Source organism: Mirounga angustirostris, unplaced genomic scaffold, assembly GCF_029215605.1.
Source record: "Mirounga angustirostris isolate CCGP_5_RB_7025 unplaced genomic scaffold, mMirAng1.0.hap1 SCAF_10, whole genome shotgun sequence".
Taxonomy (NCBI): Eukaryota; Metazoa; Chordata; class Mammalia; order Carnivora; family Phocidae; genus Mirounga; species Mirounga angustirostris.
In genome coordinates this window covers 116,700,664-116,771,639 of record NW_026991718.1, presented here as the reverse complement: position 1 = coordinate 116,771,639, position 70,976 = coordinate 116,700,664, and the positions used below count along the sequence as shown (strand labels likewise).

The 70,976-nt window shown below is 56.1% G+C and overlaps 1 protein-coding gene across 1 annotated transcript; it reads right to left on the bottom strand.

Moving 5' to 3' along the window:
* Nucleotides 1-19,062: 19,062 nt before the first annotated feature.
* SRC (SRC proto-oncogene, non-receptor tyrosine kinase) lies at nucleotides 19,063-67,995 on the bottom strand. Its single transcript, XM_045885744.3, has 14 exons — nucleotides 67,806-67,995; nucleotides 50,730-50,800; nucleotides 39,824-39,991; nucleotides 38,705-38,962; nucleotides 37,048-37,147; nucleotides 29,685-29,783; nucleotides 29,405-29,508; nucleotides 27,492-27,641; nucleotides 25,946-26,101; nucleotides 23,955-24,134; nucleotides 22,531-22,607; nucleotides 21,694-21,847; nucleotides 21,420-21,551; nucleotides 19,063-21,128 (listed from the first exon to the last, which is right to left on the bottom strand). Exons 4-14 carry the CDS (start codon nucleotides 38,952-38,954, stop codon nucleotides 20,920-20,922), a joined length of 1,611 nt encoding a protein of 536 aa, XP_045741700.1. The 5' UTR covers nucleotides 38,955-38,962; nucleotides 39,824-39,991; nucleotides 50,730-50,800; nucleotides 67,806-67,995; the 3' UTR covers nucleotides 19,063-20,919.
* Nucleotides 67,996-70,976: the final 2,981 nt, after the last annotated feature.

Sequence of the window (70,976 nt, the reverse complement as noted above, 5' to 3'; positions counted from 1 at the left end):
CTCCCTGCTGAGCAGGGAGCCCGATGCGGGACTCGATCCCGGGACTCCAGGATCATGACCTGAGCCGAAGGCAGTCGCTTAACCGACTGAGCCACCCAGGTGCCCCGAGGCTGTCTTACTCTACCCTTGAGCACCTGTAGCCTTTAGGGAGACAGATATACAAAAAGAGAACAGAGATGTGACTGGAGATTTGGGGGATTTTTTATTTTTATTTTTTAAGATTTTATTTACTGGGGTGCCTGCGTGGCTCAGTCGTTAAGCGTCTGCCTTCAGCTCAGGTCATGACCCCAGGGTCCTGGGATCGAGCCCCACATCGGGATCCCTGCTCAGCGGGGAAGGGTGGGAGGGGGCCTGCTTCTCCCCCTCCTACTCCCCCTGCTTGTGTTCCCTCTCTCGCTGTGACTTTCTCTGTCAAATAAATTTTTAAGAAAGATTTTATTTATTTATTTGAGAGAGAGAGAGCACAAGCAAGGGGGAAGGGAGAAGGGGAGGGGAGGAGGGGGAAGTAGAGGGAGAAGCAGACTCCCCACTGTGCAGGAAGCCTGATTTGGGGCTAGATTCTGCATTATTCCAGCTACTCTCCAGCATCCCCCAAGTGCCTGGCCTGTGCCAGGGGGTGAGGCCAAAGCTCCAGGGAGGGACTGTGCACCTGGCTGGACCCTGTGTCACTCCCAGTCTGATGGGGGAGGCAGACATGGTAGAGATACAGTTGCCCCTTGAACCATACAGGGATTAGGGGCTCTGACCCTTGCACACTTGAAAATTGGGTATAACTTTTGACTCCCCCCCCCCACATTTAACTACTAATGGCTTACTTTTGACCAGAATCCTTACAAATAACATAAACATCAATTAACACAAATTTTGAAGTTCTAGGTATTATACACTGAATTCTTGCAATCAAGTAAGAAAATCATAAGGACGAGACAATAATATTTACAGTACTGCACTGTATTTATCCAAAAAAATCTGCATGTATGTGGACCATGCAGTTCAAATCTGAGTTATTCAAGGGTCAGCTGTAGATTGGTAGGAAAGAATAAGGTAACAGGAGGGATGGGGATGGGCCAGGGGCTCACAGGAGCCCCCAGGCAGCATGCCCACGTGGGGCTGACAGGAGGGGCCCCATGAGGGAGCAGAAGGAGGGAGCCAGGTAAACAGGATGGGGAGGGGAGGAAACTTGCATCCCATGCCAGGGGACAGCCATAGGCAAAGCCTGCAAGGTGGGCACCCTGTGCTGCTAAAATCTGCTTGTGTCCCCAGCCTTCCCTCCCCCATCTCTGCGGCCCACAGGCCTCCATGGTTTCTCTTACCCACTCATTCCCTGAATATCTATTTGACACCTTGGACGAGCCCCACCTGGGTGGACCCCCCTCTTTCCCTCTCCCCAACTGTTGCCCAGCCCCTCCCACCCCCTTCACCGTCCTTCCTGCTCACTTGCTGCCAGAAGGCATGTCACCAAACTCCACCACTGTGACAGGATCACTCCCTTGCTCCACAACCTTCACTAGCTCCCTATGGCACACAGGGCAAAACCCAGAATTCCTCCTGGCTGCTCTCACCTCTGGGACCAGAGTGGGCTGGACCATCTCTGGGTCCCCTAGTCTGGCACAAGATAGGCCCCGGCTCACGTTTGACTGAATGATGGACTGTCTGTCTCTATTTGGGGTCTGGTGCACCACCCCCACAGACTTACCACAAACACACACACTCCTCTCTGTTTCTGTCTTCTGTGTGTGTGTCTCGCTCACTCACTCTCTCCCCCATCTCCCTATCTCCGTCTCTGTCACTGACACCACTCCCTGACTCTCTCATCTCTTTGTGTGTCCCTCTGTCTCTCTGTCTTTAGATCTCTACATCTCTGGTTATGTCTCTCTGTTTCTCCCTGGATCACTGATACCCTTTGGTTCTCTCCTTCTCTTCCTCTCTCTTCCTTTCTGTCTCTTTGTCCCTCCTTCCGTCTGCCTCTACCTCTGTGTGTATGTCTCTCTGTCTCTGTGGTTTGGGATTGCACAGGCCCAATGCCCTCGGCAGGGCAGGCTCCCTGCCAGCCCCAGTCTGGCTCCTGGGCTGCCTGCTGAGGGTCTTGCTCCCACCCACTCCCCAACTTTTGTTTTCCCTTCCTCACGGCCTTCTCTGGGGTTGAATTCAATGTCCCTCCAGCCCCGAGGGCCAGTCCTGCTCTGCGTCTGCTGTGCCCATGCCCACATATGCATTCACACCACTGCCCATCTGTCCGTTTGTCTGTCTGCCTTGGTCAGCCCCTCTCTCCAAGTCGTTCTGAATCACTCATTCAAATGCCAGCCAGAGAGCCCCGGCTACGTCATGGATCAGGACCCCCAGGCCCTGAGGAGAGGGACAGTGTCATGAACAACCACGTGCCCCCCGAGCACGTGCCCACAGAGCGCTGGCCACACGCCAGGCCCTCATCTAAGCCCCCGTTTGCATTCTTCAGTCCTCCTCCTGCCTCTCAGACTTGAGGAAACTGAGGCATCCGGGGCAAGGCCCCAACAGGAAGCAGTGAGCTCCCCGCCACCAGGCTCTCAGCCCCTGCCAGATGCCCCTGCGTAAAGGAGGAGCCTCAGAGACTGGGAGCCCCGCCTCTGCCCCCTGCTCCCAGCGCTCCCCAGTCCCCCGGGGCCGGACATCATCCAAGTCACTGCAGGCTAGTGGAGGGGGCCTCCGAAAGTCCGAAAGTCCAGGTGGTGCCAAGGCCAAGGCTGGGCCAGGGGAGGGGGTGGGGACGGGGGAGGCACTTCAGGGAAGGGTCCTGGGGACAGAATTGGCCGGAAGCCGTGACAGCCAAGAGCAGGTGTTGGAAGGCAAGAGGCAAGTAGGGGGCCCCCGCTGGGTGCTGACAGCATGTGACTGGTACAGGCCTGGGGAGACCCCAGAAGGCTGCTCGAGGGGAGTGGTGGGGTCTCTGAAGAAGGGACTGGGGAGGGAGCTGGGGCAGAGCCCGCCCTGGGACTCCTGGAAACTTCAGCAGCTGTGCACACATACATGTGCTCGCCCAGGCCCAGCGCCCGAGCCTGGAGCTGGGAAAGAAGTGTGTGGAAGGGAGGGAAGCAGGGGGAGGAGAGGGGAAGAGAGGCATGTGAACGGGCCCTGTGATTCAGGCAGAGAGAAGAGGGGAGGGCAGCTCCGTGGCAGCCAGAACTAGAAAGTGGGTTCAGAGCGCTTGCTGCAGGCCCGGCTCTGAGCTAAGCATTCTTTACATGAGCCATCACATTTGAACCTCAAAACTCTTATTATCCCCATTCTGCTGGCGAGGACACTCAGGCTCTGAGGAGGGTCACTAGTCTGAGGACCATAGTAAGATGGGAACCAGGTGTCAATCACCAAAGTCCAGAGGCTTCTCTACTGTGTTCCCCGAGAGACAGAGACAGAAGACGAATGGAGATGAGAGCCCTAGAGGCAGGTGGACCTGGAGGGAGACAGCTTTGTTCTCAGAAGGAAGCAGCCTGGGCCTTGGGGAGAGGCTGGGAGCGTCCAACTGCCCCACTCCTGCTCCCAGGAGCCATGTCCCACTTCCCAGCCCTTACAAGGGGGAACAAGAGGCAGGCCCTCCATGCCCAGGCCCCCGCCCCTCTGCCACCCTCATCTTGCAGGCTGCACAAGGAGACCTTCCAGAAATACTGCCCAGTTTCCAGCTTCCACTCTCTGGAGGAAGCTGTGCCCTCCACCTGCATTATCCTACCCTGCTCCCCAACCCCAACCTCTAGCTCTTCTTCATTCTTAGGGAACTGGAGAACAAAGAGACAGGCAGGAAAAGGAACAGAAGGACACAGGCAGGCCCCCAGCACAGTGGGTCCTGCATTTGGAGGGAAGTGGCAGGACAGAGACAACGAAGGAAGGGGAGGGGACATGGGGTCCCCTCTGTCTCTCCCCCACCCCATTTCTTTCTGCTCACTTTCTCTGTCTAGCTCCTTCCCTCTCTCTCTCCTTCTCTTTCACACACACATCTGATAAAGCCCGAGAGAAAAATAGGGAGGAAGGGAGAAGGTAGGAGACTGTCAGACAGACAGACCTTCCCAGACAAAGACATTCCAACCGTTCTGCTGGGCTGACAAAGACACATGGGGGTGTCCCGTGTGGGGGCCCCCAAATGCTTTTGAAGGAACGCATGAGTGAGAATACGATGAAATAGAGTGCAGAGAAAGACACACACGGACAGAAAAGGTTCCCAGGCACAAGGAAGAGATTGTAAAAAAGACCCTCAAAATTAGTAGTGGTTTCTTTCTCTCTAGGAGGCGGGATTACAGGGGATTTTTATTTTATACTCTCCTGCGCATTCTTTTTGGTATTTTCCACCTTTCCTGCAGTGAACACGCATTACTTCTGAAACCGAAGGAAAACAATAAATGTCATTTCTAAAAGAAAGAAAATGTCCACAGACTGGGGACAAGGGCTGTCAGGGCTGCGGAGACAGCGAGGGGTGGGGGAAGGGAGTGAGCGAATACGCACGCTCACACACGCTCCTGTGCCCACACCCAGGCTCTTGCACACTCACACACACCTACACAGGTACACGTACTCCCACACACAGACACACACACAATCTATTCTTTCCGCTCAGGAGCAGCCAGAGTGAAATTCCAGAAATCTCCAAGGAAGGAAAAGGGTAGAGAAGATAAGAAAGAATAGGCAGACAGGGAAGACTGGAGATGGACGAACAGACAGACACACGCAGATCTAGCCCAGGGCATGACTCAGCCTGGATGCTCACAATGGGTGTCCAACACCCTCATTAGTCTTACGGTGGCTGTGGTTATAACTTTAATGGGTTTTTCTCATTACAAAGGTGATCATGCAATTTGTGTTCCTGGCAGACAACTTTTTTTTAATGATGTTCTGTTTTTTTGAATGAGCAAAAGAACTTATGAATGAGAGTGACCAACAGAGACGGAGGGAGAGCAAAATGTGAGGAAGCCAGAGAGGAAGCAGGCAAGGCAAGAGCCGTGTGGAGGGAGGCACACGCGTGTGTGTGCACACGCACATACACGCACATGCACACACGGGATGGGGCAGGAGCAAGATGGCAATTCAAAAAAGCTGCAGAGAGAGGGAGGCGGCAAGCAGACAGACAGGCAGATGGGCGTCCAGGGAGCCAGTCACGTGCACACACACTCCCAACATGCACCCCCGGGAGCTCACAGAGTGGGGGCAAAATTCAGTGAGACCTGGGCAATGGGAAGGGGCACGCTCTCCCATAGACACACACTCCCCGGTCTGCAGAATGGGTTTTATGAATGAATGAGGATGAATGTGGATGGAATCCCCAGGGCAGGGCAGAGGGACCGGCTGCGAGAGGCAGAGACAGGGCAGGGAGTGAGAGCGGCAGGCCCGAACGGAGACAGAGAGGAGGGGCAGTGGCGGCTGTGCGAGGGACATGCACACATACGGGGCAAGGGGTCCAGGGTACAACCCCAAACCGGGTCCACTCCCCAGTGTGCTCCCAGGGGCCCCTCCTCCCGGGAAATGGGACTTCTATTGTTTCTCCAGTGCGTCTCCGTATTTTCTACACTTTCTATCATGAAGATGGATGCCTGACCTTTAAGATCAAGAAAACACATGTGCCTTGAAAGAAAGAGAAAAGAAAGAAAAATCATACCGAGAGTAAATGGAGATGAAGCTAGAGAGAGGGAGCAGGGGGAGGTGATCAGGTGTGTGTGTGCATGCACACACACACACACCCTGAAACTGTGGGGAGATAGGAGGAAGGGGAGCAGGGAGGCAGCGGGGAAGACAGTCAAGTGAGGCTCTGAGCCCCAAACCCCCAAACACACCCACGCTCGCACAGGGAGAACTCACTCCTGGAGGAGGTTGGCGGTGCATTTATGATTGCCTACTGTGTGCAGGCTGCCAGGATTAGATTGGTCCCCTCAGCCCACTGCAATCCTGAGTGGTGCATCTGGGTTGATCCAGGGACCCGGGCAGGGGAGGGGTCTCCCAGAAAAGGGTCCCAGGGCCTAAGAACTCAAAGCAGTGCTCTGGGGGTGGAAGAGAAGTTTGCCAAACAGAGGAGGAAGAAGGCATGGGGCAAAGGTGGGCCGGCTGGCCAAGCAGAGGGCAAAGCCTGAGCACAAGGAGTACAAGAGTGATGAAAGAGAGAGAGTATGGGAGGAGGCTGCCGGGACAGGCAGGGCCTGGAAGTTGGCTTTGTTCCTTGCACAGGGTTTAAGATCTGGAGGTGGGGGCTGTTTCTGGTCCCTGATGGCAGCAGAAGCAGGGAGACCACAGGCAGCCCAGGGAGAGATGGGGTGTCCTGATGGGGCAGGGAGAGGAGTTGGCTGAGAGCTGCTTAGGGGACAGCATCTGCATGAAGGTTTCCTGTGGGTGTGGGGAGCGAGGGGGAATGATGAGGGTCCCCAACTTGGAAGCCCTGGAGACCAGGTCTCAGAAGGAGAGGTGAGTTTAGATTCATGGCAAATATGAGGGTGTGAGGAGGGGTGAGGCAATAGCTGGGGGGGTACAGGTGGGAAGCCAAGACTCCCAGGCAGTGCCCCCTGGGAGACCCAGCAGGTTGGGAGCAGGCAGAGGGGGTAGGAAGAGGCCCAGATGGGAAAGCACACTCATGGCAGGCACGTGCATGCACACACACACACACACACACAGACACATGCACAGGCATGTGTGCCAGGAGGAAGGGGAGAAGACAGAGCCTGAGGGGGGGAGGGAGGGAGACACGTGGCGTGAGACAGAGCCAGACATGGGTACATCTGGAAAAATCAGGGAGGAAGGAGAGGGAGGCCCAGAGAAGGAGAAAGAGGGAGAGAGCAGGGGAGCAGAGAGACAGAGAGACAGAGCGACGCAGTGCGGAGAGAGGGAGCGAGGGATAGAGTTAGTGTTGGGGAAGAGAGAAGGACAGACCCCGAGAGTCAGACACAGAGCTGGGGAGTCCCACACACAAGACCTCGGCGCCGGGGCACTCAGTGCTGCTTTAGAGACAGAGGGAGGGGAAGAGACACTCCCTCTCCCTCCCTGCCTGCCTGCCCCCTCACTGCTCAGCCCCCCCCACACGCACGCACGCACTCACACACGCACACACACACGCAGCGCAGCCCAGCACGCCAGGGGTGTCGACTGAACAGAGGGATGAAAGCCAGTGACTCACAGACCGAGCACAAAAGCAAGAAGCCCGCAAAGAGAGGCCATGCACGCGGCTCTCTCTCACCCCCTCTCTCATTCTGGGGGGAGGGGTGTGTGCGTGTGTGTGTGTGACTCCCGGGGCTAGAGCAGGTGTGGTGGGACAGTCGGATGCACAGACAGACAGACCAAGAGCAAAGGACAGTGTGCGTGCAGCACAATGAGACACAGACACACGCGGGAAAGCGTCTGATGCTCAAAAGTCAGCTCGTGCTTCAGAGAAGGAGGTGTGACAGACAACCAGATGGACAGAAGCCACCCTCACACAGGGTGAGAGGAAACTGGGGCCTCAGGCTCGCAGAGCAAGTGGGGAAGACAAGGGAGAAGAGGGGCTAAGGGGCCAGTCCGCACGGGCCCCTCCATCGTCCCTTCTTTTCCTCACCCACGAGTCCCTCCCGCACCTGCCTGCCAGGAGCGCCATCCTGGGCCTGGGTGACCCGGAGCCTGGACCAGCACGCAGTGGGGCAGGAGCTCTTCTGGAAGCCCCTTCCTTCCAGAAACCACTGGCCAGCCCAGGGTAGCCCAGATTATCCCAGGAACATGGGGGCCAGAGAAAGGAGAGTCCAGCCCTTGACAGGGGGCCCTTTGAGACTCAAAAGCCATGGCAGATAAATCATACCATTCATTATCATTCAGCCATAAAAAAAGGAATGAGGTCTTGACACATGCTACAGTGTGGGTGAACCTCAAAAAACTTACTCTAAGTGAAAGAAGCCAGACTTGAAAGGTCACATTTCCTATGACTCCTTTTACATGAAATATCCAGAATAGATAATCCACAGACCAGAAAGCAGGTCCATGGTTGCCAGGGACGGGAAGGGGGAGGAGAAACAGGGAGTAACTGCTTAATGGGTATGGGATTTTATTTGGGGGCAATAAAAAAAGGTTTTGGAACTAGACAAAGGTTGCATAACATAGTGGATGTACTAAATGCCACTAAGCTGTTCACTAAAATGGTTAATTTTGTTATATGAATTCCACCTCGATAAAAAATGTGTTTCATTTTTTAAAAAGTAGGAGTTCACTAAGCAGATACTCGGGGAAGGGATTTCTGGTTGGAAGGACCAGCACATACAAAGGTGTAGAGGCCTGAAGGCAGGTGAGGAGGGAGGTATGGCTGAATGGGGGGAGGGACTTGGAAGCAGGCGACTGTATAGGAGGGGGGGTGGGCTTGACCACTTCTTGGAGGTGGGAGTGTATGATCCATGCTGCCTTGCCAGGAGAATGGGGGAAGACCTGAGACAGGGAGACTGTGAGGAGGCAGGTGTCTGAGCCACCAAGTGCAAGCTGCAGTTAGCCAAGGTGGGGGGCAGGCAGACTGGGAAGGCCAGGATGGAACTAGCAGATGGGATGAACAGGAAGAGGCACTTTCTTGCATTCTGGCCAGATAGGGCTTAGAAATTAGATTGTTCACTCAGTCATCAAACATGAGTGCCTTCTGCAGGCAGGACAGTGTTCTAGGAGCTGGTGACCCAGCACCAAACAGACAGGCTCTCCTTGCCCTCCTGAGGCACACAGCACAATAGCATGAAAGACTGAAGATAAGCCAATATGTCAGTATATAGGCTGACAGCCAGCAGCGGTAAGGGCTCCGAAGACAAATACAGCAGGGTAGGGGTCAGAGAGCTATGGGGGATGCTGTTTTAGACCAAGTGGTCTGGGAAGGCCTCTCTGAAGAGGAAACTTTGGAGCAGAGAACTGAAGGGCGTAAGCAAGCATACAGATCTCAAGAAAGAGCCCTCCAGGCAGCAGGGACAGCAAGTGCAAAGGCCCTGAGGTGGGAGCAGTGTGTTACATTTAGGGAAAGACAAGAGCAGGGAGGCTGGAGCGGTCGGAGGTGAGGAGGGACCCCCGAAGGGGAGCCAAAAGGCCTTCCCATAGGTCGAGGTGAGTGCTTTTGATTTGGTTCTACAGAGACATGCCCCTTGAGGGAGGTGGACCCTAGTGAGGACAGGGGGCAGAAAGGATAAGAGCAGTCATGTCAGGCCCCCCAGCCCCAGCCTACCACAGGACGTGAGGGTAGGGAACTTCAGACAGATGTCCGCACACAGATGCAGGCCTGCCACACGAAGGAAGAGGAAGAAAGCTCCGGAAAGGCTCAGACAGAGGGCGGGAGGGAGCGAGGGGAGCTGAGCAGTGAGGCAAGACCCCCACACAGCCAGGGGCTCCAGGATGACGCGCGAGGGGACAGCAGTGGCCGCCGTGGCAGCCGGGGCTCGGCACGAGGTGTGACGCATGCCTCCTGCTTGCGGCTTGCAAGGCGGCCAGACAGAGACGGTGACGTACAACCCCGACAAAGCCCCCAGGAGAGAGAGCGGGGACGCAGAGAAGGAAGCGGGGGGGGGGGGGGGGGGAGTCGTGAGGCAGATAGCCAGGCAGCGGGATCTGTGGCTAACTGAACAGACAGGAAGCCCGTGGCATCTCCAAAGCCCCCAAGGAGAGAAGGACACATGGACAAAATCACCCAGACAGATCCCTACACTCGGGGAGACACAACCAGAGACACAGTGACCCTCACAACACAAGGAGACGCGGCCAGGAGGGACCCTCCCTGATGTCCAGACAGACACCCCCTCATGCTCGTCCCTGCACACGGACGGGACTGGCCGACACGCACGCACACGCATGCACGCACACACACACACGCACACACACCCAAAGACAGGAAGAGCAGCGCCTCACGTACACACTGGTGCACAGGGACGCATGCACAGGCAAACCTCAAAATGCCTGACACGGACCAAGACGTACGGACCCTCCTCCAAGACAGACGGAAAGACACTCTCTGACATTGGACACAGATGCGCGGGAAGTTGGTAGAAGTGAGAAGATGAAGATGAGGAAGAGTAACAGAGGCCGCGGGCTGCACCCCAGGCCACCCGGCTCTGGGTCCCCCTTCCACCTAGGGTACCAGGCCACATGGAGGCCTTGACCCTGAGGCCTGCCCCACCGTGGTGCTCAGTCACTGTTTGTTGACTGAACACATGACCGAATTTGCCAGCTGTCTGAAGGTCACTCTGGGAGGCCAAGTACAGGCCAGAACACTACCACAGGTGGCGGGGGACAGGGCAGCCAGTGAGGACACTGGAGCATAGCCCCGGGGAGGGGACAGAGCCCAGGTGAAGGTGAGGTGCTGGAACAGAGAGGAAGGAATGGGTCGAGGCCCGTTTGGGGAACCATGTGAATAGGAAGGGGGCAAGGAGGGGAAAAGGGAGCAAAGACAAGCCAGGGGTGCACCTGGGTGCTGAGTGGGCAGTGGTGCCTATGGAAAGTCCGAGAGGCAGGTATATAGGGAGATCTGCTCCCTGGGGGTGGTCCTCACAAAAGGAGAGGTGAGGCCCAGAGTGAGTGAGGTCAGCAGGCTCGGGCGGGAAGGGAAAAGAGCGCAAGACACAGAGAAAGAGCCATCTGGGAGGTAGGGGGAGAGTCCAGAGACTCAGAGTCACGGAGGTCTGCAGAGGCAGACCCCGGGTTTGCTGGCAGGTGGGAGAGGTCGTGGTGGGAGCCGTTTGGGGGGGTTGAGCACAAAATGCAGCTGCACAGGGAGAGAGAGGGAGGTGCTGACACGAAGACAGCCCTGGGACAGGAAGGGGAGGAGAAGGATGGGGCCTGGAGGAGGGGGTTCTGCCCTGGGAGAGATGGACCTGGTGCGTGGACAGGTCAGGGGCTTAGCTCCAAGGTCCCAGCTAGAGACCCGATAGCAACGGGTCAACTGTGGGCAAAGAGAGTTTGCAAAGGGGGTAGGGGAGATGAGAGGGGCGGGGGGGGTGGCGAGGCCAGAGCTGGGGTGGACACACACACTAGCTCAGCGACAGCCAGCTCTCACCCACCCCTGGGAGACAGCGAGGGAAGGAAGGAGGAGAGAGAGAGAGAAATAGAGCCAGACTCACCTGGAAAATTCTAGATGGAGCCCCCAGGAGCAGGAGAGGCGAGGCAGAGGTGGGGGAAGCAGTGAGTGAGGGGGAGGCAGTGGGTGCGCGGGGACACACACACACACACACACACACACACATACACTCCTGCAGTGACGCACAGAATGGAAGCAGAATTCAATAATGGCTTAGAGGCGAAGCAGGGGGAGTGGGAGAGAGGGAGGGCATTAGACACACAGCCCCGTCTTAGGAGGTACTAACAATTGTTGAAGGAAGGAACAAAGATGAGGAACTCCCGGAAGGCAAGCAGCAACTAGGAAAGTTCTCAGACAGACAGACAGAATGTCACACGCATACACGGTGAGAACCAACCCCCCCCCCCAAGAGAGTAAACAGTGACAGTCGGAATATCGGTTCGGGAGGGGGGCGGTCATGGGAGAAGGGGGCTGCTGGGCGCTGGGCAGTCTGGGTCTTGCTCAGGAAGGTGGATCCACAGGTGTAGACACATGTAAAATTCACTGAGGTTTTCCACTTAAGGTTTGTGCATTTTATGGTATGTAAGTTATTTTATTTATTTTTACTGAGAGAAAGGATAAGAGAGGGAAGGAAAGAAGTATGTGTCAGGGAGAGGAACGAAAACACACACACACACCAATACCCAGGTAAGGACAAAGTCTGATGAAAAGGGACAAAAAAAGGTAATGTGACCAAGAAACACTGACGTTCAGACTCTCACATGGAAAGGGAGAGAGACTCCAGGAGAGACCTGAATGAGGAGGGGGTCCCACAGGGCAGGAAAGAAATCACCAACACTGGCCCCCTGCGCTGGAGGCACTCGCAACTGGGGGCTCCTGGAGCAAGTGTCCACGACCGTGGAATGGCCCGGCCAGGGTCATTCAGACATGCGGGGCAAGGGGCGGGGATGGTGCTGAGTCTGGGATGGGCCTCAAGGGGTGCAGGGGCAGGGGCGGGGAGGGGAGTTGGTGAGGGGCCCAGGAGCTCACACAGAAGGGCAGGAGGAAGATGGAGGCTGGTGTGGGGGTCCAGATGGCCCAGTAGTGTGCAGGGGAAGACAACAGGGAGCCCGGGAATGGGGGTTAGGAAAAGGGCCTAGAACTAACTCTCAGACACACAGACAAATGGATGGATACACAGACAGATCACCGTATGCTTATCCACAGAGTGAAAGCAAATGCCGGACAGTCTCAGAGATGGATGTGGAAGGAGAGCTTCTTCTTCCCAGGAAAAGAGCCTGGGGAAGTGGGAGAGAGACAGATACCAGTATGTCTCGAAAAATCCAGATGGAGCCAGAGGGGGGATGGGGAGCAGAGAGCAAGAGGGTGAGAGGAGATCTGTCTCTCTCTCTCTCTCTCTCACACACACACACACACACACACACACACGGCTGGGCAGGAGCAGCTGTCTCATGAGGAGTGTTCTAGGAAGAGCCAAGGAGGAAGACCCCCCCCCCCCCGTGGATGGCACTGACCCTCCAAGTGTTGAAGGGCGGCGGCAGCTGCCCATCCTGGAAACCCAACAAGCCTGCAGAGGCGGGGGGGGGGCAGACCCAGGGACCCCCCAGAGGGCCACACAGACACGAGCGAGCGCAAGCCTGCGAGCCTCGGAGCAAGTGTTGGGGGCTGAGTAAATGAGTGCGGGCAGAATGTTGTGGAACACACACACACACACACACACACACGACTGTGCAGTCACATCTGGGTGGCAAAACCTACCTACTGCTGGGGAACACATAGAGTCACGCTAAAGCTCAGAGGCAGAGACAGACAGACAAAGAAAGACAGGCGAACAGAGAGAGAAAGGGAGAAAGACAGTGGCGGGGGAGGGGGAGGTGACAGACGGACACAAATGCAAGCAGGACACCGAAGTCCAACGGCCTGAGAGAGGAGTTTGGAAAGAGGAGACCGAGGTGGAGACCGAATGAAGGAGGAGGAAGAGAAGGACCAGCGGAGGAAGAGGGAGATGCACGGAGCCCCCGGGCGCCTCTTCAGAAAGGCGGGACTTGGGATTTGAAATGCGAACGAAGGAAAGAAATGTCTGAATGCTGCGTGGTACACACGGCCGTGCGGGGCTCAGGCAACAGTGCGGGAGTCAGGAGGGGCCGGTGCCACACCCAGCACCGCTCACACGCACGACACACACACACACCACACACACACACACCACACACACACCCAGCACCGCTCACACGCACGACACACACACACACCACACACACCACACCACACACACCACACACACACCCAGCACCGCTCACACGCACGACACACACACACACCACACACACACACACCACACACACACCCAGCACCGCTCACACGCACCACACACACACACACACCACACACACCACACCACACACACCACACACACACCCAGCACCGCTCACACGCACCACACACACACACACACCACACACACCACACCACACACACCACACACACACCCAGCACCGCTCACACGCACCACACACACACACACCACACACACCACACCACACACACCACACACACACCCAGCACCGCTCACACGCACCACACACACACACACACCACACACACCACACACACACCCAGCACCGCTCACACGCACCACACACACACACACACCACACACACCACACCACACACACCACACACACACCCAGCACCGCTCACACGCACCACACACACACACACACCACACACACCACACCACACACACCACACACACACCCAGCACCGCTCACACGCACGACACACACACACCACACACACACACACACCACACACACACCCAGCACCGCTCACACGCACCACACACACACACACCACACACACCACACCACACACACCACACACACACCCAGCACCGCTCACACGCACCACACACACACACACACCACACACACCACACCACACACACCACACACACACCCAGCACCGCTCACACGCACCACACACACGCACCACACACACACACCACACACACACCACAAACACACACACACCACACACACCCAGCACCGCTCACACGCACCACACACACACACCACACACACACACCACACACACACCACACATATCACCCCTCACACAACACCCATCACATACACACCACACACACACACACCACACACACACACACCACACATATCACCGCTCACACAACACCCATCACACATACCACACCCCACCCCTCACACACACCACACACACACACACACCACACACACACACCCAGCACCGCTCACACGCACCACACACACACCACACATATCACCCCTCACACAACACCCATCACACACACCACACCCCACCCCTCACACACACCACACACACACACACACACCACACACACCCAGCACCGCTCACGCGCACCACACACACACACCACTCCTCACACACACCACACACACACACCACACACACACACCACTCCTCACACACACCACACACCCCACCCCTCACACCTGGCACACATGTAGCACACACACTAGACTACATACATGCCACACAAATGTCACACACGCCCCACACACGCTGCACACTTGCCGCAGACACACCATACACATACCACACGTGCGTGCACACAGACAAATGTAGGAAACCCAGAGAAAAGACAAGACTCAGATAAGCCCCAGAGAGAAAAGGGAAGGAGAGAAATGGGAGATAAACCCAAAAAAGCAGGAGACTTCCATGCACCTCCCCTGCCCTCTCCCATGTCCGTCTGGATGTCTGTCTGTCTCCCTGTCGGGCCTTCTCACACACCGTCACAGCCCCAGGAGACAGACGTCATGACCCGATGGCCATCCCACCCCGGCTCTGCCAGCTCCCACCCCCGGCCTTTGTCCCCTGCCTCACCCGTTGCTCCTCGTCCTCAGGCCTCGCTCGGCTCTGCCTCCTTGGGGAGCCCCCTGGCCCTCTGTTCACACTCAGGACCCCATCCCTACACTCCCGGGACCATCCGTTCTGCTCGTCTGTCCCAGACAGGAAGTGCCGTGTCCAGCGTGCTTCCCAGCGAGGAGGGCAGAGGGCCGGAGGGACAGACAGCAGGGCCACACGTTTGTTGGGGGAATAAATGAATTAATGGGGGGACCCCGGAGAAAGGGACAAAGCTGCTAGGGCAAGAGAGAGCTGGACAGAGAGAGACAGAGACAGTGGGGGAGAGGGGGACGCACTCACCCTGAGGTCAAGGGCAAACCACAGAGGGCAGAATGAAGAAGGAAGAGCCGAGAAGGCAGAAAGGCAAAGAGGACACACGGCCTGCCGGGAGCAGCATTTACCCAGGCCAGTCACAGAGGAGATGCTCAGTAAATCCACAGCCCACAGTACTTTTAGGGGCCCACAAAACAATTTTAATTTCTCTTAAAATCAGAAGACAAATAGACTTTTAGCTTAATTTTTTTTTAAGTAAACCCTACACCCAACGTGGGACTCAGACTCATGACCCAGAGATCGAGAGGCGCACGGTCCACCAACTGAGCCAAACAGGCGCCCCTCAAACAATGTTTTAATATATAATAATATATTTGACTTTACACCAATATTGTAATGGAATTTTAAATATTTCTTATGGAGGAAGGGGCCCACGAAGGCAAACCTAACTAGGGCCCACAAAGGTCATCATGGGGCCCTCTGCAGAGGGAGCAGGAGTGGACAGGAGATGAGTTGAGTTTGGGGCATTTAAGGATGAGGTGTCCAGGGAAGGGTCGCCAAGGAAACCATCCAGGAGGGAGGCCTTGAAGTTGAGGCTGGAGGGAGCATGGGACCAAGTCTGGGGCCAGGATGGGGTGTGAGCAAAGAATCACCCCAGAGGCGGGCGCCTGGGTGGCTCAGATGGTTGAGCGTCTGCCTTCGGCTCAGGTCATGATCCCAGGGTCCTGGGATCGAGTCCCGCATCGGGCTCCCTGCTAGGCGGGGAGCCTGCTTCTCCTTCTGCCTCTCTCTCTCTGTCTCTAATGAATAAATAAATTAAAATCTTTAAAAAAAAAAAAAAAAAAGAATCACCCCAGAGGCCAAGTCCCAGGAGTCCTGGGGAAGGGAAAGAGGGTGGGCGAGAGGCCCGTGAACAGATTCACATGCACACAGACACACACACCAGAAAGAAGGAAGAGCAGGAAAGGAGGATCTTTAGGAAAACTGCAGAGATGTGGAGGCGGAAGGTAGAGAAAGACAGACAGACCCACTGGCGCAGAGATCCAGCCACACACATGAGGACACACAGACACACCCCAGCCTGGGGGTGGGACAAAGAAAAAGATGAACATTTAATGAGACCACTGCAAGGGGGAGGCATGGGGGGAGCAGAAGCAGACAGACGACAGACAGATGGACACACAGGCAGAGCTAGGCAGAGAGACACAGACCCAGGATCCCACGGGTCGCCCTTCGAGGGCGGCACAGGTCTGGGCACCAGGTGGGAAGAGCCCTCGGGTGGGGACGTGGGGACAGCGAGGGCTGGATGAACGACAGACAGATGGACAGAGCTCCATCTCCCCCCTCCGACACCACCGCCCCCCCCAGGCCTCCTTCCCTGGCTGTTCCCATCTCCGTCTCTGTGTTTCTATCTGTCTCTGTTAGTCTCCCTTTGTCTCTCTGCAAACCACAGCTTTTGGGAGCCCGTGAGAGAAAAATGGGAAGAGATGAGATGAGAGAAAATGCAGACAATGGAGCTCGTGTGTGTGTGTGTGCACACGTGTGTGAGAGTGTGCGCACATGCCTTCAACACAGGGTCTGGTCAGAATTTCATGAGGGGGAGAGGAGATGAAAGGAGCAGAGCCACAGCCTGGGAGGCGGCAGGGAGCAGGGGGGCGCACGTGCCCCACACCCCCACACCCCGCACACGCACGCACACCCTGCACACCCCGCACACCCCGCACATGCACACACACCCCGCACACGCACGCACACCCTGCACACCCCACACACGCACACACACCCTGCACGACCTGCACACTCCGCACACCCCCGCACACCCCACACACGCACGCACACACATGCACACACACGCACACCCCGCACACGCATGCACACCCCGCACACGCACGCACACCCCACACACGCACGCACACACATGCACACACACATCCCACACACACGCAGACCCTGCACACGCACGCACACCCATGCACACACGCACACCCCGCACACGCACGCACACCCCACACACGCACATCCCACACACACATGCACACCCCACACACGCACGCACACCCCACACACGCACGCACAACCTGCACACTCTGCACACCCCACACATGCACGCACACACCACACACGCACGCATACCCCGCACACGCACACACACGCACATCCCGCACACACCGCACACACATGCGCACCCCGCACACCCCGCACACGTACGTATACCCCGCACGCGCTGGAGGGGCAGCAGTGGAAAGGAGGCTGGTGAAACCACAGAGAGTGGAGGCAGGGGGTTGCTGAGAAAGACAGTGGCACGGAGGGCCTGCCACCGAGCCGCAGCCGGGCGCGGGGCTCACACGTCCACACGGGCCCCGGCCGCCCCGGGCCCGGGCAGATCTTCACCAAGTCTCCCACATGAATGTCTGACTGAACGGGCCAGCAGCCTGCAGCCAGAGCCGATGACTGGGCGCCAGAGCACGGACAGACAGACAGACACACTCCGAGAGAGAAGGGGACACAGAGGCCAACGGGCAGAGACCAGACGACAGCCCCAGGTGGACACGCACACAGACACACGCCCCACCCTCTCTAGGTGTGCACACGATCCACACAAATCCCTGCACACACAGCTGGAGAAAACAGACACACTGGCTTCGCACCCCATTGACACCCAGGTACACGCTCACCCCAGGAGCCTGCAGGCTCGCACACACCCCGGACACGTGTGTATACGGACACACACAGCCCTGGGCAAACGGATGCCCAGCCTCCCAATCACACACCCATGTGAGCAAAAGGCTCACGCAGCTAGACACACAGTCCTGGGAGCCCACACTCACAGACGACCCGCACACAAGTCCACACACACCTACCCAGACACCCCTGAGCCAACAGGACCACGCACACACCCACGTGCACACGAAGGCACACACCCCCAGGAGCAAACAGAAGACACAAGCTGCAAACATCCGTGCTCCTATGCTCCCAAGAGCTGCACACAGCCATGGAGTCTCTGGGTGTCCATTCTGACCTGGATACTAGGGGATTTGGCTTGCGAAAATACTACTGCAGAGAGAAATGTCCTAATTTTGAAATTTGTTTCTCATTAGACCATTATTACAGCCACAGGTGACACACAGATACATGTGTGATCTGATGTAAAAGAAATGTCTTCGTATAGACTGTTGCACAGAACTACCCAGTTGTGTCCCTTCGTGGTGGGGGGAAAAGGGAGGAGAGGAAAGATCTTTGGATTTTTCTCTAGGGTGCCCGGGACTTTTGCAGCTCCAGCCTCAGCCCAGCCCAGCACTCCTGGGAAACACACAGCGCCCGCAGACACATCTCACCTTAAACACGTCCGCAACCCCACACAGGCCCAACGGTCCCACCCGGCCCCCAGAATGTCGACTGCCCCCATCCACCCAGGGCATCTGCGTCCCGAACTGCTCACGCTTTGGGAGTCCTGGCTTCCCCGGGAGCGTGCCAGACACGAGCCAGCCTTCTGCCAGATGCACTCCCTCCCTACGTAGGTGCAGGCGCACGCTCGGCCACATTCCGAAGTGGCTATCTCCAATCTGATCATGTCTCCCCCTGGCCTAGAGCCCTCTAGCCACCAGTGTGGCCCGAACAAAGGCCCCTCTGACCGCAGTCTGTCCTCACATCCCACCCCTCTCACTCTCCAGCACACAGTAGGTGCTCAATAAACCACTGGCCAAACTTTTGAGGTCTGTTTGTGTTTAATCAGACAATATGCAAAGTATTTACAACCAATTCTGGATCCCCCCTCCCCCCCAAGCCTGGGCCGTGAAATGCGAGACCCCCCAGGCCCCGCCCAGAGCTGGGGGCCCCCTAGGCCTCTGCATAGTCATCTGAAATCTACAAAACACTGTTTATTTAAAAAAAAAAAAAAAAAAAAAAGAACAGTATTAGGACACCTTATACAAAGGGCCCGGGCACCTGGAAGAGGGCTTGAGAGTGCACCGGGGTAAGCGAGCCCAGGTTTGACTGGGATGGACAGCAGACTTGCATCATAAACATGGATGAAAGGAAAAGTTGAAATTTCATGGGCAGGCCCTGCGTGGCCTGCCTTCCTGCTGGCGGAGCCTGGCTGGCTCGAGAACCCCCGGCAGCAGGAGTGTTATTGCTCTGATGGGGGGCTGTGGGGGAAATGTACATGTCCGGGGAACAGAGCAGGGGAGCGTTCTTACATGTTAAATATGGACACACATCGAGGAACACACACGTGCACACACAACACACATACACACACATAGGGGCCCTTGGCAAAAGGCCCACAAACCATCAGCCACCCCTTTTAAGGTGGGCACACTGAGGCCCGGGGAGGAGCCACCACATACCCTAAGGCTAAACACCAGAGCGAAGGCCAGCACGTCTCCGGACGCCCTCGGCTGGGCTCACCAAGTGATGCCAGGCCACAGGGTCTGGAGCAGAGCAGTTACAGAGACCACGGCCACCCAGGAAGGCAGACAGTGCAGCCCAGAGAGGACGCAGGGGCCACCCGAGGTCCCACGGCCAGGCCCGGCGCCTGGCAGTGGACGCTCACCCTCTCCCACCCCAGCATTAGGTACTCCTTTCCCTACTCATGAGTTGAGGGGTGCCATCTTGGGGAGGAGAGCAGGCGCCAGGCATTGAAATGACACAGGACACACTGGGGGAAGGAAGACCGGGGTTCCCTCTTGAGGCCAGGGCCTCCCAACCACTTGGATCTTCTATTTCTGTTTGATTGCCTCCAGAGCCCGGGAGCTCGCTCTCTTTCATGGCTGGCTAGCTCCGAGGATGAAAAACCACTCACATTCTGATTGACATCTGCTTCCCAACACCTGCCTCGTCACCCCTCATTCCTAGCTCCGCCCTCCATCCACCTCCACTCTCTCCCTGCACAATAGCCCCAGCAGGCAGGCAGCGACAGCAGGACTCTGTCTGTTATCTCTAACTCAGCCTGGGGCCCGTGGTCCCCTGGGCTGCCCCAGTCTGCCCACGATGCCTCCAAGGACAATCCTGTTGGTTCCTGAGGAAGACAGGGGGAGCACCAGGTTCCGAACTCACCTCAAACCTGAACTGCTCTGTGGTCTTGGGCAAGTCCCATCCCCTCTCTGGACTGTTTCCCCATGGGTACTATGAGGACAAGGAATTGGTGATCTCTAAGGGTCCCTTGGGTCTAAGAACAGGATTTGAGGGGGATGCCCACCCTACCCACCGCCATGAAGTCAAGCCACACCTCAGCTGCCCAGCCCGGGAGCCCACGGCAGAGGGGTCTGGACCCAGCAGCTTCCACCAACAGGTGTTTCAGAAATGGATGGCAAGGAAGCAGGGCAGCAGGCAGGCCGAGGGCCAGGGGCCCAGCACTCCTCTTTGGAAAGGCTCTTCGGCCAGCTCTGGAGGCAGACCTGGGGGACACGGAAGTGGGAAGGGGCCAATGCAAGGAGCAGGCTGAGGCTGGGAAAGGGTGTCCTCAGTCCGTCCTTCTTCCCGCTTCCTCCTGCTGAGCCGCACAGAGCTCCAGGAGGGAAGGTTGGGAGGACGCAGTCACCATGCCAGCCTTGGACCCTGTCCTTAGGGCCACCCCGGGCCCCAAGCCCTTCCGTGCCACAAAAGAGGGAGGGGCCTCCTCACTGGCGATTCAGCCCCACAGAGGGGATCAATGCGGGCAGGCGGAGGGAGTCAAGACCCTCCATCAGGGGCCACCCAGCCCAGGATCCAAGCCAAGAAGCCAGTCTGGCCCTGTAGCCTGCTCCCTATAGGTTCTCTCCGGGCTGGTACTGGGGCTCGGTGGATGTGAAGTAGTCCTCCAGGAAGGCCTGCAGGTACTCGAAGGTGGGCCGTTCCTCCGGCTCCTTCCTCCAGCACTGGCACATGAGGTCGTGCAAGGACTCGGGACACTCGGGCGGGCAGGGCATCCGGTAGCCACGCTCCACCTGATCCAGAACCTCACGGTTGACCATCCCTGTGGGAGGAGGGAAGTATGAGGAGACTGGCTCCGGTGAGGAAAGTTGGGTCGGGGGAGGATGATGAGGACAACAGAGAGGACCTCCCGCCCAGGATGGGGGGGTGTAACCATGGGTAAGTCCCCTCCCGAAGGCTGAGAGCCCTGACCAGAGAGCTCCTAAGATCAGCTGCTCACCCTCTTTCTTATACAGATGGGGAAACTGAGGCCTGGGAAGGGATGTGACTTGCCCAACGTCACCAGGGCAGAGGGGTTCAGGGATCAAAGATGGGGCACGGGGAGCCCTCTTACCAGGGTAGGGCACCCGTCCCTTTGTTGTGAGCTCCGTCAGCAGGATCCCAAAGGACCATACATCTGACTTGATGGTGAACCGGCCGTAGAGGGCCGCTTCTGGAGCCGTCCACTTGATGGGGAATTTGGCACCTGCAGAGGGGAGAAAGTTCAGGGGAGGCTCAGTAGAACATCAGGACGGCACTGCCAGGAGGTACCACTCTCATCCCCCGCTGGACAGATGCAGAAACAGGCTCGGAGAAGGCCAGACGGCCCCAACCCAGACCCTGCCCACCTTGCCGGGCCGTGTACTCGTTGTCTTCAATGAGCCGAGCCAGCCCAAAGTCAGCCACTTTGCACACGAGGTTCTCTCCAACCAGGATGTTGGCAGCACGGAGGTCCCGGTGGACGTAGTTCATCCGTTCCACGTAGGCCATGCCTGAGGCGATCTGCAGGCAGAACCCCAGGAACCCGGCTCAGGGACCACCCCAGCCCCCACGCCCCCCCACCGGGTCACCCTACCCTTCCCAGTCTTCTGGCTAGGGAAGTCAGCTTACAATAAACACCGTTGGCACAAAAAGCAGGACCAGTGCTCAGCAGAAAGAGGAAACGAAGGACAAAGGGCAAGGGCAAAGGAGAAACACAGACAAGATCCAGCCCGGGAAGCAGGGCGACCCTGAAAAAGAGGCCCCAGGGGCCCCACAGATACAGACGAGTGCCAGGCCCTCCCTGCTGTCCCGAGTCCCCTCTCTGAACCTGTTTTCTCATGTGAAATGTCAGGACAGCCATCCCGACCTCCCCTGATTGGGATAAGGATTAATGAAGAAATGATTGTTGAGCACCACCTACAGCAAGCAAGTACTAATGCATGTTTGTTGAGTGACTAAATAACCTTTACAGAGAAAATTGAGGCCTGAGGTCCCACAGCATGTCACTGACTTCTGATACCCAGCGAAGGGCTCTTTTCTCCACCCAGTAATAAATGTGGTGGGATCAGAGAGCATGGGGGGGGGGGGGGGCGGTCAAGGCAGGCCGCCTGAAGGGGGCCCTCGAGAGGCCAGAAGTGGCTAAGCTGGGTGGGACTGAGTGCTCCAGGGGCCAAGGCTGTGGGAGGTGGGAGGGGCTGACTCACCTGAGCAGCCATGTCCACCAGCTGAGGCAGCCGCAGGTACTTGCCTGTCTCCCCCTTGAGAAAGTCCAGCAGACTCCCTGGACAGAGAGAAAGCAGCACTAGCCCCTGCCCTGTCCCCCCGGAACCAGGAAGCAGTGTCTCCCCGATCCCGTCCACCAGGGCAGGCCAGCCTCGCCTTAAGCGGCACAGCAGATTTCACGCAAACCCACCTCTAAATAAAGTCTCACTCAGCATCTGTCACTCAGAAGGCAAAGCAGGATGGGAAACAACCAAAGGTCTCCCTCCGGGAGAACAGAAACAATGGTCCGTCCCTACAACGGACTACTACTACCCAGCAATAAAAAAGGGACAGACTACGGATACGTGTGACAAGGACGAACCTCGGATGTAACAGCACATGTGCGGTTCTAGAATAAACACAGCTATGATGACAGAGAGCGTGAGATATTGCCTGGCTTTAGGGCTGGAGGATACGGCCTGCACCGGGCAGCAAGGGGGCCTTCTGGGGTGATGGGGATCTCCCGGAGCTCGACTGTCCTAAGGGATACCCGGAGCGTCCGTTTGTTAAAACTCCTGCGACTGGACGCTTAAAATGCTGTATTTTATCATGTGTAAATTATGCCTCCAAAGAGCAGATTTTGAACAATTTAATTAATTTAAGAATTAAGGACAGGTCAAGCCAGGGCCTTGACCTAGAAGTGGCTCCGCTTGGAGGGGTGCGGGACTTCTCTTTCAGCCGCAGCACGGCAGGTGGCGTTGGAAGACCGGCCAACTGGGGGAGACAAGGTGCACTGTGGGAAATCATTAAAAAAAAAATGACATGAGAGGGGCGCCTGGGTGGCTCAGTCGGTTAAGCGACTGCCTTCGGCTCAGGTCATGATCCTGGAGTCCCGGGATCGAGTCCCGCATCGGGCTCCCTGCTCGGCGGGGAGCCTGCTTCTCCCTCTCCCACTCCCCCCTGCTTGTGTTCCCTCTCTCGCTGTGTCTTTCTCTGTCAAATAAATAAATAAAATCTTAAAAAAAAAAAAAATGACATGAGAAAGACATACCCTCGGTATGACTTTCCACTGACGTGACAAGTTGGTTCTATTCCATTCCATTCCTTTTTAAAAAACGTGCAGGGGCGCCTGGGTGGCTCAGTCGGTTAAGCGACTGCCTTCGGCTCAGGTCATGATCCTGGAGTCCCAGGATGGAGTCCCGCAATCGGGCTCCCTGCTCAGCGGGGAGTCTGCTTCTCCCTCTGACCCTCCTCCCTCTCATGCTCTCTGTCTCTCATTCTCTCTCTCTCAAATAAATAAATAAAATCTTAAAAAAAAATAAAATAAAAAACGTGCAGTCTAGCTCTGGGGGGACGTGACACGCGTCCCCTCCTGCCCGGCAAGGGGCTGCCCCGCGCATCTGCGCGCCGGGCACTCGGGCCTCACCCTTGCTCATGTACTCCGTGACGATGTAGATGGGTTCCTCAGACACCACCGCGTACAGCTGCACCAGCTTCTCGTGCCGCAGCTTCTTCATGACCTGGGCCTCCTGCAGGAAGGCCTCTGGAGACATTGTGCCTGGCCTCAGGGTTTTGACGGCCACCCTGGTGGTTCCGTTCCAGGTCCCTGTGGGGGCAAGGGGTGCGGGCCGCCTCAGTGAAGGCCCTCCCCATCCCACAGGGACTCAGACCCGCCGGCCTGGGAGCCAGCTTCGTTTCTGGCCGGCCTAGCCAGAACGTGACAAGTCCAACCACGGCCCACGGGAGCCTCCACAGGAAGCTACGACAAGGGCTAAACGGGTCTCTGGCACACGCTCCAGAAACTGCAGCTGCTGAGCCGTTGTTCGTGCTGTCGTTAGCAGGAAGTTCCCCCAAAGCGGCACATTGACCTAAGAGATGGAGGATCATGGCTCCAACTCAACCGCTCTCTCCTGAGGGACCACGTTCCTTCCGGGCAGCACACGGAGGGTGAGTCAGCAGTTAGCAAATGAACGGGGCTGGGGAGGGGAGGCAGAGCGGGCCTCAGAACAAAGCCACCGCAACGAGAGGCCGTCCCGAGCCATGCTCTCTAAAAAGTAAGGCCCAGACCAGGCACACGAGGGCGTGGAGGTCAGACTGGCCAGGGTCAGACTCCCAGCTCTGCCTCCTGACAGCAGTGAGACCGTGGGGCGGTCAGTTCCCTCCTCCGGGCCTGTTTTCTCACCTGGAAAGTGCAGATGCTGTCGTGTCTCCCTGTGGGGCTGTTTGAGAATTAAGTGAGATTTTAAGCACTGGGCCCAGCCCACTGTGAGGGCTCCGTAAATAATAGCTACACTTGTCATTTGATTATTATCTGGGCTTTCAAACTGTGAGGCCTTGGGGGCAGCCGTAGGCTAGGCCAGCGTGCTGAATCCGAGTTGTTGTGCCAGCTGGACCCGAGGTCCTTTGATGAGTGGCCTGGGACCCATTCCTCCCAGTCTCTGGGCCTCCACCTGAGGGCCAGGGCCCAGGCCTATGTCTAGGGCCCTCGCAGCACAGGACGTCTGGGGATGTGTATCTGGCACTTCCCGAGAGCAGGAATGAGCCCCTGGAACATCCCTCTCCCCTCTCCCCAGCTCAAAGCCAGCACCGCCCCTTTCCTGACTTGGTCTGACCTCCAGCCTGCAGGCCTTTGTCCCTGCACGGCCTTCCACCCAGCAGCCCTCTCTGTTCTCCCCCGAAGGGAGGAACATGGGGACAGTGATGCCGAGTGCACGCCATGTCCTACGTGACGGCACACGGTGACTCCCGGCGGAAGCCACGGGCTTCCACGCGTCATGCCTACCTCACACCAGCCTCCCCGATCCCTCCGCATCAGCAGGAACCAGGCAGCAGAAGGGGGCCTGGGTTTTGTCAGGGCCGCATGGTGTTTGTTTTCAAAGACAGTCTGCCGTTTCTCCAGGGTTAGACAGGAGATCGTTAACAGGCCCAGAACTTGCCAGACCCTGTGCTTCCAAGCACTCCCTCTGTGAGCTAAGGCTTCTCTTCCCAGGACTGAGCGCTAACGTGTGGATGCACGCTGGGCCAGCATTCTCTCACACCCCACGGTGGGGGGGTCCTCTTATCCCCACCCCCATTTTACACTGAGGAAGACAGACTCAGAGTGGAGCCACCTGGCCCAGACCACACAGCATCTTCAGGGAATCGTGATGCCCAGCCCCGAGCAGTTCTTGGCAAACAAATGCCATGGTCTGCAGAGGTGTGGGGGAGCTCCACATTTAAAATAGAGCCCACTGTTCAGCAGAGGCGATTGAGGCTCATGGTGGTGAAGCGGCGGGGGCGGGTGGAGGGGGCAGGCCACGAGGGCCCCGAGCTGTCCCATGGGATGGACATCTGTCTGGTTTTCAGATAGGGACACCAAAATCCCCCCAAGGGGACCATGGTTTCCTCTGGGGGGCAGGGGCAGGGGCAAGGCCTTACCCATCCACACCTCTCCGAAACAGCCCTGGCCCAGCTTGACCTCCAGCCGCAGGGACTCCCGAGGGATCTCCCAGGCATCCTTGGCCAGGCCCTGAGTCTGGGGCTTGGACGTGGGGCACACAGTAGTGAGGCGGTGGCACAAGCCGTCGGCATGTTCTGAAGACAGAGGCGGGGAGGCAGAGTTCAGGCAGGGCGTCTGCCCTGGGGCCTCCCTGTGCCACAGTATGACATACGCATGGTATGCACGCAGGCTCCGGGGACACAGGGGATGCCCTCGAGGCCAGGTATCCACACCTGAGTGTCACACACCCTCATCCCACACAGGCCACGCTGCCTCACGCATCTGCTCACGGAGTTATTCACTCATTCATTCATCAGACTTTCAAGGGCGGTCACCTCGGTGAGTTCAGTGGAATCCTGCCCTCAGGGAGCTCCCAGGGCAGGGGGAGCCCAGCCTCCCTTCATCACCTCCCAGGGCCATGAGTGTGACGGAGGAGAGCAGTGTGTGCAACAGCAGATGGGCTGGATGGAGTCTTGGAAGGCTTCCCGGAGGAAGTGGTACCTGAGCTTGGCCCTACAGGAGAGGAAGTGGTTGACTAGGGACCACCACTCCAAGCAGAGGGCACACTGCCTCCTGCACGTGCAAAGGCAGAGAGAACAAGCCTCTGGGTTGCACGAACGGAAAGGAGGCCAGAGGGGCTGCAGGAGAGTGAATGGGGGGCAAGGGGCCCCTGGTAAGGCAGGGAAGCCAGCCAGGCTTAGACCAGCCAAGGCCTCAGAGGCCACGTGGGGGTCTTTATCTTGTGATTCCCAGGTAATCTCTGGAGGGTTTTGCTGTCGGGGAACAGTGTTCAGAATGAACCGCGCAATGACAGCCAAGGGGGCAGAGGGGTGGCAGGGGGTAGAGGGATGGGGAAGCCCAGCTGACAAAGAAGGAGGTGGCACAGGATGGGGAGTAACTGGCGCTCTCAAGCTAGGCCACACCTGCACACAGAGGCCACAGCCACAGCCACGCGGGCACCCACAGAGACCCACGCACATGAAGACACACAGACCCTTGACCCTTGGGTGCCCCCAGGGAAGCCCTGAAGGGTCCATATACTGCACGCATGCCCGCCCCCAGGACCTGCGCCCCTGTGTGTCCTGGGAGCCCTCGCCCTGGCTCCCAGCACCCCCCACACACTCCCTCCCTCTGCTGCAGCCGGGTCTAGCCGCCCCCTCCTCTCCCAGTAACCGGTTCAGACCGGTCCTAGGGCTGCAGAGACAAACCGGCCTAAGCCCCCTCCCTTCCCTGCTCCCCAACCAGCTGCAGAGGAGCAAAGAGGAGGGTGGGCATGGTGGGGGGAGGGGACAGGAGGAGGGAAAAGACGGGGAGGGAGGAGCGGAGCGGGGAGGGAGAAAGAAAAAGGAGGGGCGGTGGGGGGAGAAGGAGCCCCACACTCTCAGGATCACAGAAGCCCCAGCCCGTGTTGGCCCCAATGCTCCCCCCGACCAAGGGCCCTGGGAGGAGGGCAGAGCCCCTGCCCCGCGCGTGCCCGGCCCTCACTGGAGTAGTAGGCCACCAGCTGCTGCAGGCTGTTGAACTGGGTGCGGGAGGTGATGTAGAAGCCGCCGCTGTCCAGCTTGCGGATCTTGTAGTGCTTCACGTTGAGGCCCTTGGCGTTGTCGAAATCGGACACGGAGAGGCAGTAGGCACCTGCAAGGCGGGCCCAGAGAGGAGCAGTGACCCCCATGCCCGTCACCCCCCCCACACCCCTCCAGGCCCCAGTGCTGAGTGCCCTTCTGTGCCTGCCCAATGAAGGAGGACAGGGAGCCCCAGCCCAGGGCAGAACCAGGTCCGGTCAGCCCGGTCTCTGAGCACCCAGCCCTGGGGTGGCCATCAAGGTGGGGCCCAGTGAGCCAAGGGGTCCCTCATCAGAGACCCTCCGCATGCACTCTCGGCCCTGGCAAGACCTCCGAGGCTGAGTGTATATCCCAACTGGGTGACCCGGACAAGTCGCCTGCCCACTCTGGGCCTCAGTTTCCTCTTCTGCACAACAGGCCGACTCCCAGGGATGCCAGGAAGGTCTGAGACCACATGTAAGAGGGCCTGGCACATAGTAGGTGCTCAACAAATGTTTGCCAGGAGCCGGGAATGGCCCTAGTGGGTTGTGTGTCCCTGGCTTACCTGCTTCCACTCTCATGGGAGTACTCTCTGTGCCCCACACCTTCCTGCACACCCCGGGCTCATGCAGGAGCGGGTGGTCAGCTGAGGCTGCGGCATGGGCAGAAGGCCACGCGCTGGGCGTGGCCTACAGGCCGCCAAGCGTAAGAGGAGCCAGCGCTGGTGGCCTCCTCCCTCCCTCTCTTGAGCCTACAAAAGCTTTTGGCTGGAAAAGTTTCCTCCTGCCTAGCAGGCCTGGCTAGGAGCCCCTGTTAACCTGAGCCCAAGAGATCGGAGCCTGGGATCGAGGCTTCAACAGCCAGAGAAAGCCCATTTCAGAAGGTAGGGTACAGCGCCCACAGCCCATGGCCCTCCGGGCAGGGCTCAGGTACGGGTTACCATCTCCAGTGTAAAGAAGGGGAAAATGAGACCCAGAGAGGGAAAGCGGCTAGCCTCAGGTCACCCAGCAAGTCAGGCACACAGGACTGTAACCAGGTCTCTAGAGCCTGCATCGAGCAACCACGACTAACAGGTGGCCCAGGCCACGTACACGCAGACATCTGCGGCCTGAGCCGAAAGCCAGGCCCAGCCCACATGTGTCCGTGCACATGTGTCCCATGCTCACACAGGGACACACTCCCCAGGCCCCCAGGCACGATCCACTCGCACACAGCAACACCCAGACAACTCCCACTCCACGTGCACACACACGCCTGGACTCACACATGGCCTGCATGGCCACACACCTGCTCACCAATGCAGACACCCACGACACGGACGCTCTGCTTCCCATCTCCCGCTGAACCCCAGGCCCACAGGACATAGCCCAGCTTCATTTCCACTTGCAGAGGGGCTAGAGAGAACGGGGGTGACCCGTGTTCTCCAGCTGGGGGAGGAATAGAAGGAGAACAGGGACCAGGACTGCTGGGGAAGGGCAAAGCCAGCTCCTCGCACCTAGCCCCGCTCTAGAAGCCCCCGGAGAGGGAGACGGAGAGGGGCCTACTTCATCAGCACCCACCCTGGGAACAAGGCATTTGCCGTGTGACCCTCAGGCCTCCTGACAGCCTATGCCCACACGTCATCTGAGGAAACTGAGGCCAGAGAGGCTAAGTGTCATTGCTTGCTGCGTCTCTGGCCACCCCAGCTAGCTCAGTGTTCCTCAGATGTAGCTCCCTGCCTCCGATCCTGCCATTGTCTCTACCTGGAGGGCTCTTCCTATCCCACTCCAGGTACCAAACTCCTATTTATTCCACAATACCCAACTCAAACAACCCACAAAAGACTCTGTTCCCACTGGCCAGCAGGAGTGCTCCTACCTTTCGTGGTCTCGCTTTCTCGCACTAGAAAGGTCCCTCTCGGGTTCTCTGCATTGAGCAGTAACCGCTCTGACTCCCGTCTGGTGATCTTGCCAAAGTACCACCTGGGGCAGGAGGAAGGAGAGTGGTGTTGGTGATCTAGGCTTCTGTCCACCCGCTGTGCCTCTCTCTCTAGGATGTGGCTGGGGCCCTAGGCAGCCAGACCACCCACTCCAGCCCAGGAGACAAGCTCCCAACCAGCAGGGTGGGGGACAGGCAGGAGACCAGGTTGCGTACTCACTCCTCGGCCTGGATAGAATCGGAGGGCGCCACATAGTTGCTCGGGATGTAACCCGTCTGTCCCGTGCTGAGCGAGTGGGCCAGCCACCAGTCACCCTCTCTAAGGAGGAGGAGAGGGAAGGAGCAAAGGAGAAGGAGCCATCAGCGGTGGGCCCCGATGCTGCCATCTTCACAGGTGCTGTGCTGGGGGTCCCCAAGGCCAAGTGAGGCGCTGGGAGCTGTGGGGCCAGCTTGCGTCTCGTGCTGCCAGGCCACGCTGGCCTGGGATTCTTTCTCACCCCAGCCCAGATGCGTCTTGGCCCAAGCTGACTCAGACGGACTTTGTCCAGGACTGTGGCAGGACTGAACTTGGTCAGCCTTGAGGCCTAAATTCACAGGGGCAGAGTCCTGGGATGGGAAGTAATCTGCTTCCCTTCAGATAGACCAAGCCGTCTCCAGATGCCAAGAGCTGTCTCGGGAATGAGGGAGGGAGCTCCCTGTCTCTGGGAAGCAAGCAAGTTGTAACAGGAGAGATGATTCCTGCCTAGGATAGATGTCAAGTCAGATCTTCAAAGCTTCCCCAAGCCCTGAGATTTGGAAGCAGGTGAGACCTGGGTGGAGGTAGGGGGTGGTCCTTTGGGGGCTTGGTGACAATCCAGGCACTAGCCCTGCCAACCAGAGCAATGCTTCCCTTGGTCACAAACCACTGGCCAGCCCTGAGGGAGTCCTCGGCTGAAAACTACAGGCCTCCTCCTGCAGCCTACCCATCTACAGGGGAAACTGAGGCCAAAGGGGCTGGGACTTGCCCAGAGTCACACAGAGTCATGTCAGAGGGGCTGAGGTGGCAGAGCCCCAATGCCCAGGGCACTTCTACACTAATTGCCCCATGAGGAGATGGGGACAGGGGCAGAGGAGCTCCCCACATGGTCGGGTCCCCTGGGCCTGGGTGGGAACGGGGAGGGGGCGAAGTACCTTTGCAGCCATCTGAATGTGAACCAGGTCTGGCTGGAGCGGGGGTCCAGAGACACAGAGGAGAGAGGAGAAAGCGAGAGCCCAACAGGAAAGAAGAGGCAGAGATGGGGGTGGTGAGAGAGAGAGGCAGAAAGAGCAAGGAAGAGAGCAGGAGAGCAGGCGGTGCTGGGGACCGGGGACAAGCCACAGAGGCCTCACATCCAAAGCAACCAAAGGGGACAGGGACGGGTCCAGGGGGAGTGAGGGGAGGCCAATGGGAAAGGCTGCCTGGGAAATAGGGCTCAGCCCCCTTCCATTCCCACCGTGCAGATGGGAAGATGGGCCAGAGAAGAAAAGGCCTCTGCTCAAGGTCACACAGCCAGGCCCAGGATCCTGACTCCCAGATCAGAAGGAATCTTCCCCTACAGGGTACGGTGGGGCCTGAGAGCTCGCGGAGCTTCTCGCTCCAAGGCTGCCTTTGGACCTCACCACGACCACGACCCTGAGAAGACACATAGCAAGCAGGATGTGCTCCCCCTTCCTCACTGCCAGGGCCCGGAGAAAGAGGCCCTTGCCCACAGTTGCACAGTCTGGACTTGAACCTGGATTCCTGGCTCCTGGTTCTTCTGAGCTGCCTCTGACATATTCTTCAGCCCATTTGGAAGACAGAGAAGTTGAGGCAAGGGGAAAGCAGGCTGGGAGAACTCTCCAAAGACTGGTGAGAGTACAGGTGAGCACCCAGACCTGGGGGCTCAGTGGGGTGGCTCGAGGTTGAAGCAGAGGGTAGAGAGTGCCTTCCGGAGAGCAAAGGGAGCGTGCGTGGGGCTGTGAGGAATACCCGGCCGTGCAATTGCTGCACGCCCGCTCAGGCAGGGCCACGAGCTCACATGGTGGTCTCTGCTGGAGAGGGAAGGCTCTGGAGTAAGGCAGCAAGGCCAACCTCAGGGAAGGCCCTTGGAAGCCCAGGACCACCATCCATCTCCCTGTCGTGCAAACACCCGGGGGTGTCCACATCTGTCTGTCCCATGTGATCCTCAAGGCCACCCTGTGAGGAAGGCAGGCCTCAGCCCCCAGATGAGGAAACTGTGGGCTCAGAGATGTTGAGGGACCAGCCCAAAGCCACACAGCACCCAGGCTGGAATAACCTAGTACTTTCTTTGTAGGGAAACTGGGGCAGAGAGTTGGGCAAAGACTTGCCCAAAGCTACAAAGCAAGAACTCAAGTCACAGGGAACAGCTGAGATCTTCCAGTCAAAGCCTTCATTTCACCAGTAGGAAAATAAGGCACAGAGAGGGGCAGTGATTTGCCAAAAGCCACACAGCAAATCAATGGCAGGGTAAGGGTGAGAACCAGGGCCCGAGTGCCCACAGCCAGACACAGCAGGTCCCCCCGGGACCCCTGCAGCTTCCCCAGGCCACTCAGAGGCTCAGAGACCCTCAGGAGAGCCAGGGGAACCTAGAGGAGGCAGCAGGGCTGGGGGCAGGAGACTGGGCCAAGATCTAGGTCAGAGGCTACAAAACTAGACAGACTGACAAAGCCACAGTCTGCAAACTGGCCGGCCTCTGGGGAGCCTCCATCCATGCACTCAGGGGGGAAGGCCAGCAAGGAGCAATGTGCCCAGAGGCCAGCCAAGCAGGGCCCCAGAATCAAGGTGGGGGGGTGCGGTTCAGCCCTGCTGACATTACCCAGACTTCAGCCAGCAGATCCTCCGGCTCCCTGACATGTGAGTTTGGGGTTTCAAGTCCAGGTTTGGGGTTTTATTTAGTTCACAAGGCAGGGATGAGGTGTACCACAATCTCACAATGGACCCAAAGTCCAACTCTGACCTGGCCCCAGCGTGAGAGGTGTCTAAGAGCTTGAGCTCCAAGAGTCAGACGACCTGGACACCATCCCGCTCACCACCTGCAGGCTACGTGACCTTGGCCCTGCCTCCGTTTCCCCACCTGTAGGATGGGGATATTCACGCCTCCCTCCAAGGATATAAAATACCAGCACAGGGCCTGGCACAGAGTCGGGGCTCAATGTGCATGAGCTGTTAGTACCTTGATTTGGCTTAAAAAAGAAAAACAATGAAATCTGTGTCTCTATGGTGCCCCTCCCCACTCTCCAAATGTTTTTAAAAACCAAAGCAACAAAATTAAATAAATAAATAATTAAATAAAAACCAAAGCAGCTCAGTCCCAGTCTCCAATAAGGATTTGCTGTGTGACTTTGGGCAAGTACCCTACCTTCTCTGGGGCTTAATTTCCTCGTCTATAAAAAGGAAATAATAGTCGCAGACTCTCCCTTGCAGGCAAAGTGTATAAATCAGTCAGCAGCAAGGCTTAGGGTCAATGAAGATAATCAGTATGGCCATCATCTAGGCCCACCTGTGGAATGGGGCTGTCAAGCCACATCATCCTAGGTCATTGGCCTGGGAGGCTCAAACCCACCTTGGGTAGCTGCCAAGGGTGGGGGCTGGTCCCCCATGAGGGGCCCCATAGCTTCCATGATGGGTCCAGTCCAGCAGGGACACCAATCTAAGCCCAGACTTGGAAGTAATCTATCCGGCTGAGCCGATTTACTACATCTAGCACCTGCCGGGGCGGGGGTGGGGCGGGGTGCAGCTGGTCCTTATCAGATGGACAGGAAGAAGAGAAGGACGGAAGGGAATGACACACATTCCCTGCCCCATCCCTTGCCCTCCCACGTGTGGCCAGCGGAAAAGCACTGGACGGGGAGTCCTCCAGCTACAATTTTATAGCCCAACTGCTGTTCACTAACTATGTGACCTCATCCTCTTTGGGGACCTTAATCCTCGAGCTGGCCAGGCTGGCCTGTGGATCAGGGTATGGCAGCTTCAGAACCCGGGAAGTTATTCTGGTTTGGTCACTTGGGTTGTTGGGACTGGTCACATAAGCACTTTGGGGACCGCAGGCAAGCCCTGAGGCCTAGGGACATGGTCAGTGGGGAGGCGGCAGACTGAAGCCTGCCAGGGGAGGTTGTGTGAGGAAGGTAAAAAGGTATCCCTTGCCCCGTGGTGGGAAGTGGAACTGGAGTACCCAGAACGAGGGGGGAGACATCAGTGCCTGTTGGATGGCTCCCCCAAAGAAGTTGCTGGAATCCGGGTAGGAGGAAAGGGCAGTTTGGGGAACAACCCAGAGTCAGACCCAGAAGGGCCCTGACTCCTAGAGACTCAGACACCAGGGCTGGGGGCTCAGGACAGTCAGACGTCAGACCCCAGTGGGCTTCCTCAGACCCAGGCCACATAGCACCTGGGATGCTGGGACCCAGGGCCAGTTGGCATGAAGATCCAGGGAGCAGGGTCTCCAGGCCGGCTCCTGTGAGTACCCAGGCCCAGTAAGCCCTGGCCAAACCCTAACGACAGACAGGCTAGTCCTTAAGCTCTCCCCCTCCCCAATGCCCAGCCCAGCCACCGGCTTGCCTCAGGACGTCCCTCACTCCGGCCAGGCCGGCGGGGGCTGGTGGCAGGGGTGGGAGTAAATCACTGGCCCTAAGCAATAAGGGGGTAGGACATGCACGGTAGTCCCTGGGTGGCTATGAGGAACACCTCAAATTTGGGTGACTCATCTGTTACTAAGTGCCCCCAGCCCCTCTATCCCTCCCCTTGCTCTGGTGCCCCACCTCCACCACCACCGGACTTCTCAGGCAAAGGGGTGGCTGAGCATTGTGATGGGGACAGGGCTCCCGGTGCCCCTCTCAGTCATGGCGCCTCACTGCTACCCAAGGGCTTCCCATGGACAGGACTCGACCACTTGCGGCCCCAGGCCTGGCCCAACACCCTCAGCCCTACTTGGAAAGCAGGAAGAAGGGAGGGGAGGGGCCAGACAAAGGACAGGGCAGGACAGCCCTCCGGCTCTAGGTGGAAGAGGCAAAGCCAAAGCTTCCAGAGCCTTCCCTCCCACCACACCCTGTTTGCTCAAGCTGTGGCCCCAGCCTGAGGTGCCCTTCCCATCACCTCCGGTAGAGATTCCCCTGAAACTGGGGCCCTTCCCTCTCCCTGGCTCCTCTGGCCGTGGGTAGGAGGGCCTGCCCGCCCCTCCCAGCTCTGCCACCACCAGCTGTGTGACCTCGAACAAGTCACCTCACCTCCCGGGGCCTCAGTTTCCTCCTGTGCAAAGTAAAGCAAATCAGAGTTTCCACCTGCCGGGGCTGTGGTGCACCCACACGACACCAGGCGTGCTCGGCAACACCAGGGACGCGGCCCGCGCTGTGATATGGGGATCCACAAAGGTGGCAGACCCGAAAGCAGCCCCCCGGGAGCTCCCGGTCTGGGGGAGGCAGATGCAAACCGCTGGGACCGCCCGGGCGCTGAGCAGCACTAGCCCTCTGACACGCAAGGGGCGGAAAGATGGGGAGAGATCTGCTGCCCGAGTTCCCATCCCGGCTTTGCCACCTGCTAGCTGTGTGACCTTGGTCAAGGGCCTTCACATCTCTGAGCCTCAGTTTCCTCACCTGCAAAAGGGAGACAGCCCCTCCCCCGTCACCAGAGCCCTGGCAGGATTGCATCGAGGAGTAAATACAAGGACATGGGTAGAAACGCCTGGCACAGCACCTGGCACCTCTTTTCCCTTTTGCCTCACAGAGAAGGCCGTCCTGAGCTGGATCTTGAGGGATGAATAGGAGTTTGCCAGGCAGAGACGGGAGAAAGGTGTTTCAGGCAGAGGGAACAGCATGCACAAGGGTAGGGAGGCATGAACGAGCAAGACACACTTGGAGTTGCTGATGTCCAACCTCCTTAGCCAGGCCTTTGAAGACGCTCAAGGACCAATTCTACTCTATCCTCAGCACCTTCTGGCCTTTCCACAGCCCTGAGGCCATCCCGCCCCCTCCAGCCCTGCACCCTCCCGCAAGCTGCCCCTCTCAGGGGACTGCCTTCCGCCACTTCCACCGGCCACAGACCATCACTGTCCTTCCTTCCAGGACTTGCTTGAAACTTCCGGTCCCTGCAGTCCCCACCAGCGGGGGGCACACAGCAGGGACCACACACCCGAGCCGACCCTGGCCCTGCCCTCTGCCTGTCACTGGGTCTGGACTGGAGCCGGGCCCCCGGCCACGCTGGCTCCGGGAAGGCCCGTCCTCCACCCAGGCCTCACCGGGCCAGCACTGGACCCTGCATACAGCTGGCACTCAGCGGAGGCCGACCGGTCAGGACGGAGAGCGGCCGGGTTAGCAGGAAGGTGCGTGGGGAGGAGGCATGATATGGCGAGTGAGAGGGGGATGACGAGACCCTCCCCAACCACAGCCCAGGGTTAAAGTCAGGACCTGGTCACACTGGTTGGGGGCAGGGCCTCAGCTGGGGAAGCTGAAGGGGGGCAGCCAGGGGAGCCAGGATCCACAGGCAGGGACATGCAGTGGAGGCACATGCAGACAGCAGCCCCACCCCCCCTTTAACCAGCGAAGCCCCCCGACCCCGGCCCGCCACCTACGGAGTGTATACACACCTGACATCCACCTTCCTCCTAAGGGCCAGCGAGAGAGAAGCAGAGAGAGGGAGAAGCTGAGAGGGGGCTGGAGGGAGCAAGCAGGAGCCAGGAATTGGGGGGGGTCCGACTGAGGATGAGGGGGTACAGCAGGCCCCGCCAAGGGCAGCAATGCAGCAGGTGCTGAGCTCTGCCCCGCCCTCTGTTGGCAGTGCCTGCAGGAACAACCCCCTGCCCCACTGTGACGCTCCCCACCCTTCACCCCTGGGCCTACGGCCCAAAGCCTGCACCCACCACCCCCATGACAGGCATTGCACCCCACCCCCGGTACACTCCTGACAGGGAAAGGAGAGGAGGAAAGAGGAGAGGAAGGACCCCCACCCCATGGCTAGAGCCCTCCCCACCCCTCACTAGTTCATTCCCGCCAGTCCCTGCTCCCCTGCCCACAGGGGCCCCAGAGCCAGCTTGGCCCTAGGATGCCCCACCCCAAGGCTGGAGTCTCTGGAGGTGAACCAGACGTCCACACCCCATCCCTGTTATAACCCCCTCACACTGAACGCCCAGTATGGGTCCTCTGTCCCCTCCCAATTTGGGCCCCACCCCCTGCAGCTAGAGACTCTGGCTCAACCAGCTGCCCCAGGCCCTCCAACCCCAGGTCCCTAAAGAGGGCACCTCCGCGGGCAGAGCCTTCAGCTTTAGGCCCTGTTTTCTGCAGTCCTGCGTCCCAGGCCCAGTCCTACCCTGACCATATGCCCCTCTGTGAGGTCTAGGATGCTGTGTTCTATTGAGTTACTGAGCCAGGATCCCTGCCCTGGGAGCCCTGACCACCACCACCAGTCTCATCTCCCACAGGCCCAGGACGGTTCCCTGGACCCCGGCCAGCCTTAACACTAGCCATGTCAGCTACCCAGCGCGCTGTCCCTGGCTCTGGGACACTCAGAAGTGGCTCTGGCCCAAGGCCAGGTCCAGGGGATAGGGTCCCAAGGGAAGATGGGGAAGGGATTCACTCACGTGTTGTTGACAATCTGGAGGCGCTCCCCTTTCTTGAAGGACAGGTCGGTCTCTGTCCGAGACTCATAGTCATAGAGGGCCACAAAGGTGGTCACTCCACCTGCAGAGAGGGGTGGGATGTGTCAGAATGGCCAGGGCCACAGCCCCAAAGAGGGGTGGACAGGAGGGTTTCCCACAACCGTCACAGCCCAGCCCAGAGGCGAGGTCACCTTTCCAGGGGTGGGCCTGCAGCGTGTCCACCTGCGTACGCGTGTCTGGGCAGCCCCGTGAGGGTGTACGGGAGGCGTGTGCATCTCTTCACATGTGAATGTGCCCACTGGGCTCTAGGCGATCCTGACTGTCGGCTTCGGTTGAGTGCCCATCTTCCCCACGGACCCAGAAGCCCCCAGTAACAGGCATCTTTGTGTCGTTCCCAGAGTCTGGCACATAGTAGGTGCTCAAGAAGCAACCGTGGGTGAATGAACCAGTGAATGAAGGACTCTGCGCCTGACTCGGTTGTCCTGGTTCTCTCTGTGTGACTAGGTGCCTCGATGTATCTGGGGAGATCTTGGCTCCTGGTACTGTCCCCTCAAAGAGGCCCTCTCTGTCCCACAACCTTCACCCCACACACACCCCAGGGCCCCTCCCTGCCCTTTTGTTCCTTCCCGGCAGCCCCACCTTCGAACACCCTACACATTTTATAAGCCTTGCTCTGTTTTTCTCCCCCATGCTCTGCATACTGCCATGTCCCCAGCACACAGAAGGGGCACCACGAATGAATGGGTGTGGGTCTGTTCCTCTCACCTGGGGATATTATGTCTGTGTCTGAGGCATCCACGAGTGTCCCCGTGTCTCTGTGTGTCTGTGTGTTCTCACTGCACGTGTGTGCATCTGTGGGCCTCTGGGTATCGGTGATGGTGTTGCTAGCTGAGCCTGTGTCTGTACCCCGTGTGTCTCTTTGAGGGGCTTCTGACTGCCCGCCTGTCTTAATCTGGGAGTATGAGGTTATTTGTGCAGGTATGTTTGTATTTGCGTCCATCTGCATAGTTGTGTGTCTGTGCCCATCCATGTGTCCCTAAGTGGGTCTCTATGTACATGGTGTGTCTGTGAGTATCTGATGGTGTCTCCAGCTCAGCTTGTTTAAGTGCCTGCATAGGTATCTCAGGAGCTGCTGACTGTGTGTGGCTCTTTGTTCGGCTCTGGGACCACACCGGCATCTTTCTCTAAGCATCCCTTGCCTGGGGCCGCTATACCCCCGGACGCCAGCAGAGGGCGCAAGGGCGCATCGCGGCGCTGGGCCGGCCCGAGGAGCAGAGAACTCCCTCCTCACCTCCCTTGCCCCCTCTGCCACCCAAGGCCTCCTGACCTGACCCATCCATCTCTGGGCTGACGAGAGCCCCCACGCTGCCCTGAGCAAACAGCCCCCTGACCCTCTGGGCCTCAGCTCCCCACTACAGTCCCATATCTCTAGACCCCTTTATACTCCAGATTCACCCTCAAAGACAATGGATGTGCACCACACTTTCCAGTTTATAAAGCCCTTCCCCACCCACCGCCTCCAGGAAACTCCCACAGTCCCCAAACCAAAGAAACCCACAGACCCTTCCCCTTCAGCGAGAGAAGCAGCGGCAGAGAGAGGCCCGGCCCACAGGCACCCACACTCCCAAGGCGCACTGACCAGCCAGCGGCCCCGCCCTCTGCGGGGAGGTGACTGTGTCCGAGGAGTTGAAGCCCCCGAACAGCTTGGGCTCAGCAGCTGCGGAGGGGAAGGCCGTACTGGGGCCTCGGTGGCCATCGGCGGAGGCTGGCTTGCTGGGCGTCTGTGAGGTGGGAAAGGCACCCCCGCCGCCTCCGTGGGTATTCTCGGCGGGCTCCAGGCTGCGGCGCCGTTGGCTGGCATCCTTGGGCTTGCTCTTGTTGCTGCCCATGGTCCTGGCTGGAGAGGAGAAAGCACCCTGGGGTGAAGGACTGCTGGGCCTGGGCCCTTTAGACAGTCTCCACTCCCCCACCCATTCTACAGATGAGGACACTGAGGCCCAAAGAAGGGTACTAGCCTCTTTGGGTAAGTTCGACTTTCAGAGCCTCAGTTTCTTAATCTGTAAAGTGGGGATAATGATGGAATCCATAAATGGTTTCCTTGGTATGGGGCCAAGCACAGAAAAAAAATGACTCATAATCAGTAGGCCTAACCTCCCCCACCTTCCCCTGAGTCACTTTCTGTCTCTCATGGGCAGGGACAGTATCTGAGTCATGTCTATATCCCAGGCACACAACACATGGGAGAGGGCTCGCTGAGGATTCACTGAGCAAATACATGACTAACTGAAATGGTCTCACACCAGGGTGAAAGGTGCTAAAAACTGCAACCAAGGCAGGGATACAGCAGGAGGATGGAAGAAGGAGAGATGTCTGGGAGCTCACCCCAGCCACAGGGCCTTCGCACATGCTGTTCCCTCTGCCTGAATGCTGTTCCCCGACCACTTCACCAGAATAACTCATGCCTCTGGTTCTCAGCTCAAAAGTCACCTCCTTGGGAAGTGTTCCCCAAATCCTTTCTGGTCTAAGCCCCCCTGACTTTTGTACCTCTCCTTGATAACACGTGGCTCAGAAAAAAAAGCAAATTGAAAGCTCTCCAGTGATGCCCACCACCCTGCCACCCCCTTTTGCCTCCTACCTCCCAATCCACAGATCCTGGTTGGCCCCAACTCCCAGTGAGCCTGGCTAGGGTCGTCCCACCCATCATGGCCACCCTTCCCCACTCCCTCATCTTGGCAGCCCTGATGGGTCGTCACCTCACCTGGTGGAAGGCAGGGGCTGTCCCAGAGGATCTGGGAAGCAGCCTGAGGTCTCAGCACGAACACCAGGTGTGGAGTCAGGGGTCTTGGACTAGAGGCCCTTTTCCACTTCTCCCGGCTATGTGACCCTAAGCAACTCACTTCCCCTCTCTGGGCCTCAATGTCTTCATCTGCAAAACAAGGATAAAGCAGACTTCTCAGGGCTGTTGTATGGATATGATTAGAAAGAGATATCGCCATGGCTCTGACTCTTGGGTCACAATTTATCAGGCTCTGCCTCTGAAAGTTCCAATGCTAAGAGCTTCTCAGACCGTCCCTTCCTTCAACCCTCCCAAAGCATGCTATGAGCATGAGCAAGGCAAGGTACGACACGGTGGTTAAGGGTGGGCTCTGGAGCCAGACTCCCCAAACTCAGATCCCACCTTTACCCCTAATCGGCTGTGTGACCTCAGGCAAATGACTTAACCTCTCTGTGCCTTATTTCTTAATCTGGAAATGATGGGGTCACCGGGGTCCCTGGTAAGTGAACAAGGCAAGTACCCTACCACATCAGCTATGATTACTACTGTGTGGTTCTGGACATATCAGCAAGATGGGTTTGGAATATTCTCCAGGGAATGCTGGAGGCCCTGGAATCAGTCCAGAATTTCCTCTGGGAACCCATGGATGGGGAAAAGTGCTCTTGACTGGTTGAGGCCTTAGGCAAGACTATCAGCCCTGAGCAACAAGCCCAGCTCTGCAAGCTCTCCTCCCTACGGGAACCTCATCCAGTTCCTGTACCCCTGGGCCTCAGGCTGACAGGCTGCACAATGTGGGCACGGCCTGCATGCTCCCTGGGGACCATCCAGCTCAGAGAATGTGGGGCTGAGGAGGCCCTGAGGAGACCTGCTCAACAGCCCAAGGGATCACCAGGGCCTCCTGAGGGACAGGCCAGGAGGCCTGGGGACAAAGAGGACCAATTTCTATGCAATCCCATCTACTGGGGTCATATCAGCACTCATATAGTCGGTGTCCCGTGGGTCCCACTGACCCAGTTACCCGCAGCCCCAGGCTTGATGGAGGCTGGGCCCCAACCACTGTATTCCCTACACAATGGCTCCCTGGTACAGCATTCACAGCACTGACTGTGCAGCAGGTGATATGCTAGTCCACAGAGGGATACAGAGAGGAACTGGCCAGGCCTTGTGTCCGAGGACACACGTGCTAGCAGGATACCTGTTTGTGGGACTTTCAGAGGAAATAAAATATATAATATTTTTTAAGTATAATTTTTTTAAATTTTTAAATGGAGAACTCCCTAGGAGCCTGAACTTTCTTTAGAATAAACTAAATGATGGAGGGTGAGCCCCCTGTCACTGGAGGTAATCAAGGAGAGGAGAAAGAGTCACTGGTTGGTGTGCTGTGGAGAAAGAGGGAGAGCCAGGCCTGGACCTTAAGCACCGCCCCCCCCGCCCCCAGCATCTAGAAAATGCTCGTGCCCTCTTGGGAGGGGGCGAGGGAAAAAAGATAGCTCCTGGCCCCAAACTCTTACACTGACCAAGACCACTCTTAGTAGGGCACTCAGAAAAAATACGAGAGCCTTCAAGACCCAAGTAAGATGGCCTGGTCTCCGGTTGCAAAGTTTGTCGGTTTGTAGGGTTTCTGTTCTGTTTGTTTTGTTGGTCTTTGTGGTTAAATCTGATTATATACAAGTAACACGTGTTTGTGGTGAGGCAGGTGTGTGGAGGTTAAGAGCTAAAGTATTAGAGTGTTTGAATCCCAGCCCTGCCACCCCAGCATGGGACCCTGTGCCTCAGTTTCCTCCTCTGTCAGTCGGGGAGAACAGCAGTGCGCATGTCACGGGCCTGTTGGGAGAATCAACGAGGAAGGCACACGGAACATGCTCGGGACAGAGCGGCACATTGCTGGCCCTGCCCCGGGAAGACAAGCAGCTGGGCATCATGGGAAGGTATGACCATAAACAAAACGGGGATCCATCTAGTGCCCTTGACCAAGCTCCCTGCAGGCAGGCCTGGGTCACATCCACCTCCGCCTCCCCAGTGGCCAGGACAGGCCTGGCATCTACTAATTGCTCTGGAAATATCTGCAGAATAGACAAAAGACTAAATGAACACAGACATGATTTGCATCCTTTGTTCCTACAACGCCGTGCTGTGGAGACCAAGCGTCATTCCTGGATATTCGAAAACTCCCAGGGCCTGGACCTTGTCGAGGCCCTGCTCCAGGCAGTGTGCAAATACTCACTTGTCAAATTCTCACGATAATCTAGAAGGTAGATACCAGTAGTGTTCCGGTTTTACCGATGAGGAAACTAAGGCACAGGGAGGTTGAGGAACTTGTGTGAGGTCACACAGCGAGGGTGAGCGGGGACAGGGAACCACAGTGGGCAGGCAGGAATCAGGGGCTGCTCATGGGGTCTGCTGGGGGAACTTGTGGCCCCCACCCCCTGCCCTCAGGACAGCTCCCACGTGGAACAGCCAGATGCCCTTGGCGGATGGGGCATGGGCAGATAAGGCAGCCCAGGCCCCTCTCCTAGAGAAAGCCAGAGGTTTCCGGCTTCGACCAAGCAGAGTGTGCTCAAGGCACATTTAGGGTGGGGTCTGGTGTGCTGTGTGACCTCGGGAGCGACCACCCTGCCAGACCCCAGGCTCCTTTCCTGAGGCAGGACCCTGTCTCCCGGCCTTTTGGTTCTGGGGCCCAAACGCCAAGTCACCATGAGTTGCCCACTTGAGAGGAACCAATCCCACATCTCTTCCGCCACTTGCACACTCTGAGGCACAGATAGACCCTTGGGGGGCCCAGGGGAAGTGGTGAGGCCTCCGCACTGGGGGTGCCTGAGGTTCCCAGAGGAAGGAGGCCCCTTTCCTCTGGGGAGCCGCTCCTAACCTCAGGCTCCCGACTGAGGGCTTGTGCACGAGAGGCACCAGGAAGGATGCTCACCGCCCCAGCCCTTCATGCTCAGGGGTCCCCGACTGACTTGGCATCTCGCCCCCAGGCTGTAGCCCCGGCCCCGCGTCATGTGTCACCGTCTCGGCGCTGGTTCTCCCGCGTCCCCAAATCCTCCTCAGCCGGAGCACTCTCCCACCCCTGGGGCCGTTCCCTCGGGGGGCGCCTGCCTTCCGGGGCCCGGACGTCGGGGTCTGGGGTGCACCCTCCTCCCTGCAGCCAGAGGCGTCTCTGTAAACCACGCGGGCAATGGGGGCCTCGGCTGCTTCGCGCTCCCCACGCAAGACTGGAAACGACCTCCGTGTTCGTGGGGGGGGGAGCGGATGAATAAATGACGGTCGGTGCCCCGCAGGACGGCCGCGCAGCTAAGCAGCCCGAGCAGACGCACCGGTAGGCCCAGGGAGGGCACGGCCAGGGCAGACTGTCCTCTGGGCCTCTCGGGACCTCAGTTTCCTCAACTGGAGAAGGGGGGCAATGACGCTCCCTAAGTCCCGGGGTTGGTGAGCGGGGTAAATGAGCCAGCGCTCGCCAGAGGCCTGGTGCGGCATCGGCGTGAGTGCGCGTGAGCTACGGTGGTTCCCTAAAGGAAGCTGGCGTGTGCGTGTGCATGTGCGTCTACGAGAGCACGCGCGTGGGCTGTCGAGGTGCAGAGAAAGTTCTGGAAGGATTCCAAGTTCTTCATGATGTTTCATCCAAAAGGTGTGAGAGGAAAATCCCTTTTTTACTTTATGTGCTATATCACTTGACATTTAGAAATTACTTTGTCAAGAATTGTTTTTTAATGAGACTTAAAAGAACACACACACACACACACACACTGAAGAGCTTCCCATGACTCCCCTCTGGATGAGGCCTAAACCCCTCTCCCGGGTCCACCAGGCCCTGCACAGTTGGTGCTGTTGCCCTCTCCCATGGCCCCTCTGCTGGAGGGCACCAGGCTCTCCCGCACCTCCTGACCTGGCCATGCCCCCTCCCCAGGCCCACAATCGCTCACAACACCCAGAAGAGTCTGGGGAATAAACTGCTGTTCAGTCACAGCACACGCCCCTTCCTTCCCTACTCTGAAGAGTGTCCCCTCCACTCCTTCTAAGGGCAGAGGGAGGCCAGGGGATTAGGATCTGAGAGTGAGGAATCCAGTCAGGCCTGTGTTCAAATCCTGCCTCCACGACTTACGAGCTAAATCTTCTTGGGCAAGTCACTTTGTGTCTCAGCTTCCTTATCTCTAAAATGGGGATAATAATAAACCTAACATCTGAGGATCAAACGAGAGAGGCCATGTGTCAGGCACAGAACAAGTACTCGAGAAACAGCACACAATGGTGTTTGCTGGCATTATTAACTGCTGGGGATAAGAGGAACAATGCAAGAGGAGGCGGGCGTTAGGTGTCAAGGCCTTGAATGCCGAGCACAGAGCTGAGAATTTTACATGCAGTTGATACTCAACTGTCCGGACAGCACAAGGAAGTAGGGACTATAACTGCCCATTAACAGATGGGACCACGGTTCAGAGAAGCCAAACCTTGCCTGAGGCCACACAGCAAGTGAGTGCACCAGGGCTGGGATGCTCGCGGTCTAGGAGAGTGGCATGAGAAAGCACCTCTGGTGTACCGCCCACTTGTGCAGACAGCCCCCACTGCTCCAGGTGCATCCACACTCCACCACCTCCGCCTGCCTGACACAGAGGCAACACCGGGGTCAGAGGCCAACCTCTGACATCACCGACCATAACTCTGGACCTTCCAGGGAAACAGAAGCATCATAAAAATACAGGCCTAGAGCTAGAATGCCAGGTTCAGAGGCCAGCTTGCCACTTCCTAGTCATGCAGCCCCAAGGGGGCCTCAGTCTACCCCTTATCAAAAATGGGAATCAGCATAATCGTTCCCACATAACTAGTCTTGTTGTAAGAAAACATGAAGTAATACTTAGAGAGAGCCTAGCAGCTAGGAAGTGCTCAATAAATATTAGCTATCATCATCATTACTGTGAAAGACCTTTTTTAGATCCTTGTTCTTTCTTTTTTAAGGTTTTATTTATGTATGTATTTGAGAGAGAGAGAGTGTGTGCGAGCAAGGGGAGGAGAGAGGGAGAGGGACAAGCAGACTCCACGCTGAGCACGAAGTCCCAGATGGGGCTCAGTCTCACAACCTTGAGATCATGCCCTGAGCCAAAATTAAGAGTCGGATGCTTAACCAACTCAGCCCCCAGGTGCCCCAGATCCTTGCTCTTTTGTAATCACTCTTACAATGAGGGAAAGGCTTCCCAGATTACTACCATGTGCCAACCTCTGTGCATGGCCGTGGAGGGACTGTCTGGTGGAGTTCATTAGGAGCCCAGGCCTAGAAAAGCTAATTCACAGGGAAAGAGTGCAGAAAAGACAAGCATGTCCACTAGTTAACCTTGCTCTGAGATCCTTGCCAATCCAGTGAGCTAAGAATAAGAAATGGAAGTAATAAAATGAAATTAGAAAAGAGAAGACAAGTGTCATCTGCAGATGTATTCAGCACATACCTGGGAAATCCAAGAGAATCTGCCACAAAACCTTTAATCAAAAAGAAAATTAACTAAAGTGGAAGGAAATTAAAAGTTACTACCCCCAAATCAATGATGTATCTATATACCAACAGCAATCAGAAAATAAAATCAGGAGCTCCTGGGGGCCTCAGTCGGTTAAGCAACTGATTCTTGATTTCAGCTCAGGTCATGATCTCAGGGTTGTGAGATCAAGCCTCGCATCAGGCTCTGTGCAGAATTTGCTTGAGGATTCTCTCTCTCCCTCTCCCACTGCCCTTCCCCCTGCTCACGCTCATGCTCTCTCTCTCAAATAAATAAATAAATAAAATCTCTTTAAAAAAGAAAATCAAAGAAAGCATTATGAAAATATCAATTCTTCCTAAATTAATCTGAAAATTGAATGTGACCCCAATAAAACCCCAACAGGATTTTTTTTAAATCTAGGTATATCAATTTTAAAGTTACAAGTAAACGTAAATGTATGTGAGTAGCCAGAAAAACCCTAAAAAGAGTAATGAGGGGGAAATAGCCCGACCAGATAGTGAAAATTACTATAATTAAAACTGTGTCATATCAGCACAAAAACAGGCAAATCAGTGCAGAGGGAGAAGCAGGCTTCCCACCGAGCAGGGAGCCCAGTGCAGGGCTCGAAACCAGGACCCTGGGATCATGACCTGAGCCGAAGGCAGATGCTTAATGACTGAGCCACCCAAGCGCCCCAAAGGTAGATTATTTTTAAGATAGAGCTGAGATCAATGACCTGCCATCAGGAAACAAAGTTGGGTTTCAAACCTACTCCATATGCCTATAAATTCCAGATCCATCAGATTTAAAACACATAAAAATAAAACCAAAAAGCTTAAAAGGGGGAGCAGAGAATAAATTCTCTAATCTCGAAATGGGAAAAACATTTCTTAACACAGGACAAAACCTAAAAGTCATTCTTAAAATGATAAATCTGTCAACATAAAAATCTAAAATGTCTGCATGGCTCAATAAATATCATAAACAAATTCAAAAGGCAAACAACAAACTAAGAAAAATATTTGTAACTCATATGAGAGACAAGTGTTTTACCCTTCATATAGAATGAACTCCCACAAAATAAGAAAAATAATCACAGATAGTTTACAGCAAACCAAATGGCTCTTCAACATATGACAAGATGCTCACCTCACTTATAAGATTATGCAAATTAAACGTACACAGTTTCTCCAACCACAGCAGAATACACATTCTTCTCAAGGGCACATGGCACATGGAACATTCTCTGGGATAGACCATATTCTAAGCCATAAAACAAGCCTCAATAAATTTAAAAGGAGTGAAATCATAAAAAGTATATTTCCAACCACAATATAATGAATTAAGAAATCAATAAGAGAAATTACAAATATGTAAAAATTAATACACTCCTCAATAACCAATGAGTCAAAGAAATCATCAAAACAATAGAAAATACTTTGAGGTGAATGAAGATGAAGACACAACATATCAAAATGTATGGGATGCAGTAAAAGTAGAACTTAAAGGTTAATTTATAGCTGTAAATGCCTATATTAAAGAAGAAGAAAGAAAAAAGAAATAAAAAAGAGGAAAGATCGCAAACCAATAACGTAACCTTCCACCTTAACACATTAGCAAAAGAGAAGCAAATTAACCCTAAAGCAAGTAAAGGAAGGGAAATAAAGATTAGGGCAGAAATTAATGGCATAGAAAATAAAAAAACAACAGAGAAAATCAATAAAACCAAAAGTTGCTTCTTTAAAAAAGATCGACAAAATTGACAAAACTTTAGCTTCACTGAACACATCAGAGAAGACTCAAATTACTAAAATCGGGAATGAAAGACAGAACAATACTACAAACCTTACAGAAATAAAGAAGGTTATAAGGAATGCTATAAACAATCCTACTCCAACAAATAAGATACTCTGATGAAATGGACAAACTCCTAAAAAAATACAAACTACCAAAAGTGAGAAGAAATAGGAAATCTGAATAAAGCTAAAACAAGTAAAGATATTGAATGAGTAATTTTAAAACATCTTACAAATAAAGACCCAGGCCCAGATGGCTTCACTAGTGAATTCTACCAAACATTTAAAGAATTAATACCAAGTCTTCACTAGGAACACCATCCAACTTGTTCAAAGAAGCCAGCATTACCCTAATACCAAGACCAGAGAAAGACATCATTTAAAAAAATAATAATAAATAAGGAGAAAACTACAGACTGCTATCTCTTATGAATATAAGATATAAAAATCTTCAACAAAATACTAGCAAACTGGATTCAACAACATATAAAAAAAATTATACATCATGACCAGGTGAATACAAGGTTGGCTTAACTTCCTGAAAACTGATTAATGTAATATACCATACCAAATAGAATAAAGGACAAAAAACACACAGTAATCTCAATAGATGCAGAAAAGGTATTTAACAAAATCCAACACTCTTTCATGGTAAAAACATTCAACAAATTCCCTGGAAGTGAATTTCCTCAATCTGATAAAGGGCACCTGTGAAAAACTCTATCTAACATCATACTTAAAGGTGACTAGCTGAATGCCTTCCCCCTAAGATCAGGAATAACACAAGGATGTCCACTCTTACAACTTCTATTTAACATTGTACTGAAGGTTCCAAGCAGGGCAACAGAGAAGAAGATGAAATAAAAGGCAATCAGATTAGAAAGGAAGAAGTAAAGCTATCTCTGTTTGCAGATGACATGATCTTATATACAGAAATTCCTAAGGATTCCACTAAAAAATTATCAGAACTAATAAACAAGTTCAGCAAGACTGCAAGGTATAAGATCAATATATAAAAATTAAATTATATTTCTAAACACTAGCAATGAATAATCCAAAAATAAAGAAATAATTTACAATATCAAAGGAATACTTAGGAATAAGAGTAACCAAAAAAGTGCAAAATTTACACTCTAAAAAACTTCAAAAATTGTTAAAAGAAATTAAAGAAAATCTAAATAAATGGAAAGACACCCCACGTTCATGGATTGGAAGACTAAACATCGCTAAGATGGCAATATTCCCCAAATTCATCTACAGACTCAATATAATCCCTATCAAAATCCCAGCTATCTCCTTGGCAAAAATTGACAAACTGATCCTAAAATTCACATGGAAGGTCAAGGGACCCAGAATAGCCAAAACAATCTTGAAAAAGAGAAACAAAGCTTGAGGGCTCACTCCTCTCAATTTCAAAACTTGGGGAAAAGCTCCGGTAATCAAGTCACCATGGGGGCACCTGGCTGGCTCAGATTTGGTAGAGCACACAACTCTTGACATTGGGATGGTGAGTTAGAGCCCCAGTTGGGAGTAGAGATTACTTTAAATGAATGAATGAATGAATAAATGAATGAATGAATGACACCATGGTACTAGCATGAAGACAGAGGTATAAATCAATGGGACAGAATTGAGGGACAGAAATAAACCCTCACATTTACATACAGTCAATTAAGTTTTGACAAGACTGCCAACACCACACAATGGAGAAAATACAGTCTTTTCAACAAATGGTGCATACACTGGATATACACATGCAAAAGAAGGAAGCTAGATACCTTCCTCAAACCCTACACCAAAAATTAACTCAAAATGGATCATGAACCTAAGTATGCAGAGTAAAGCTGAAAAAATTCTTATAAGAAAATATAAATTTCACCACCTTGGTTTCTTAGACATGACACTCAGGGCATTAGCAACAAAAGAAAAAAAAATGGATAAATTGGATGCCATCAAAATTAAAAACCTTTCTGTCCAAAGGACACCATCAAGGAGTAAAAAGTATTCACAGAATGGGAGAAAATATTTGCAAATCATATAGATGATAAAGGGCTCTATACCTAGGATATATAAAGAACTCTTACAACTCAACAACAAAAAGACAAACAGCCCAATTGAAAAATGGGCAAAGTATTTGAATAGACATTTCTCCAGAGAAGAACTACAAATGGCCAATAACTTCATAAAAAGATGCTCAACCTCATTAGTCATTAAGGAGATGCAAATCAAAACCACAATGAGCCACCCCTTCACGCCCACTAGGAAGGCTATAATTAAAAAGACAGATAACAGCAAGTTGTTGGAAACCTCATACATTGCTGGTGGGAACGTACAGTGGTGTTGCTGCTTTGGAAAACAGCCTGGCATTTCTTCAAAAGATTAAACATAGAGTTTCCATATCATCCAGAAGGTCTGCTCTAGGTATGTACCCAAGAAAAAAGAAAACATTCACATAAAAACTTGTATGTGAATAGTCATAACAGCGTCATTCATAATAGCCAAAAAATGGAAACCACCATATGTCCAGCAATTGATGAATGGACAAATAGAATATAGTTACTATATCCAGACAATGGAATATTATTTGGCAAGAAAAAGGAATGATGTACTGATGACATGCTATAACATGGATGAACCCTGAAAACATGAGGCTGAGTGAAAGAAGCCAGACACAAAAGACCGCATTCTGTATGATTCCTTTATATAAAAGGTCCAGAATAGGCAAATCTATAGAAACAAAGATTGGTTGTTGCCTAGAGCTAGAGGAAGAACATCTGAGGGGGAGTGGAGTGACTAATGGGTACACAGCTTCTTTCTGGGGGTGATAAAAATGTTCTAAAATTGATTGTGGTGACAGTTACACAGCTCTGTGAATATACTAAAAACCATTAAATAGTACATTTTAAATGGCTGAATTGTTTGGTATGTGAACTATATCTCAGTAAAGCTGTGATATTTTAAAAAAACAAAACACTACAGCAGAGGGCCACTGTTCAACTATTAGATTGGCAAAGACCCCGAAATTCTATAGCAACCCGCACTGGGGAGAGCGAGGGGAGCCAGGGGGTATGGCGCGAGGTCGCATCCACACAACCTGCAGGGAGGACAATCGGACAGTTGCCATCGAAATTACAACCGCATACACCCTCTGACCCCGGAGTTTGGGATTAATCCTAGAGGAATCCTCCCATGTGAATACTAAGTGTATGACTGAGGATCTCCATCACAGAACTGCCTGCGAGAAGCAACAGACAGGAAACAACCAAAGTATTCTTCACTAATGAAATAAGGCATGGTCTCCATCCACACAATGAATACTATGCAACCATGAAAAAGAAAGCAGTGACAGCAACTGATCCCCAACGTATCCTGTCAAGAAAACACAGTCAGGTGTAGAACAGGGTACGCCACATGCTATCGTGTGTGTGTGTGTGTGTGTGTGTGTTACATGTCCCTCCATCTCCCTGGAAGGACACACCAGAACCCGCCCCCCCAAGGGTTGCCTCTGGCAAGGAGACCTGGGTCCAAGAAAGGCTTTTCCCTGTCTTCCTTTGTACTTTGAATTTTTTTTTTTACTGTGGTGTGTGTTAATGCTTTTTCTTTTCCTTTTAAGAAAAAATACAGGCTTACCTGGTCTCAAATCCTGGTGCTCTCTCTCTCATACCTGGGAAAGTCACTTCACTTCTCTGAGCTTCTGGGTTCTGCAAAGAGAGGGATAATAATCATATCTACCTTCAAGGTTGTTGTGGAGGGGTAAATAAAGACAGCCTGTGCACAGGGCTCCCCGCTGTGCCTGGTGCCCACTCAGGGCACAGTCCTTGTTGTTTATCAGTAGGTCACCCTGTACACCAAGTTGGATCGTAACAGGTGGCAGCAGAGAGCCTCAGACCAAGTGTGCAGAGAACCAGCAATCCTCTCTGACCGGGAGAAGCTGGGAAAGGCTTGCTGGGAGAGGCGGCATTTGAGAAGGACTTCAAGGATGCGAAGGAGTTCCACAAGCAGAGATGACTGGGGACGGTGCTCCTGGCAAAGGGAGCCATGCACGCAAAGACCTGGAAATAGGAAAGCCCTGGGTATGCTCTCAGTTGCTGTGCATTCGTTGGATCCTTCCACTAAGCTTAGCTGAGCACCTGCTATACGCCAGGCACTGTGGTGGGAAAGAGGCAAAAGCCAGGTGGCTACACCAGCCAAGGGAGGACTTACAGACAGTACAGTGATGGGGACAAGGAGGGACTGGGCAGAACCTCACATCCAACTGCTCAGAGAGCAGACCAGGAAAAGGAGGCTCAGAGAAGGACAGGGGTGGCCTAAGGTCACACAGCAGGTTCTCGACTTCTGAAAAGAGCTCCACTCTCTCCCTCACCCCACAGGCCCGGAGAAGAAAAAGCCCACGGGGGCCCTCCTGATGTGTACCCCTCAGAAGGTGGACACACACCATCTAAACTGGGGGCCCCACAGAAAGGAGGGACAATTGGTTCTCAGATGATAACGGCTGGTTGATGGGTTAATGCACTCCATGCATGAATCCCAATGAACCCACTGCAGCCCTATGTGGTCAGCCTGTTTTGCAGATGAGAAAACTGAGGCATACGGAGGTCATAGTGCTTGCCTAAGGTCACAGAGCTCATAAGAGGCAGCAACCGCAAGGCGACTTGAACTGTCTGGGCTCTGTGGCCTCGTGTGCCAGGGCCCCACCCCCAAGGGAGCCACCAACAGGACCTACATCAGCAGTCACAACCCCCCTCAGAAGGACCCAAGGTGGGAGCTCTTCAGCCAGTCCAGGATTGTCTCCTGATAACAGAGACCCAACCAGGGTTGGGGAAGAATGGGCGGCAGGTGAAGGTTGTATCAGGAATGTGTTGGGGTGGAGGAGGGAGGAGGTGGTGGGGAGGGAAACAGCCCATCGGTAGCCATCAGTCCTGCCTCTGGAGAGAGGGACTGGAAAGGTCCCATCAGGCACCTGCCTGAGCCAGGTGGGCTACAGCATGGTGGTTAGGGGGTCCCCCGCCGCGGCCCATGGGAGGACCCTGGGTAAATGGACCAAAGCCTCCTCCAGTACCATGGAGGAGTACCAGCCCATGGTCACCCCCAGTACCAGCCCATGGTCACCCCCAGGCAGCAAAAGGCAAATGAGCTAACCGATGCAGAGCCCTGAATGCAAGGGCCACGCTTCATAAATGGGGTCCTTACTACTGTGAACGTGATTGTTCCCATTATTGCTTAGCTCTCTGGTTCTCACCAGGACCCAGCTATGCGGGGACGATCAGCCCCGTCTTGCAGAGGAGGGGACAGAGGGAGGCTCAGAGAAGCCAAGTCAGCTGCCCCGGCCACCATCCAAGACAGAAGCAGGCCCGCTGGGGCTCCGGGGGCTCCGGGCCTGGGCCACCGTCAGCCCTTCTCTCCAAGGCCACTGGTCCCAGCTGGTCTCTGTCAGGTAGTCCGCACATCAGGGACTAAGCAGGGCTCCGTGGCCAGTCCGCTGGCCATATGGGGAAATAGAGGCCAGGACAGGCAGCGTGGCCAACCTAAGGCCACATAGAGAGTGAACATGGGACCCTTCCGAACCTCCAAGGCTGGGGCCCCAACTGCCGCCCCCTCCCTCCTCACAACAGCCCTGTGGGGCAGGACCACCAGCGCCGCCCTGTCCACGGAGGAGGCCGGAGGAGCGTGGCGAGGGTGTCAGTCCAACACTCCCATTTCACAGACGGGGGCTGCATCCCTTTCCTGCCTCCCCTATAGCCTCCCACACTCGAATGGAAGCAGGGGTCTTCACCTGAGTCCTTCTTTCCTTTCACACTCTCAGAAGAATTACCTGTCAAAGTGGGGTGTTTTCCTACAAGTGGTTCGGAATATGGAAAAGACTCTGGCTCCAGAGTAGGGGAATATGAACAATGACAGTAGGATTAGCTAGTATGTATTTAGGATCTACTACGTGCCGTTCTCAGTACCCCATTTACAGATGAGGAAACTGACACACACTGATTAAATGATGGGACTAAAATCTCACCTCTTAGCAGCTAATTGGCAAGTCCCTCCCTCTCGGAGCTTCCGCCTACAGGGAAGGGCCCAAGGAAGGAGCCCTGGCTGGGCTCTTCTTGGTAGGGTCTAAGGCCACCTCAGCTCCCTCTGTAGGACTCAGTTCTATCGGCAGCTCCAAAGCAAGCTGGTGGCATGGACTGGGGCATGCTGACGGCCACACTTTCCCCCCTCACTTCCTCCCACCTCGGGTTCACACTACCCCTTCAAATGCTCCCAACAGCCCTGAAGTGAGCCACGGCCACAGTCGGGTCACACATGAGGACATAAAGTCTCCAGGAAGCTGCCCAGCCAGGAAGTGAAGACCCAGATGCCAACACAGATCCGAGTGATACCAAAGCCCATCCTGTCTCCCCTGGACCTATTAGGAGGCATGGGAAGGGCAGTCTAGGAGGTTGGCACAGCATGTACAAAGGTCCTGAGGCAGGAAGGTCAGATGGGCAGGGGGGTATCGAGTGAGAGGTCTGGACTGTGTAGGTCCCAGCTTAACTAGGTCACTGCTGGTCTTTGGCCCAGGCCTGAAGAGGTCTGAAGGAGGCCCTAGAGGGATGTCTGGCAATTTAGATCAGAAAGCCTTGAAAAACTGAGAGGGGAGGCCATGAAGGTTTTCTCAGGCCCCTGAGGGTGTGGGGTGGGGCAGGGTAAAGTTACTGAGCCTTCACCCACAGCGATCCTGTCAGAGCACAGTAACCTCCAGCTCTCATGGGCTGGAGGGGCAACAAGGGTCCTAAGCCATGGTGGACTTCCCAGAGGAGGGGGCATCGCAGCTGAGGTCCAAAGACTGGGCAGTGTGTGAAACGAGGGAGGGGAAGTATGATCCAGGCAGAAGCGATGGCTTGGGCAAAGGCCTAAAGGTAGGATCATTAAGAGAAAGGAAGGGAGCTGGTCAGTGTTAAGTCCTGCAGCCTCAGTCTCCCCAGCAGAAAATTGGGGAAAAAGACAGGCACACAGTGGGTGGCTCCAGCTTCCCCACACCTACTTCCCACCATCCCCCACCCCAAGGCCCAAGAGGTCAGTCACTGGAAGGGAGTTGCCAGGTCCTCTCGCCCATGGGAGCATCCTGGGGCCAGTGAGGTCAGCGGGCCTGGGAGGTTTCACCCACCCTACTCTGGCCTCTACCCCAGAGCCTAGACCAGGCAGCCCGGCCAGTGGGTGAGCAGGACGGCTCACAGGCCAGGAGGTCACAGGCCAGGAGGTCACAGCCCCAGGGTCAGGGAGCCTTTGTGAGACATCATCCCCCTTCACAGACCAAGAGCTGAGGCTCAGAGGTGGGGGCGCCCAGGCCCGGGGTCACACAGCGAGGCAAGTCTGGCCCCTGAATGAGGGTGTGGGCATCGAGACTGAAGAGAAGATTCTCAAAAGGCACTAGGCCCAGGACAGGCAGGTTTCAGGGACCCAACCAGGTCCCACCTGGCTGAATGGAAGGCCTCCATCAGAATCGCTGTGTGATCTCAGGCAAGTCACGCCGCATCTCGGGGCTCAGAGGCCCTGGCTTGCCAAGGGTTCCTCAGCAGACACCACTCCCGATCCCACCCCCCACCCCTGGGGCCACTGAGGTGACAGTTTTGCTTTCTCCAGGCCTCTCCAAGGTCGTGTCTCTCGGGGCTCCCAGCTGCCCCACCCCCACTGGCCGATGGCTGATGGGCCTTGGGGGGACAACTGCCAGCCAGAGGCCTCTGCCCACCGCACTCAGGGGCTCACAGTGTTCGCTGCTCCCTGCCAGCAGGTCTGCCCCTCAGCTCTGGGAACACAGAGTGCCCCCTCCTCCCCACCCACACCCAGGCAGGGACTCCCTCTAGAGACCCTGGTGGGCAGGCGCACCTGGTGGCCCAGGGCCCTCCACACAGTCAGCCCTGAGCTCCACCCCCTCCCCCAACCACGAAGCCCACGCACAGGTGGCCCACCCTGGATGTGTGGCCTCGGGCGTGCAGCCCTCCCTTCACTTAACCCATGAAAGGATGCCTCTGCCAGACCCGAGAGAGGGGGCATCTGAGCCTGAGGTTGGGGACAGCGGGTCGGTTGGCAAGATGGCCTGAAATCTCCTGCTGCTCACAGGATGGAGGCCCGCTGCTTTCTCCTTCCTCCCTCCCCCTCGGCCCTCCCTTCAACTTGTAATCACCCTCTAGCCTTCAAACTTGGCACATACTGTCCCCGCCCCCAAAGCTTCCCCACCTGCCCCCCTTGACCCTTCACAAACTCCAGGGCAAGGAGGGAGGGATGGAGGGAAGGAGGGAGGAAGAGATAGGGGGAGGGAGCGAAGGAGGGACGAAGAGATGGGGGAGGGAGCGAAGGAGGGCAGAAGAGATGGGGGAGGGAGCGAAGGAGGGCAGAAGAGATGGGGGAATGGAGGGAAGGAGGGAGGAAGAGATGCGGGAGGGAGGGAAGGAGGGAGGAAGAGATGGGGGGAGGGGGGAAGGATGACGGGATCCCACCAGGGCCCGGACAATGAAGAGGTACAGGCCTGGTGCTGGGTTTATCCACCCCCAGAGGCTACACCCCGACCACCCCTGTCCCCGGCCACTGCCTGACACATCCCCGGGGCAGAGCTTCTGACCTCCCTGACATACACAAGGCAGTGTGCAAGTCGGACACAACTCCAGGCCCCAAGCCCCACCCGGCACGGCCCGGGCACAGAATGGGGACCAGGGGATGTTTGCTGAGTGAGCAAGGAGGGAAGAGCGAGCCAGGGGCCATCCACGGGCCAGGGCCGCCGCAACATGTCTGGGCCCGAGTTCCTGGAGCAAACACACTCAGGGCGGACAGGCCTCAAACCGGCTCTGCCAGTGTGGCAGGGGCGGGGCAGGGCACTGCGGCTCGGGGGCTCGGGCTGCGGGGATGCCGCGGGGGACAGGACCCGCAGCCCGGGGGACAGGACCCGCAGCCCGGGGAAGGCAGAGGCCAAGTGGACCCCGGAGCTCCCACTAATCCCCGCCCCATAGAGACAGAACCATTCCAGCCCCTCTCAGGTTTCTTCCTGGGCAGGAAAGGGACACCCCTTCCAGACTCCAGGCCCTGCCCTGCCCTGTAGAGTGCAGGCTCCCTTCCCGCTAGGACCTGTCTCCGCCTGTCCCCAGCCTAGAAGCCCTAGAGGGAAGGAGAAGGGCCTGGCCCGGAAGTGAGTGGCGCAGGCCTCAGGCCACCCGGTGTAAAACCCCGCTCTGTCCCTATGGCTGCTTCGTGGCCAGCTTCCCCACGTGGAAAGTGGACTGGGCATGGATTCCAGGGACCTTCAGGCCCCTGGTGTGGAATTATCTAGAAGAGACCACTTGGCACCTGCAGCCCTGCCCCAAAGCCCAGCGCTGTGAGTGGACATAGCCAGAGGCCAGACTTACACACAGGTCCTTACTCCCCACAGAAACAGCAATCCTAAAACTACCTGCTGATCACTTAATGTTCACTGTATGCCTGGCATCAGGCATGACACTTTACATGCATCACTTTACCTGTCCTCCCAACGTGCTGTGAGCTAGGGACCCCCCGCAGAGGAAACTGAGGTCCAGGTCACATGGCAAGTGAGAGTCCAGGCTCCTGACCCCACCCCTGAGGTCACACTGAGCAGCCTCCATCTCCCCAGGATAGCTCAGGGCAGGACAGAAATCTCAGGTACACCCAGAAATCTTTAGCTGGAACTGGGGAGGCAGGGTCCATATTCCTTAAATCCACAGATCCTCTGAGTCCTGAGAAGCCAAGCCCCAATCCTGTCCCACTGTGTAACCCAGGCTGTGGGTGTAGCACTCTTAGCCTCGGTTTTCTCATCTGTAAAATGGGCAGGGTCCTGCCACTTTCACCTCATGTGTGCAGCTGGAAGGCTCAGTCCAGCCCTCAGGACAAGGTGAAGAAGGCACTGGGAATTTGTGCCTCCAGATGGACTGGGGGGAGGGAACGAACATAAACCAGAAGCCACGGTGGTCTGTGGCGGGGACTCAGCCCCTCATCACCAGCAGCGCAAGAAGGAAAGATGATTCCTCCTCCTGCCAGTTCCAAGTCCTGTCAGTCCCACCTCCAAACACATCCTGAAGCCACTTCCCCTCACCACGGCCACCCCCTAATCCAGGCCCAGCCTCCTCCTCCAAGCTGGCCAACTGGGGGCAGAGAGCCTTTCTGGAATGTCAGTCTTAACCATCGCTCCAGCTTCAGGCCCCTACAACACAAAGGACAAAGTCCTCACGGGGGCCTCCCAAGCCCTACAGAGGACTCTCCCAGCCCCACCCCTCCACTTCTGATCTGCTCGCACTGTCCACTGTTTCCCCTTTCCCTGAGAACCCAGTGCACACACTCGCCCAGGCCTTTGTCCCTGCTGCTCCCTCTGCCCAGAGCACACTGTCCCCAGACTGTCCCTCCTTCACTTCCTTCGTCATGGGCTCAGAGGGCCTTTCCTGGCCACCTGTTCAAATGGCAACACACCCAGCCAGCTCTGTCCTCTCTCTGAGTCTCCTTTCAAAAGCTACCTCCTCGCAGAAGGCCTCTCTTACCTCCCCCAGCCCAAGCGGGGACCTCCAACTTCTCCTTCCTAGCACGGCCCACAGCTCTGCAGACACATGCGTCTGAGGCGGACAGGGACCACTCCTGTCTCACTCACAGCTGAATGCCCTGCGGTGGTGTGATATTCAAAACAGTTAACAGCTGGGATGCTCGGCTACTATCCGGTCAGAGTGGACACTGGCCGAAAGCACAAGACCTAGCATGGAGCGGATACCTGGTAATTACTGAACGGATGGACGGACAAACGGATGGGAGGATGGCTGGACGGATGGATAAGTGAACAGTGGGCTTGGGACTTGGGACTTGCCAGGGATGCCCAGGGCCCTGAGAAGGTGGCCCAGAGAAGGGACAGATCCGCCCAAGCTCACAGCCAGGCTCTGGCCTCCGCGGCTGCAGCCAGCCCAGCTCTCCCCCTGCACAACCCGACTTTCATTTCCCATCTTCTCTGTCTGAGGAAGCTCCTTCCCCCGCCCAGGGAAGTGGGTGAGGAGGAGGGGCAGGCGGCCCTCTGCTCCCCGAAGAGGGGGGCACCCAGGCTCCATCTGTCCCGCCACAAAGGGGCTTTGTCCTCAGTGTCTGTGCTGAGCCTGGGGCAGACCAGAAGCCACCCCTCAGCTGCCCAGCAGGTCCCACCACCCCGGTCAGCCAGGCCAACAGCTCCAAAGCCAGACCCCAGGGGCTGGCATGGTGTTGGGCACAGCCCTCTGAAATCTCATTAAGCCCTAGAAGACTCTAGGGTGACCCTCATTTTGCAGATGGGGAAACTGAGGCTCAGAATGACAAAGGTACTTGGCCGAGGTCTCCCGGCCCACAGAGAACAAAGCTGGGTTTCAAACCCCTGTCCATCTGGCACCAGAGTCTTTAGCCATGGTTCTCAACCAACCTTGCCTGGAGTACAGACCGTCTGGGTTCAAGAGGGTCGAGTGGCCTTTCTGGAGACACAAATGGACAACGATGTCTAGCCCTGCACCCAAGCAGGGAGACCTTTGCCCTGGCAAGGTTTACCCAACAAGGCAGGGAGGCCAGGCCCTGAACCCAGAGCACTTGCCCCATGCCCAGCCCATGTCCCAGGCGCCTTCGGAATCGGCCAGCCAGGCCCCAACACGTCTCCACCACTTCCTTCCAGGCGGGCTTCCACAGGGTAAGGATGTCCAGGCAGGCAGAACGGGGCCGAGGCCCCCACCCCTCACCTTGCCACTCCCACATCAATCCCAGACCTGCCATTTGTCTGCCATTTGCCGGCGCCCACCTTCTCTCCAGGGCCACCTCACCAAAGCCACAATGCTGAATGAGTCAGTCCTGCCCAGCAGTCTCTCCTCAGCCCCGGGGACAGCATGTAGACTCCCCGAGCAGGTGCTCAGGGCTCTCCACGGATGGGCACCAGCACCTCTCAAGTCAAAACTCTACCACTCCTTGGGGCTCCATCAAGAGGAGCTGGTCATACCACACCTTCAGGCTCTGGTTCAAGCTCCACCTCCCTACAGAGAACTATGCCATCCTTTCAGGAATGTCATGTACCGCTTCCTCCAGGAAGTCCTCCCTGGTCTGCTCCCTCCAAGGCCCCAGACCAGGCCCTACCTTCTGCCCCAGATAGGGGCTCTTAATCCCCATCTGGAACCCCAGCCTCCCTGGGCTACCTTCACTTGACAATACTAACTGAGCACTGGAGAGCCAGGTCTGACCCTTCTCTGTGTCTTCCCTTCACACTTTAGCAGAAGGCCTCAGCAAAGCCTGGCAAGGTACTGAGGCCTTGCCTGGTCAACCTAGTCACCTTCTAACTACCTTGTACCTGAGCTGACACTCCCCACCTCCCCAGGCTATGCCTGCACCCACCAGGTGAGTTCCCACCTCCAGATCTTCACCCAGGCTCTCCCTTCTTCCTGGCATGCCCTCACCATTCTTTTTTCCTTGTGAGCTCCTGCTCATCCTTTAAGACCCAAGCCAGGTGTCACCTCCTCTAGGAAGCCCTTCTGGCCTTGTAATGGGCTGCCACAGTTCCTACAGTGCCTACCCTGTGGTACGGCAACGATCAGGCTCTGTGTCCGCCTCCACCGGAGTGCAGGCTGGTCCCAGGGTGCATCCCTTGGGGTCCAGCAGCAGGTAATCAAGAGTCCAGCTGCCAACTCTCTACCCAGAGAATCCAGGGACAGAGGCCAGGAACAACTCCCAGAGGCAATAATGAGTCCTATTTTGCCCATGCTGCCCACAGATCTAAGGTATGGGCGGAATGGTGGTTGGGGGGTGCTTTCTGCAAATGGCCAACTGGTAACCAAACCCACGTCGTTTCTAAAACTAGGGCACAGGAGAGAAACGGGAACAGCAGAATTGTCCCCAAATAGAACTGTGGCTCATCTGGTTCCAGGGCCTTCGGGAACACCTGGCAGGGAGGGGGGTGGGGAGCACAGGTGGCTGGTCGCAAGGCTCTGAAAGGAAATCTGAAGTTCGGAGGGCAGGAAGGTCAACATCACCGCAGCCACGCTGACCCCTGCCCCCTCCCCTCAGGGTCAGTCTAAATCCTGGAAGGTGGCAGTCCACACCCACTTACCCCCACCTAACTACAGGGTGCTCCCTAAACTGTCCTACCTCTGAGCCTTTGCTCACGTGGGTCCTCTGCCTGGAATGCTGTTCCCCCTTCTTGCCAGGCAGAATCCTACCCATCCTCATCACCGTAACCACCAGCTGGGGCCTTTCTCTAAGCCTGGTGTGGGCAGGCATCTGGGGGGAAATGAGCTTATCCAGTCCTCCCAACAGCCCAGTGAAGAGAAACGCCTGCCCCCATCTCATAGATGAGAAACTGAGGCTCAATAAGAGAAGCCGACTGTCCAGGGCACACAGCAGAGGCGGCGGGTGAACCAGGTGATGTGGTGGGACCTGGGCGCCGGTAGCTGCAGGGCACCCAGAAGGCCTGGCCAGGCCTGGTTCAGCCTCCTAGACAGGCCCAGGCTTGAGAACTTGGCATAATTCAGGGACAAAGTGCACAGGGCACAGCCCCTGCCAGCCTAGACAGGAGCCCCTATCTCCCCCAACCCCCACCCTAAGGTGGCTGCTGACTGAGGAACCACATTGGTTTGATGTGATAGAACTATTTCCCCACAATATGCACAAACCCACTGCACAGATGAGAAAACTGAGTCCTGGGAGGGGACAGTTTCCCCATCTGGAAAGTGGGATGAACCCCCAGGAACCTGTGACATCCCTCTGTGGCCTGGTGGATGCTATTTCCTTTCTCTGAGTCTCAGTTTTCCTATCTGGAGCATGGGATTGTCAATCCTTTCCTCTTCAAGTTGATACAAATTATAACAAAATGGCGGCTAACATTTACTGAGTGCCCACGACATGCTGGCTTTGCTGAAAGCATGGTGCACCTCACTTGATCCTTAGAACAAGCCCATGACGTGGATACTGTCATTAGGCCCATTTTTCAGGTAGAAAAGCAGACGGACAGAGAGGTGAACTGACTCACCAAAGTCACACAGCTTTGTGGGTGACAGCAGTCAGAGGTGGAGGAGAAGCCCTGGGGCTGGGGCTGGGGGCTGGGGGCTGGGGGGCTTCCCAGAGCAGTCTCCTGGCCTCACCGCCCTGAGAGGAATGCCGTGGAGGGGCTGGAGGAGGGCCAGGGGTCAGACAGGAGGCAAAGAAGGGCTCGGCCTGGACAAGGCAGGACAGGCCTGTAGAGTTCACGGGGCCCTGGGTCCAAATTTATGCACTGGGTGACCTTGGGCAAGTCTCTTTGCTTGTCTGAGGTGAAATGGGGCCGGAACCGCTGCCCTGCAGGATGCTGGGAGGACCCGACCCAGGGCCCAACGATGTGCTGAGGGAGCCAGGGGACTTCTGAAGGAACCCCAGGGGCTGGTCACCACCGTTCCCTCAGGATCACGGTTGCATCTGGGTCTCCACTCAGAAGGGGTGGGAACGTGGGCACAACCTGCCCCTTCTCTGAGTCCTAGAAGGAACCCTCCCAGCTCTGCCCGCTTTGCAGGCCACGTGGCCTCAGACAAGTCACTTCACCTCTCGGAACCTCCAAATCCTTTCATGGGGCTCTGAGAGAGGGGTTCCTGTCTCAGGAGACTGGGGGCTCGTGGGGGTGGGGTTCGGTCCCATCCGCACAAGCAGAGAGAGCAGCTGGGGTGACCCTGACTTGGGGCCTCGTTTCCTCATCTGCCAAATGAAGATGATTATGACGGTTCTGCCTCCCTCCTGGCCCTGCCGGGGATGCCCAGAGGGGGCTGTGGAAAGCGCTTTGTAAACTGTCAAGTGTGGCACCCGTGGAGTGACGGTCACCGCCGTACTGCCTACGAGGCGAAAAGAATCCTATGACTTGCCATCTGGGGCAGAACGTGCCAGCGCCATGAGGGAAGGCAGAGAAGGGGCAGCGGGGTGCAGAGGAGGGAAAAATGGACTCAGGCTGGGGCACAGAGGGTGGTCCCTATGAGCCTTCTGGAGGCAGAGGCTTCTTAGCCACTGAGACAAGTACTGAGAGCGAGGGCCCACGGAGGCTGGACAACCCAGGCTCACAGGGAGACAGGTGGCTAAAGCGCCGCCTGGGTACAGGAGAAACGGGGGTGCGGCCGGGGTGCGGCAGAGGAAGAGCTCACCTCCAGGAGTCCTTGCTGCGGAGCCCCGGGCCCACCTGGCCCCTCTCTGAGCCTCAGCGACCTCCCCAAAAGCGCCAGGCAGGCCAAGATGCAAAGCCCCCATGGCTCCATCAGTGGTCACCTTCGGACAGATGGACCCATTCGGTGAGGAGGCCGCGAGTGCCGGGGATTAGGGCACCGGGAGGCCTTGACAAGTCGCAGGTGGGCAAGTCACAGGTGGGCGGAGGCGGGAGCTGGGCTCAGGGAGGCTGGAGAGCATTGGTGGTTTCCAGTCCACCCAGTCATGAGCACTGTCTCTGGTTAACCTTCCCCTCGGCCACGTCCCGTAGGACAAGCCTGCCCCAGGCACAGGCATCCCGTCTCAGCCCCGGGGAGTCCCCAGTCAATTGGCCCGCAATTCCGGTCCCGAATCCCCGCCTTGTCAGGGAACTGCCTTCATAATCACAGGCCCCAGAACCAGGAAGCACCTGCTGTGGGCGGACTCTGCCAAAGCAGCCCTACAGTAGCCCCTCTGGCCCTCACATCACCTTGGCAACACTGGTCCTGGCACTGTCCTCCCCGTATCAAGGACAGGGATACTAGGGCCCCAGGCGACTGACTGTTCTCCCACAATCCTACACAGCAGATGGCAGAGTCAAGATTTGAACCCAGAACCAATGGGCCCCAAAAGCCTTGCTACGTCCACTCCCTTAATGCCATGAGTATCCACTGAGCACCCGTGAGATGCCAATCCGTGGAGCTGGGGGCTCCCTGCAAGATCCAATACTCCAGATCCGAATGGAGATCCAGCCAGAAGCAGAAGCCCGGAAAGTCGGGACCACTTGCCCCCAGCAACACACCAACCCTATTCCTTGGGAAAGATTTCAGGCAAGCTGGGTGCACACTCAGTGGGAATCGGATGCTACAAATCACCCAGAAGCCAGAAGTCTGGGCTCACACTTTACTGTGCTGGGAGACGGTGGCCCCAACCCTTGTCCCCTCTGAGCCTCAGTTTCCTTTCCTGTGTAGTGGGAACAAAAGTTCTGCCCACCCCATGCCGGGGCAAAGGATGGAATGGGCCACCTTGCAGTGACCTGGCTGGAGAGGGCATGACGTGAGGACATCACATCAGACAGAGTCAAAGGCAGGGCAGCAAATCTGGGTGGGCCGAGAGAAGGTAATCAGGCCTGGACAGGGGAGCTGAGTTTCCTGACACCATCCCAACCCCAACTTCCGCCCCCCGGCACCAGGAGTCGGCCTGTGCTGGCCTCGCAGCCCAGCAGGTCTGGGGACTCAGAGGACTCGTTCCCACAGTCTCTAACAGCCCCACATGGGCTGTTTCCATCTTCACAAGGGAGGTGTGCAGAGGCCGAGGCTCCTTTGGACCTACAGTGGGAACGGGGCCTTGAACACAGGGGAAGCAGGCAGCGGGCCTACCTTTCCCAGAACTGTGATGCAGAGCCAGCCACCAGGTAAAGGCAGGTACAACCTCCTCCCACTCTCCCTTTGGCCCTACTAAGGGTAAGCCCCAGGCCCATTTTACAGCTTCAGAAACTGATTCCGCTGCCAGAGGAGGAAGGACTTGAGTCGGGTCTGGGTCTTCCCCACCCCGATTTATCAGGTTAATGTGTGCTAAATGCTTTATTTCAGTCCTCTTGGGCATCCTAGGAGCATGACTCCTATTATCCCACTTCACAGATGAGAAAACTGAGGTGCCCCCAGAGGAAGTACCCGCCCCCCCGCCCCGCCCAGTGGCTTGAGTGGAAACCAGAGTGGTTTACCGTGGAGATAAGGGGGTAAGAGCAGTTGGGGGGGGGGAAGTAAAGGGCTGTAGGGACCCAAGGGGAGAGAGGGTGTAGGAGCCACACAACCCAGGCAGGAAGTGGCTTCTCCTCTCTGGGTCTTAGTATTTACATCTGGAAAATGGATCAATCTCACATACGGCAGGCTTTCGAGAAGCTGGGCTAAGCTAGTCCAGTAGTGCTCTCCCCAGTTGAGCCTCCTTGTACAGCAAGGGCAGAGCAGGACTCAAATCACCCAGCACACGGGAGGCCTTTCCCAGGCCATTCCTGCCCAGACCAGCACCTTCGGGCTCCGTGAGTTCATCCACTTAAAGCCTTCGCGACACAGCCGACGAAGTCACCCAGTGGAACACGGCTCAAGGCATGTCCCCTTCCCTAAGCAGCTGCCTGATAGGGAGATATTTATTGTCTCCATTTTCTTTTTTTTTTTTTTTAAAGATTTTATTTATTTATTTGACAGAGAGAGACACGGCTAGAGAGGGAACACAAGCAAGGGGAGTGGGAGAGGGAGAAGCAGGCTCCCCGTAGAGCAGGGAGCCCGATGTGGGGCTCGATCCCAGGACCCTGGGATCTCGACCTGAGCCGAAAGCAGACGCCTAACGACTGAGCCACCCAGGTGCCCCTATTGTTTCCATTTTCAAGACAAAGAAAAAAAGTCTCAGAAAGATACAGTGAATGACCCAAAGCTACATAACAAGTGCAGACAGTCAGAACTCAAACACAGACCTCTCTGACTCCTGAGCCCTTATCATACCTCTGGGCTCCAGCTGACCCCTGCCTGCTCCCCACCCCACTTCCAGACTCCAGCCGCCCTGCATGCACTTCCCCAACTGCTGGCTCCCCCCTTTTCCTGCCTTCCTGCCAGTGAACTCCTACTCCACTTTCAAAGCCCAGACTCAAATGCCTCCTCCTCTTGACTCCTGATCTAGGCCCTCACAGAATACTTGGGAGTCCAGCCCACAGATCTATTTCTACCAGGTGCCTTGAACAGCTCTGTACCCCTGGCCTCCAGCATGAGGCTGTTCACACGGGGGACACCGATTAGCCCTTTGTGTGAAGATGAAGGTCGAACTCCTCCCCAAGGCCTACATACGGTCCAGCCCTGCTGATAACAACCCCCAAAACACCACCCATTTCACCTCTCACCCACTTTCCTTAATTCTCCACACTCTAGACTCAGAGGCTTTCCCATTGTTTCGCCATAACAACACACACTCCCCCACCTCAGGGCCTTTGCACATGCAGTTCCCTCTGGCTGGCAAGCCCTTCCCCTAGCTCCATGCCTGGCCAACTCCTACATACTTCCTTCAAGATTCCTCTGCAACCCACGCCTCTCTCTCTGAGCCCTTATCGCATCTGTGATTATATATTAATTTATTTGGCAACTTGTTTGCTACTTGGCTCACCATCTAGATTCAAATATCTGGGAGGCCAGGGACCTGTTCACAATTCCGCAGCAAGGACCTACCCAGGCTGACCACGCTCCACAACCCCAGGGGCCCTGGGAAGTGTCTGAATAGAAGGGAAGAAAGAGCACCCTCCCTCCTTCTTTGTTGAGCAAACTTCTTGCTCTCCCTCAGCACCACCTCCTAGAAGCCTCCTGATTGATGCCCCCTATAACTCCCACTACTAACCCCATCACCACACTGCTCAGCCTGAGTCTGAAGCTCCTAGTATAGAGCAGATGCTCATACAGGTTCATGGATGTTTGCATCTAGGCAGGTTTGGGAAAATGGGGTCAACTGAGGACCAGGGGGTTGGCGGGAGGTAGCTGTCACCAGGTCACTGAACCATCTCCTCCCTGGCTCCTGGGGCTTAGGGAAGCCAGACACCCCACCCACCAGGTCACAATCAGGGAAGAAGCCAAAGCAGGCACGGTGCTGTGAGCTGGAGAGAGTTCATGCTTCAGGAAGAGGCTGGGGAGAGGAGGCAGAGCCGGGCAGCCTTCCTGGAAGAGGTGGGCCTGAAGCTAAGCCTTCAAGAACAAGAACAGATAAGCAGCTCACAGAGGACAGGGCAATGCTGGCAGGCACCTTCAGGATAAAAGCCCGGGGGCCGCCCAGGAGGGCCGAGGCAGGCAGTCAGCTGAGAGAGGTGACACATTGTAAATCACTTCCCTGGGTGGAAAGACCACATCACCAAGGCACACCACATAAGCACACCACCAAAAGGGCCTCGTGGCTTCCATGCAATCACTCATCAATCAGTATAGTCTTTTCCGACACTGTTGTGTGCCTGGTCCCAGACTGGGAAACCCCTGCTCTCCCCCAACACTGGAGAGGGGTGCAAGGCAGCCAGACTGGGGTCTCTGAAGTGTAGGTTCTAATTCCAGCTTCAAACTGCGCGGGCTTAGTCAACTCACTCCCCTCCCTGAGCCTCAGTTTCTCCATGCGGCCTATTTTATACTTAAGACTGACTAAGGCCCAAGGAAGCAGTGAGTGGCTTAAGGCCACACAGCTGCTGGATGGCAGGACTATGCTCGAGCTGTCTCCTTCTCAAGGGGTGATGAGGTGGCTTTTCGGACACCAATCCATCCTCCTCTGGACACAGGCCCACTAGGACCAGCACCCTCAGCCCCCACCCATTTTAGGCAATTCATCCAGTGAAGCGCCCATTTATTGAACACCTACTACACACCAAGCTCCTTCATGGAGATTCCCCCATTCCACACGTGGGGGCTCGGAGGGGCCGTCCCTTGGCCCAGGTCACCCAGTGAGACAAGAAATCTTGGTGTCTTGTCTGCCCAGCCAGGAGGTTGAGAAGGGGGTCAGTAACAGGACCAGCCTGGCCTCTTGAAACAAGTCTGATATCAGGGGCACTGTGGCTGGGCCTGGACTTCCCCCAGGTAACCCAGGGACCACTGCCCCCCTGGTGGAGGTCCTGAAGCTCTGGGACCCCACCTGGACAAAGCTCACTTGTTCTGCCCACTGTCCAGTCAGAAGGCCCCAGAGGCAGACCTGATACCCCATAGGTGAGCCTCTTCTGTTCACCCCCAGCCTTCCACCAGCCCAGGAGTCCCAGCCAGACCCACTTGCCGCTGATCAGAACCCCCAGATCAGAGAGGGTAGGCAGTCATCTGACCACACAGCGCAAGGCAAGTAGTTGGCCCCGCTGGCACTCAAACTCACCCCCAGCTGAAGCCCAGGCAGGGAGATTGACCCGGTCTGGTGGAGAAAACCCAAAACTTTTGCCAACTTCTGAGCAGGCAGGCGGCTGGGCCTGCCAGGGGCGAGGCTGGGGGCTGGGGGCAGTGGGGACCAACAGTGTGGCCCAGTCCCTTCCAGACCGGCGGCACCAGGCCCTACCCGAAGCCCCAGGAGGAGAGGGAGGTCCTGGTGCCCGGGCCCAGCGCCCCTGGCTCGGCGCCCCCAGGCCCACCCTGCCCGCCCCCTCTCCACCTCCCATCCCCGGCTGGGGGGGCGCCAGGCCCGGCAGCCGCGGCCAGAGGCGGCGCCGACAGGCTCAGATTTCAGATTTGGCCTAGACCTGGCCCGGGGGCTCGGCCCGGCTCCTGCTCCCAGGGGGCTCGTAGGGGAAGGGTGAGCCGGAGGGGGTCCCCGCGCCGACAGGACCCCCCGGAGCCCCCCGCCCAGCCCCCTCCCCCCGCGGCATCACAACAAAAGGCCGCGCCGGGCAGGTCCCCGTGCGCCCGCCGGGCGCTCGGGGATCGCGGCCCCGACCCGGCGGTGGAGGTTGGAGGGGTGGACAGGAGCGCCCCGCGGCCCGGCGATCCGACGTCACGGTGGTCCCGGGCGGGGGCTCCCCCATGCCGGCCGGGACCGGGGGCCCGCGGAGGGGCGGGGGGCGCTCACCTGGGCCGGTCGGCAGGCGGGCGCACCGGCAGACAGACGCACGGGAGGACAGATCGCCGCACGGCCAGGGGGTCGGGCAGACGGCGGCCTGGCCGCTCCGGCTCCCAGGCCGGAATGGATTCCGGGCCGGGAGAGACAGATCGAGAGAGAAAGGGAGGAGGAGGAGGAGGAGGAGGAGGAGGCGGCCCGGGGAGGGGAAGAGGAGGGAGGGAGGGAGCGCGCGAGCAGGGAGGAGGGGCCCGGCAGGCCGCCGGGAGGAGGAGGAACGAGGAAGCGTGCGGGGACGGATTCCCCGCCGGTGACCTAGGAGAGACCCACACGCGGGCCCCCCACCCCACTGGAGCCGGGGTCCGGGCGGGGCAGGGCAGGGGGCGGAGGCACAGAAACCCTGCCCCCACCCCGCCCCGTGAGAGCGCCCCACCCTGTGGGACCCCAAAATACCCTCAAGCCAAAATGCCCTCCCTAACCGCCCGCAGCCCACCCACCCTATTTACCCCCAATTCACCTCTTTCTCAATGACCGATGATGATGATGATGATGATAATAATAATAATAATAATAATAATGTCAGCACTCATGAAGCCCTCACTCTTTGCCAGGCACCATACTAATGACTCAGGTAGACTTTAGGATCTACAACACCTAGGCTGGGCAGACTGATGATTATCCCCATTTTACAGATGAAGAAACTGAGGCACAGAGAAGGAAGGTCCAAGGCCCTGGACCCTGGCCTTGACCTGAGTTTCCCAAAGTAAGGACTGGGGCAGGGGGAACAGTGTGGAGAGGAGCAACATTTATTTTAATAGATATGTGTTCATTTTATTTTATTTTTTATTTTGTTATTTTTTTAGATTTTATTTATTTGAAAGAGAGAGAGCATGAGCAGGGAGAGGGGGAGGAGCAGAGGGAGAGGGACAAGCAGACTCACTGCTGAGCGGGTAGCCAGATTCGGGGCTCAATCCCAGGACCCTGAGATCATGACTGGAGCTGAAGTCAGATGCTTAGCCAACTGAGCCACCCGGGCACCCCGATATGTGTTCATTTTAATGTGCATTTAAAAAACAAAACAGTAACTAAGGCAGCTCATCAGAAGTCATTGAGTTCTAGATATTCCTGCTTATGAGGGGGCTGAAGTCAGTATTTAGTGGCAATCACACTTCCAAGTAAATAAAGAGGCAAATTACATCTGGATGCAGGGGGCAAGGAGTTTAGCAGAGAAAGGGGACAATAAGGAAGCGCTGCTTTATGCCACAAAGACTCCCTCAAACACTAGGCCAACAATGTTACCGCCACCACCTCCCAGCCCATGCTCCAGAACTGCACCCCAACTGTGGCTCTTGTCCTCCGGGAATCATGGCATAGGGAAGGGTGGGTCTGAAACCAGCTTTAAATACCACCACCTGCTTCCTCTCTCCTTCTCTGAAAGTTCTGCCATTTCACAGATGGGAAACTAAGGCCCAGCCAGGTCCAACAGCACCAGGCCTAGGCTTCTCCTCCTGAGAGGAGCTGGGAGGCGAACCCTAGAGTATAGGAGGCAAAGGCCTCAGAGCACAAGAGAGCCTCCAAGGGACCAGGAATGAGCAAGGCCTAGGGGCAGCCCGATCTGGGTTCAAATCTAGACTAGTTGCCCTCCTGGCGAACGTTGTACAAGCCCACCGACTTCCCCAGCCCCCTCGCGTCGCCTGTAAAACAGAAGTGAACGTGGCCACAGAGGACTCCTGAGAAGGTCAGAACGGACAAGGGTGAGGGTGGCTACGCTCAGCTAATGGTATCAGTTAATGGTAGCTCTTATGGTCGGTAAACTGAGGCCTGAGGAGGCAGAAGCTGCTTGAAGTCCCAGAGCAAGTCAGCTGCAGAGTCGGCACCAGAAGCCAGCCTGGGCTGGTTGAATAGCTGTGCTTGTTTGGGAGGCTGACTTAAAGATGAACTGCAGCTTCCTGGGATTCTGGGCGGGCCCCTGGCTGAAGGAGCAAGTTTCTCAGTTTCTCTTACTCGCTCCTGAAGGCCTTCACTGGCCACACTCAGCCGGAATAGGATAGTCACCCAGTGAGTGCTGGAACTGACTCTTACCATTTATAGGAGCTAATTGTGCTCATCTCTTTCCAACTCCAAGGTCAATGATGTCACACTGGTAGCTTGATATTAGCCATAGTTGGTGGGAATAGTTACACCTTGGTAATAAGGGGGGGAAAGGTGCTAAATATTTACAAGCTCAGCACACTCATCCCTAGGACTTCACTGGAAAATTCTGGGCTTCTTCTGGACCTGGGAGGACAGAGGGATTTAAAAGAACCGACTTTGGATCCATGGACCTGGGTTCAAGTCCCAACTCTGCCACTTCTTGTATATGTGAAGGTTAGCATGCTGTTTCTCTAAGCCTCAGTGTGCCAATCTGCAATATGGGCTAAAGATCGTGCTTCTCTCGGAAGGCTCTCCTGAAGATGAAACACATACTACACTTAGTATGTGTGAGCCCCCAGGATTCATACCCCTACACGCTCTCTTGAAGGAGGTGGGGGCGACTGGGACAAGTCTTGGCTCTGTAAGCACAGATGAGGCCTTCCACCTGGAGCCACCACGGGTTTTGAGGGTTGGCTCCGAGGCTGAGGTTCTCAGGAGGCCCGCCCTTCAGGAGGATGTGGCCAATACGATGGTTTCATTATTGAGCGGTGGAAGTGTTTGTTATTTTCAAACCAACCCCCCTGGGCCTTTGCTCAGGCTGTAAGCCAGCCAGGAATGCTTGCCCCATATTTCTAGCTTCCCAACCCCCCCCCTGCTCATCAAGGTCCTGAATAAATGCCACCCCTTCCAGAACATGCTTCCTGACAGACCCCTGATGGAGGCACACTGCAAGTCTGTCCCCACCCTGAGGGCAGGGACTATGGTCTGACCCATACCCAACACAGAGCAGAAACCACCCAGTTGGCTGGAGAGATCACACAGACTAGGGACGTCCACATACAAAAGTTCAAATTCCAACTCTTCCAGTCATTGACTATATGACCCTGCCCTCTCTGAGCCTCCATTTACTCATCAATAAAGTGGGGGCAACAACTGTACCAGCTTCCGTGATTATACAGATACAAGAGTCCCTGGTCTGGTGGATAAGCAACCGTTTGTGCTTTATTCTGTTTAAAGCCTTGTTAGTAAAACCGCCACTCATTGCTTAAT

Bases quoted from the DNA above. Each gene is read 5' to 3' on its own strand.
- SRC (XM_045885744.3), bottom strand. From the start codon at position 38,954: ATGGGCAGCAACAAGAGCAAGCCCAAGGATGCCAGCCAACGGCGCCGC. The intron at 27,642-29,404 runs GTAGGAGCACTC...CCCGCCTTGCAG, and splicing joins AGAAAGCGAGACCACGAAAG to GTGCCTACTGCCTCTCCGTG. The intron at 21,848-22,530 runs GTGAGTCAGCCC...TTCTGCCTGCAG, and splicing joins TGGTGGACATGGCTGCTCAG to ATCGCCTCAGGCATGGCCTA.